At 39.5% G+C, this 72,089-nt stretch overlaps 3 protein-coding genes across 8 annotated transcripts; 2 read left to right on the forward strand and 1 right to left on the reverse strand.

Annotated features, from left to right (window-relative positions):
- The first annotated feature begins 21,484 nt into the window (after positions 1-21,484).
- On the forward strand, positions 21,485-47,828 carry LOC127624398 (C-1-tetrahydrofolate synthase, cytoplasmic-like). 4 transcript variants are annotated; one of them, XM_052099215.1, is made up of 27 exons: positions 21,485-22,330; positions 22,449-22,558; positions 22,644-22,728; positions 24,398-24,457; positions 24,536-24,589; positions 24,916-25,052; positions 26,372-26,472; positions 27,136-27,272; positions 28,056-28,167; positions 28,266-28,393; positions 30,099-30,196; positions 30,801-30,974; positions 31,177-31,313; positions 32,218-32,264; positions 32,360-32,467; positions 32,573-32,647; positions 32,727-32,819; positions 33,170-33,304; positions 33,429-33,497; positions 33,626-33,737; positions 37,482-37,621; positions 37,928-37,969; positions 41,528-41,628; positions 42,252-42,429; positions 43,926-44,033; positions 44,297-44,449; positions 45,674-47,828. In XM_052099215.1, the coding sequence occupies exons 2-27, from the start codon at positions 22,458-22,460 to the stop codon at positions 45,743-45,745; spliced, it is 2,757 nt and encodes a 918-aa protein (XP_051955175.1). In that variant the 5' UTR covers positions 21,485-22,330; positions 22,449-22,457; the 3' UTR covers positions 45,746-47,828. The 4 variants fall into 4 exon arrangements, with proteins under 4 accessions (XP_051955175.1, XP_051955176.1, XP_051955177.1 ...); XM_052099216.1 differs by having other exon boundaries at positions 22,452-22,558; XM_052099217.1 differs by lacking the exons at positions 21,485-22,330; positions 22,449-22,558; positions 22,644-22,728; ... (7 more) ...; positions 30,099-30,196; positions 30,801-30,974 and having other exon boundaries at positions 31,229-31,313; positions 32,602-32,647.
- A 4,987-nt stretch (positions 47,829-52,815) lies between these two features.
- LOC127623660 (zinc finger and BTB domain-containing protein 25-like) lies at positions 52,816-72,033 on the reverse strand. 3 transcript variants are annotated; one of them, XM_052098069.1, is made up of 4 exons: positions 61,450-61,579; positions 61,116-61,251; positions 59,274-59,452; positions 52,816-55,143 (listed from the first exon to the last, which is right to left on the reverse strand). In XM_052098069.1, exons 3-4 carry the CDS (start codon positions 59,444-59,446, stop codon positions 54,036-54,038), a joined length of 1,281 nt encoding a protein of 426 aa, XP_051954029.1. In that variant the 5' UTR covers positions 59,447-59,452; positions 61,116-61,251; positions 61,450-61,579; the 3' UTR covers positions 52,816-54,035. The 3 variants fall into 3 exon arrangements, with proteins under 3 accessions (XP_051954029.1, XP_051954032.1, XP_051954028.1); XM_052098072.1 differs by having other exon boundaries at positions 61,116-61,254; positions 61,450-61,463; XM_052098068.1 differs by lacking the exons at positions 61,116-61,251; positions 61,450-61,579 and adding an exon at positions 71,537-72,033.
- Positions 61,497-67,710, forward strand: LOC127623659 (zinc finger and BTB domain-containing protein 1-like). The gene is made up of 2 exons (XM_052098067.1): positions 61,497-61,857; positions 63,785-67,710. The coding sequence occupies exon 2, from the start codon at positions 63,789-63,791 to the stop codon at positions 65,832-65,834; it is 2,046 nt and encodes a 681-aa protein (XP_051954027.1). The 5' UTR covers positions 61,497-61,857; positions 63,785-63,788; the 3' UTR covers positions 65,835-67,710.
- Positions 72,034-72,089: the final 56 nt, after the last annotated feature.

Consider the following 72,089-nt stretch of genomic DNA (forward strand, 5'->3'; position numbering starts at 1 on the left):
TGCACTTGAAAACACAGAGGAACAGCCAATTTATGGCCTCTATTTAAGTTCTTAGGGATGTGAAAGGCTCTATCACCTGTTCCATAATTCGGTGGTATAGCTCTTTCCATTCTTTTAACCTCCAGGGACCTGCTATGTAATATTGACAAAATCCTTATGCCATTCTGCTCCCAAGCTCACCGATTTGACAAAATCCATATTAACAATTCATATCCAATTTAATGAAAGCAGACTTTTCAGTGCTTCAGGAAAGCTTACTCTGACATCAATATCTTCTTTTCAAACTCTGTTATACATTGTCTTTATTTTCGCTGTTCTCAGTTCCAGAATTTTGTAGTACATGTACTCAAGGGGAAATCCATTACTGAAGTCTGGAGCTCACAATGTATTTCTCTAGGTTATATCTAGAATTTTAAATGTGGGCCTATATCTTTGCACTTAATCCTGTCTCTGATACATGACACTTTTCAAAGCTATCTGTGAATTCCAAAAGGCAGATCACTGTATGAGATTTTCATAATTTTTAGAATGAATCATCTGCAAAGAACCTATTCTCAGAATAGAAAGCTGCTTTGGAATAAGCTCTTGTTTTATATAAATATATTCAAAGAATTCAGGGTGCCACAATGGCTGTATCATTGCCTGTTTATTCATGCATAATGTATGGAGACCTTGATGGCTGATTCATTTTGAAAATCATCGGGGGGGTTGGACAATCACCTTTGCAATCACATCTGCAGATGAGGACACTGGGCTAAACTAAAGTGCCTGTCCATTAACAAGTGAATCTTCAATAATTTCAATTGCTCAATTGTCAGTATCTCATGCATGTGTTAGATTAATACATTTTAGCAGCCCAGTGTACTGTGTGTGAGAAGGATATTGTGTTATATTACCTGTAATTTTGTTTCAGCAATTGGCAAATGTATCTGTTTATATAATAGCAAGATAAATTGGCACATTGCTCAGACTCTATGGTAACACCAGATTTCCTGGGTGTAGCTTTTCTCTGTATCTGTCTTTCATTATTCATCATTATTATAGCTTTTTTGATCTCCTCTGATGTAAGACATATAGTGTTATGTGTCTTAAATGTGACATTAGTGTAAATGTCATCAGCCTAAATTGTTTGTTTGTTTATTTGTCTTGTCTCATCAAAAGTTCATAATGGTTTATACTTGTCTCAAGTTTTTGTACCGTTTCTGTAATTCTGGACCCTTGCTAGCCCTGACTTTTATCTGACCTGCATATCAAATGCTCTTGTGAATGGCTACAACAATACGATCCCTCATATAGTGAGTCCTATGTCTCTAGGCAAAATAAAAGGCAGAACTGATTTAAATCAGACCTTATTGTACTTGTGTTACGAACGCCGGTGAAGGCGCCTCCTCAACCGGCCACCTGAGATCGGTTTCACCCGAGTACTGACCATTAGACTACAATTCCCATAAACCCACATACCTGGCGTGATTACGCTCCAGCTGACTGTCATTAACTCCACACTACTTAAACAGTGTTTGCATGTTCTTTCATTGCGAAGTCTTGTTTTGCTCCGGCTGCATTTCTGAGCATTTATCCTTGTTTATTCCTGATTCTCTGTGTTTTGACCCTTATCTGATTATACCGTCTAAGTCTGTCTGCCGCCTGCCTTTACTGAGTTTACGCCTGTCCCTCTACCATTGATAATTACTGCCTGCCCTGATTCCTTGCCTGTCTGACCACGATTCTGCCTACCTGTACATTCCTGTTTGCCTGCCAATTACCTTCGCCTGTACTGACATTGCTTACCTTAATAAATCGCTGATGGATCCCAACCAACCTGAGTCTGCATTACAGAAGACTTCGCCATTCACCGATCCAGCGATCTTCTCTCGAGTTTCGGAGGAACTCTCCGCTCAAGCAAACCAGCTGGCTTCGCATCAACACCAGCTCAGCCATCTCACCTCGCTTATGGAGGAGGCCATGAGGTCCCTACGAGGTTTGCACCAACCCGCACCTGAGTCCGTACCCGCGGCACCTCAACCCAGCCAAATGACCACTGCGCTGTCTCAATACGGTGCAGCCGCCAGCCCTCGTCTAGCCTTCCCCGAGAAATTCGACGGAACTCCCTCCAAATGCAAAGGCTTTGTGATGCAGTGTTCGATCTTCCTGAGCCAACAACCCGCTCACTACGCCTCAGACGAGAGTAAAATCCTCTTGGTGTGCTCGCTGCTCACGGGAAGAGCTCTGGAATGGGCCACCGCTGTTTGGACCAATCAGGGTTTGCACCGCGTTACTTTCGATGCCTTCATTCAACGCTTATCCGAGGTGTTTGACCATCCTGAATGCGGTAAGAGCGCCGGTGAATAATTGCTCTCACTCCGCCAAGGAAATCGGACAGCGGCAGTCATTCCGCACTCTCGCCACGCAAACCGTCTGGGTGGAAGATACACTTAAACTCCTCTTCCGCCAGGGTCTGAACATTGAGGTACAATCTGAGCTGGCTTGTCGCGACGAGGGCATTTCGCTGGATCAATTCATCATGTTGGCCATCCGCATTGATAATCTCATTCGTTCCAGACGCCCAGCTTCATGGTCTAAACCCACGTATTCGGTGCCTCAACACAGCGAGGAGCCAGAGGCCATGCAAATCGGCCGCACACACCTCTCTCAGGAGGAGCGGGATCGCCGCATTGCCAATCACCTCTGCCTATACTGCGGTCAAGCGGGACACCTGAGAGCCAACTGCCCCACACGACCTGCACAAGCACAGCGACATGGGGTGAGTCTGCTAATTTCCTCTACATTTTCCACTACCAGTTTCGAAGTGCCCATAAGGCTCATTCATCAAAAAAATGATTTTAATATCAATGCCATGATAGACTCAGGAGCAGCAGGCAATTTCATTGATGATGCCTTAGTGAAACAGTACAAAATTCCTCTCATTCCCTGTAATCCCCCTTTGGCAGTGGCGGCGTTAGATGGACATCCCTTGGGATCTGGACGAGTGCATTATACCACCAGCAACATTACCTTACAGGTTGGGGTGTTGCACTCAGACTACCCAATTTTTTGTCATTCACTCACCTCACAACCCGGTCATCCTCGGCCTTCCATGGCTACAGGAGCACAATCCATTAATTTCCTGGCAGAATAATCAGATCATGCGATGGGGCACCGATTGCTTGCACAAATGTCTGAAAACCATTATTCCTACCTCCGTAGGTGTCACCAAGATCCTGAAAGAGCCTGACGAAACCTCATTAATTCCCTCAGAATACGCCGACTTAAGTGAGGCTTTTAGTAAAACCAAGGCATCTCAGCTGCCGCCCCATCGCGACAGCGACTGTGCCATCGAGCTGTTAGCTGGCTCCTCGCCGCCCCGAGGCAGAGTCTTTCCACTGTCAGAACCTGAATCTCACGCCATGAACTCATATATCAAGGAGGAGCTAGCTAAGGGTTTCATCCGCCCGTCCACCTCACCTGCAGCTGTCGGATTCTTTTTCGTGGGCAAGAAAGATGGGACCCTCCATCCCTGTATTGATTATCGCGGCTTGAATGACGTCACAGTCAAGTTCCGATACCCACTACCCTTAGTTCCCGCAGCCCTTGACCAATTGAGAGCAGCTAAGATTTACACCAAACTTGACCTGCGCTGCGCATACAACTTAATCTGCATTCGGGAGGGGGACGAATGGAAGACGGCCTTCTCCACCACTAGTGGGCACTATGAGTACCTCGTGATGCCGTTCGGATTGTCCAATAGCCCTTCCGTGTTCCAGTCCTTTATTAATGACGTCTTTAGAGACGTGCTGAACCGGTGTTTGATAGTGTACATCGACGACATCTTAATCTACTCGAATTCTCTCAAAGAACACATCATACAGGTCAGAACAGTTCTGAAACGACTCACCAAACACCAATTGTATGCCAAGGCCGAGAAATGCGAGTTCCATCTGACGTCGGTTGCCCTCCTCGGGTACATCATCAGCCCAGAGGGGGTGGCTATGGACGACAGTAAGGTGCACGCTGTCCTAAAGTGGCCACAACCTACGACGGTGAAGGAATTACAACGCTTTCTTGGGTTCGCCAACTTCTATCGTAGGTTCATCAGAAACTTCAGCTCCGTCGCCGCACCACTCACTGCCATGGTTAAGGGGGGGCACACCAAACTCCAGTGGTCCATCGATACACTCCGAGCTTTCAGCCAGCTAAAGGAGCGTTTCACCTCAGCCCCCATTCTCCATCACCCAGACCCTGACATTCCCGTCGTGGTGGAAGTTGATGCATCCAATACCGGCATTGGCGCCATTCTCTCCCAACGTCAGGGTAGTCCTCCAAAGATGTTCCTGTGTGCTTTCTATTCACGTAAACTGTCTCCTGCCGAACAGAATTATGATGTGGGCAACCGTGAACTTCTGGCCATGAAAGCAGCTCTGGAGGAGTGGCGTCACTGGCTTGAGGGAGCTAGACATCCTTTCCTTGTTCTCACAGACCACCGCAACCTGGAATATCTACGCTCTGCCAAAAGGCTCAATCCCAGACAGGCTAGATGGGCCTTATTCTTCACTCGGTTCGATTTCTCCATTTCATATCTTCCCGGCTCAAAGAACGTCAAGGCCGACTCGCTCTCCCGCCAGCACGACCCCTCGCCTCAGCATCCAGTCTCCGAACCCATCATCCCATCCACCCTGATTGTAGCCCCGGTCCAGTGGGACATTATGTCAGAAATTTCTCAGGCCAATGCAACCAATCCACCCCCGCCAGGATGTCCACCCGACCAAGTGTATGTTCCGCTCAGCCTGAGGGAGAGGGTAATTCGTTGGGTACACGCCTCCACGAACTCCGGACACCCCGGTATCACTGCTACTATACGCTTGCTCAGGAATCGATTCTGGTGGGAAACTCTGCAGAACGACACATCCACGTTCGTGAACAATTGCCATACCTGCAATAGGGCAAAGACCCCTAAACAACCCCCAGCAGGCTTACTTCAACCTCTTCCCATACCTCAACGACCCTGGTCCCACATCGCCGTGGATTTCATGACTGACCTACCAGTTTCGCAAGGGCACACCACCATCCTAACCGTCATAGACCGGTTCTCCAAGGCGTTCCCCTAGCCAAACTCCCAACAGCTTTCGAGACAGCAGAACACCTCTTCCACTACGTCTTCCGCTATTATGGGCTCCCCGAAGATATCGTCTTGGACCGGGGCTCTCAGTTCACCTCCAAGGTGTGGACCGCTTTCTTCCGTCTACTTAATGTTAACATCAGCCTCACTTCTGGTTACCACCCGCAATCTAATGGTCAAACAGAGGGACTCAACCAAGAAATCACCAAGTTCCTTCGCATGTACTGCCAAAATAACCAAACTGACTGGGTTCGCTTCCTTCCTTGGGCCGAATATGCCCAGAACTCCATCCTCAAACCCTCCACCAAGTTAACCCCGTTTCAGTGTGTGTTAGGGTATCAACCCCCTTTGTTTCCCCGGTCCGGTGAACCTTCAGAGGTCCCCGCGGTGAACAGCTGGCTCCAACGCAGCGAAGCGGTTTGGGACCAGGCTCACGTCCACCTCCAACGAGCCTTAGACAGATCAAGGGGACAAGCCAACAGACATCGTCGTCCTTGCCCTGACTATGGTCCTGGACAGTGGGTCTGGCTCTCCACTCGAGACCTCTGCCTCCACTTACCCTGCAAGAAACTCAGCCCCAGGTATGTGGGTCCCTTCAAAATCATTAAAAAAATTAACCCTGTATCATTTCGTCTACAACTTCCGGCTAATTACCGTATTTCTCCTACTTTCCATGTCTCGTTGCTGAAACCGGCCGGTGGTCCGGGGTCTGAGGAGGAGGAGACGAACCCTGCCCCCCCACCCATAACTGTGGACGGTGAGGAGGCTTTCTTGGTACGAGGGTTGCTGGACTCCAGACGTCACCGAGGTCAAATCCAGTACCTGGTGGACTGGGAGGGGTACGGTCCGGAGGAGAGATCCTGGGTCTGAGCCAATGACATTGTCGATCCCAACCTCATCTCGGAATTCCACAGGATCAACCCGGCTAAACCGGCCCCTCGGCCTCGAGGTAGACCCCGACGTCGGTCGCATCCTCGCGTCAGGAGCCGCTCACATGGGGGGGGCTCTGTTACGAACGCTGGTGAAGGCGCCTCCTCAACCGGCCACCTGAGATCGGTTTCACCCGAGTACTGACCATTAGACTACAATTCCCATAAACCCACATACCTGGCGTGATTACGCTCCAGCTGACTGTCATTAACTCCACACTACTTAAACAGTGTTTGCATGTTCTTTCATTGCGAAGTCTTGTTTTGCTCCGGCTGCATTTCTGAGCGTTTATCCTTGTTTATTCCTGATTCTCTGTGTTTTGACCCTTATCTGATTATAAGTCTGTCTGCCGCCTGCCTTTACTGAGTTTACGCCTGTCCCTCTACCATTGATAATTACTGCCTGCCCTGATTCCTTGACTGTCTGACCACGATTCTGCCTACCTGTACATTCCTATTTGCCTGCCAATTACCTTCGCCTGTACTGACATTGCTTACCTTAATAAATCGCTGATGGATCCCAACCAACCTGAGTCTGCATTACAACTTGTCTCACTCAATCTGAACACTGAGCCATTTTTCCTCAGACTGTCAATGAATTAATTCTCTCTGCTAATGGTAAAGGACCACCCTCATAACCCTGTACTCTACTTGGTTTCAAAAGCTCCTCTGCGTCAAGGGATTATCAAGAAAAAAAATACATCATTAAAGAAGCAAGAAAAGAGCACCCACCCCCAAAAAAAAAAAGACAGAGAGGTGCATAATTGTGATAAATGTATTCAGGGATTTTTTTTCCCCTACTCCTCATGAACTGAAGCTCTCATTAAAAGCAGAAAGGAGACCTTTAAGGTTTTTAAGTGCAATGACTTCAAACAGGCCTTGGGCAATTCTTTTGGACTTTCAGTTGCTTTGTCCAAAAATTAACAAAGTTTTGCCAATTTCAGAAGAGGGTGATACCATAATATGATGTGTTCTTTGAGACTATTCTCCTCTCTGAAAATTGTGTATGCTGTGTCTGAATATCCATACTTCCATACTAAATAGAATGACAAAAACAGTATGTCAGTGGAATAGTGTGTCTGAATCTTTATTCATTAAGCAGTTGGTGAGAAATACCCAGAAGACCTACTGTTTCTAGTGAGATTTTGAAGTGCAGATCGACTGGATATTTTATGGTCCTATTTTGGGATCTGAGGAGAATTCAAGTTCAAAAAGCTGGGTTTATAAGACTGGCAGAGAGCCACAAGTCAAACGGCTCTTTTCAACTGTAAGTGATTATATAATGAACCAAGAAAGTTGCTCCTTGTGCAAAAAGGGTGTTTAACAAAACCAGAGTGGATTACTTACCTTATTTATTCGCAGTACGGGACATTTCCCATTTCCCCAGATGAAGTATTTCTGAAACCTATACACACTACTTGTATGCATAGGCCTGTTTTACCAGCCGATGGCCTCTTCTCGACTGGTAAAACAGTTTGTTCTTTTAAATAGGCCTATGCATACAAGTAGTATTGTAACGAACCCCGCTTCCTCGAGCTCACACGCTCGCTCCCAATCACCCCCCTCTGGCTCTCAAGCTCGCTCCCAATCACCAAAGTATTAGTTTCACCCGCACTCGTCCCAATCACTCGATTATTAGTTTCACCTGCACTGTTCGTTTTCCCCTATTTATACGCTGCCCTTTCGTCTCACTCGTGTTGGTTATTGTTTAGTTTACCCCTTCGCTTTGCCAGCTCTAGTGATCCCCTAGCTCCCCTGTCTATTCAACTCGATTGTCTTACTTGTTATACTGATTCTGATTTCCCCGGCTTCGACCTTACGCTTTCCTCGACCACTCTTTTGTAGATTTGCCCCGTTGCCATATCATGATTCCCCGGCTTCGACCTTACGCTCCCCTCGACCACTCTCTTCTGGATTTGCCCTATTTGTACTTTTGCTTTGCCTGCAATAAACGCAGTTTGACTATACATTGTGACTGTCTCTTCTTGTGCGGGTTACAAGTATGAATAGATTTCTGGCATATTTCATCCAGGGATGTGGGAATTGTCCCGTGCCACAAATATATGATGTAAGAGCAACAACCTGGGAAATAATCTGCTCTGGTTTGGTTAAAAAACATTTATGCATAAGGAATGGAAGTGCAGCGTAGTTCTAGCAGGAAGACTAGCAGCTGTACATCCTCACATCATTAGCTGGGTAATTCCTTGCCAATCGCATGTAAGCCATTGCTTTTTAATCTGCTCACAATCTATCACATTGCTTTAATTACATTAATTACATATATAGATGGTAAATTATATATTAAATGTAAGCAGAGTGATGTCACTCCCGAGTGTGAACAAATGCGTATCAACAGGTTAATATAGCTTTCACCAAAGCCTTGTGAAAGGGTCCTTTGTGAAATAAACAACTTATTTCGTTCGGCACAACATTTCGAGTGATGTTCACCGAGCGCCTCCAAGGGCGCATTAATGCCGATCCATAAATGCAATTTTCTTATTCTATACGTACTTCCGCGTTCTCATCGCAAGCACGACAACGCGCCTCTGACACCTAGCGGTAGGCTCCGCACCTCATCCCCTCATTCATCAGATTATTTAATTGCCAGCGTAAGGCATATCACATAATGATCAGGTCATACAGCAAGTAATTCCTATCTCATGGCATATTTACTTTTTTTATTTTATTTTTATTATCATTCAGGCATCATTAAAGTGCAGAAATTCGTAAGGCATTTCTTCATAAATCATTCACTCATCGTCGTTCAGAACACGTTTCAAGCTACGGGGATCTTCAAGCACTCGGGGCTTTATCCATGTTCCAAATTTCAAAGCCCAGAGTCTAACAGTCATGTCAGCCCAACTACATTACTTTTAAGTATCAAAGCATCTCGATATGAGCCGTTCCCTTTTAATGCGCATGGTCAGGGACGTTACATTTTAGTAGCAGGTAAGTAGGTCTGTCAATCACTGGATAAATCCTGTGCCGAGTCAAGCTCATTAATATAATCTGTTACCGTTAAAGGAGACCTAATAAGTCCCAGACGTCTCCAGAATGCGTCTGCAAAGTCTCAGCTCAAAATACCCCACGGATCATTTACTATACCATGTTATAAATGTATCTTTAGGGTGGAATCAAAACACGCTGATTTTGTGCATTTCTCTTTAAATGCAAATGAGCTGCCACTCCCCGCCCCCTTTCCGGAAGAGGGCCGTGCCTTTTCAGCCCCCGCTTAAGACACTACAGCATCAACAAATCAGAACCAATATGATTGACAGCGTAAATACCGGAGTTCAGCCATATATGTATGAATATATATGTATATCCGGTCTCCACGAATGCAGTCATAGACAATGGTAACCTTAGCGCATTAGCCGTGGAATCAGCTATCAAGCTAGCATTCACAAAATATAAAGCGTGATACTTGCATATTCAGGACATAAAGCTGGGACTCGAACAGTTGGTCCTGCAACTTCATTATCCCAGCCAGACACATCCCTGGGTTTTCAATTAAATCTCTGTCTCCCTCCCTCGTTTCGCAGGAGTTCCACAGACCAGCTCCTACTGGCACCCTTCGAGGTATACTGGAATCCACAATGAAGATGCTCGGCCGCCAATCTCCCCAATCGTACCCGAAATGGTCAACCTAACCCAAATCATCAAACAAGCTCAACTCTCCATCAGCCATAAGCTATCATGCATATCTGGTGGTGGTTGGTGGCTCTCTCCCAGCACATCCGATTCAACTCAAGCACGTCCACTGTTCGCAAGGATAGCGCATAACTATGTCTAACCCCCCTTGCCAGGGCTTCCATAATCTCAACATGGTTCCTTTGCATGGGTATTGCACAAGCCAGCCGCTGGAAAGCTGGCACCATAATGGGATATCCTTCAACAGGGTATTGCACGACAACATCGGCATTATGGCTTTACACACGTTGCCCACCTCTCAGCAAAGATGCCCAAACAACTCATCCCTCATCGGAGGGTTCTCATAATCAAATGGTGTATCTTTCAACGAAGGAACTACACGCAACTTCGCCATTATCGTATGGCTTTACACACGTTGCCCACCTTCGGCAAAGATACCTCAAACAACTCTTCCCTCATCGGAAGGTTTTCATATCAAATGTCATCTTTCAACATAGATACTGCACGGCAACGCCAGCTGCATATCACGCTGCTCGTCTTAGGCAGATTCTGCACAACCAGGGGCCACGACGGAGAGCCCAAAATCACACCCAAAAAAAAAAAAATAATAACTTTCCTATTGCAAAGGCTTCACACAACCATACCAGATATATCGCAAATTGCATGTCAATTCTGATGCTCACATCTCTTATTTTCTCCTTCTCCAGAATGAACGCCTAACACAAGACCTGGTTCGTACCAAACTGGATAATCTTTTTTGGGGTAGTATACTACTTTCTCTCTTTTTGGGGGTAGGCTCCTCGCCTCTGCCTCCTATCTCTGGCAGGACATGACGGTTCCGGGTACAACTCCCTCGGACCGCCGGATGGAGCCTATGCCAAAGAGAGAGACATTACTTTCTGTTTTACATTTATCAAATAAATGGCATCTTAAACTTCACTCAAGCCTGCTTGTCTTCCCGATAGAAATAACTTTCTTGCTAGAAACCAGCAACCTTAAACAACTTCTGACACATCCTACTGCTTCTGCAGAATACACATGGGTTAGTGCCACTTTATTTAACCTAAATGCTTTATCTTAACATTTACAGGTTTCTGAAAAATCAAACGTTATACTCAATTTTTTTTTCAATTACAAATGCATGGTGGTGGCAACTTCACATGTATGGCTGTGTTTCACAAAAGCATTGCAAGCCTAAGAAGATCGTAAATACCATTGGCGCCAGTGGTCTCTATGATAAATTACGCTTACAATGCTTTTGGGAAAAGCAGCCCAGCTGCCCAGATCGGTTTGATCATGTCCTGTATGCCGAGTTTACACTACATGATTTTAGACCCGATTTTCACTCGCCAACAGTTTTGTGGAGATTGCTGACAAAAACCCGAAGTCATAGGCAATTCAGAGCTCGTTCCCGTGAGCAACGAACGCAATGTATGAATTATGAAAGACATGATCTGAGAGAAGTGCCAATGCGTTGCTGATGTCAGTGAGATATCTAAATATCTGGACCAGTCTGAATGCAACTGCAGTGTTGACCTACAGCCAATGAGAGAGCAAGAAACGGGGCATGGGAAGTTTCAGTGGGAGGAGTCCTGATGTACCTGCAACAGATCATCAACTGGCATGGCTGCGGTATCAAGAAAGTTTCATTAGACCGAAGAAATGGAGGAAAATTGAGTGCATTTGATTCATACATTGATAATTTAATCAAATGTATTAATTTTATTATGCAGTGAGCAATGCTGCAGTTTATATAAAAACACCCTGCAGAATGAGCATTTTTAGGGACAAGAAAACGGATTCCTTGTAAAATTAGAATTAAATAGTTGTTTTACTGGTAAAATGCCTCGTCTGTTATCATATTTTCAAAAGACAAGGCTAGACGTGCAGTCCATCAATAAAGTTAGAGCGACAACAATAGGAACACTAACTAGCGACTTCACAGTACAGAGACTAGTGATATCAAGCAATAATTTCGATGCATGCGTGTACGGTGCTGAGTGCAATCAAACCGGGGTTTGTGTAATCTGCATCCGCAATGCTGTTTATCAGGAGAGAGACGCTGAAGCAGGTTGTAGTGTAGTATAGTATAGTATACTATATAATAGGGAAGTAAGGATATTCAGATGCACCATATAACTTTCAAAAATGAGAGTAGCTCAGCTGTCCAGTAATTTAGTGAACAAATCAATGATTTCACTTATACTGATATACTACTTTATAAATATAAAAGCTATAATATACTGTAATAATTAATAGGCAGTTTTTCAATGAAATTTCTAAAGTATCAAGGCAATTCCGCACATTTATTTCCAGGCTAAGGATTTTAGTTTGGGCGCTAAAGTGAAAATTTCTATGTTATTGCTGTGCTCTGTGGGTGATCATTCACACACTGTGTGAGTCAGGCCCCAATTTGTTCTGCCAATTTTCAGAATTTATTATTTACTGTCAATCAGTTGCCTGTTACACTGCAAAGAAATGTAAATCTGAGATTTTCAATGTATTTGGTGTGTCTGTTCTCTATTATGTAGGGTTAAATATATATATATATATGTATGTGTGTGTGTGTGTGTGTGTTTATATGTATGAGCAAGAGTGTGATATAGCCCTTCATCAGCACTGCCGTGATTCGGCCGCAGACCGAGTGTCATAGTAATCAACAGCTGACACAGATTCACTTCACATCACCTAACTGGCTCATATTACACACAAAAATGATCTTTTGCCACCTCCTACTGGCTAACAAAAAAAAACAGCTCTTAAAAGATCTGCACTGCTCTTACACTTTAGTTTAGAATGGCACAAGCACAAGTGGAGTGATATACACACAGTGAAGCATCAAAGTGCTGACCATGGTGTCAGACCATCAGTGCTGACTCGTCATCATCTCTCGTCCAATCAGATTCGAGGACTGGAACTAACTGTTGTATGTATTTATGTGTGTGTGTGTGTGTATATATATATATATATATATATATATATATATATATATATATATATATATATATATATATATACATACATATACACTGGTGGCCAAAAGTTCTGACTAATATACAGATTTTGCTGTTTCGGAAGGAAATTGGTACTTTAAAGGGTAACTAAACCCTAAACCAACTTTTTTTAGTTAATGATCTGTAAGCATGGGGCTTTATTAGTACTGGTCATTGATTCAAGTATTTTTTTTGACATTTGTGTATAAAGTGTTTTAATTCTACAATATATGGTGTAAAAACGTCTGAGTGCTGCCCTCTTCAGGTTGAACGGTGGCTACTGCAGTTGAATTTTCCTATTGGCTGTTGCGGTACCGTGGCGTAAGCGGTGACAGCTGGCGTAAGCAGGTTCCAGCTCACCACGCCAGATTCATGTACATGTCGTCTTGCGACCGTGTGAGGAATAATAATAACATAGAGTCTGACAGCAGCTGTCAATTAATCCGTCACTACGAGTCTCAGGTGCCCCCCCGCTCAGCCCCGCACTCGGTTCGTTCCCTCTATCCCCGCCGGGGTCTGCCCACTTTTCCTGCATTTTCAAAAGTAAACTTTCACCAAAGTGTCATTCAACTGATCACAAAGTATAGTCAGGACATTACTGATGTAAAAAAAACAACACCATCACTATTTGAAAAAGTAATTTTTTATCAAATCTAGACGGGCCCCATTTCTAGCAGCCATTACTACAACACCTTATCCTTGAGTAATCATGATTAATTGCTAATTTGGTACTAGAAAATCACTTGCCATTATATCAAACACAGTTGAAAGCTATTTGGTTCATTAAATGAAGCTTAACATTGTCTTTGTGTTTGTTTTTGAGTTGCCACAGTATACAAAAGACCGACATGTCTTAAAGTCAATATTAGGTCAAAAATGGCAAAAAAGAAACCGCTTTCTCTAGAAACTCGTCAGTCAGTCATTGTTGTGAGGAATGAAGGTGTCATACAAATTTGTACACTACAGTCTTCAAAGACAAAGAACAACTGGCTCTAACATGGTTAGAAAGAGATGTGGAAGGACCAGATGTACAACTAAATAAGAGGATAAGTATATCAGAGTCTTTAGTTTGAGAAACAGATGCCTCATATGTCCTCAGCTGACAGCTTCTACCCACTCAATGCCAGCTTCATGTACAACAGTAAAGAGAAGACTCAGGGGTGCAGGCCTTATGGGAAGAATTGTAAAGAAAAAGCCACTTTTGAAACTAAATGAAAAGGTTAGACTTGGCAAAGCAACATAGACATTGGACTACAGATAATTGGAAAAGAGTGTTATGGATTTTAAACCCATTGAGCTTTTCTGGGATCAGCTAGACTGTAAGGTGTTTGAGAAGTACCCAACAAGACAGCCACATCTATGGCAAGTGCTACAGGAAACATGGGGTGAAATGTCACCTGAGTATCTGGAAAAACTCAATTTTTCACATTATTAATTTCCTATATATTGTGATCAGATGAATGTCACTTTGGTGAATGAAAGTACTAAATTCTTTCCAATAAATCTGTATTATTCCAAATTTACAATACCCATACAGTGCTCAGACTGTCCACAATTGGCTGAGAGACTGGACTGAGGGCTTGTAGGCCTGTTGTAAGGCAGATCCTTACCAGCCATCACCTGCAACAATGTCGCCTATGGGCACAAACCACCTTCGCTGGACCAGACAGGACGGGCAAAAAGTGCTCTTGTCTGGTGATGGTCGGACTCCTGTTTATCATCAAATTATTGAACATTACATCAAGGCCTGTATTCTGGAGTGGGATCGCCCCCCACACACACACTTTGTTCAGGGACACATTATTTAATTTCTGTTAGTCACATGTCTGTGAACTTGTTCAGTTTATTTTTTAGTTGTTGAATCTTTTTATTTTAATACAAACATTTACACGTTAAGTTGCTGAAAATAAAAGCAGTGAGAGTGATTTATTTTTTCCCTGAATTTATATACATCTAGTGGCAGTTTCTATTCACATATACATTTGAGGCATCTATTTCTCAAACTAAAGATTCTGATGCACTTATCCTCTTGTTTAGTTGTACATCTGGCCTTCCACCTCTCTTTCTGTCCTTGTTAGAGCCAGTTGTCCTTTGTCTTTTAATACAGTAGTGTACACCTTTATATTAGATTTACCGTTTCAATTTCAAGCATTGTAAAGTCTTGACTGATGAGTTTCTAGAAAAAGATGTTTTTTTTTTTTTTTTTTTTTGTTTGCCATTTTTTACCTGATATTGACCTTAAGAAATACCAGTTAGTCTTATGTTAAGATTAATCAAGGATAAGGTGTTGTAGTAATGGCTGCTGGAAATGGGGCCTGTCTAGATTTGATCAAAAATGACTTTTTTCAAATAGTGATGGTGTTGTTTTTTACATCAGTAATGTCTTGACTATACTTTGTGATCAGTTGAATGACACTTTGGTGAATTAAAGTACCAATTTCTTTCCAAAACAGCAAAATCTGTACATTATTCCAAACTTTTGGCAGCCAATGTGTATATATATATATATATATATATATATATATATATATATATATATATATATATATACATTATTCCAAACTTTTGGCAGCCAATGTGTGTGTATATATATATATATATATATATATATATATATATATATATATATATATATATATATTACTCTAACATTAACATTTGCTTGACTGAAACATGTGGTGCTAAATGTTTGTCTTGAGCAACACAGACTAGTTCCAAACTAATTTAGAGTTAACTTTAGCGCCATCTGCTGGGTAGGCAGTTAATGCTCCACAATTCCAATGATGCCATTGTATTGACTATAAACCTGATGTTTTAGTCCACCTCTACAGGTATCTCTAGGTTAGTAGGGCACATGGGCAGTGTGATGATGAATGTTATTTATTTTTAAGCCAAGGCACAATGGGATCAGCAATAGCAGCGCAGTATTAATTTCAACCCAAAAGTACCAAATATTTGACACCCAAACCAACTACTCTGTGTGCATAAGGCTTATCTTCAATAAGTCATCCTGCAGTTTCATTCTCTTATGAATCTGCAAATAGGCAGATCTGAAATTAAGTATTCACCCTGCAAACATTCTACACTGTTGTCCCAGTTCGCTGGCACAACTCAGTGACCCATTTATGGATGTGTCATCCTACCTTTACATCTGTTTTGACACAACAGTTGCCAGGTTGGCATCCAGGGAGAAACAGCACAGCTATACCCCTAAATCACTATGTCTCATCTTTTCATTTTCACCAGTGATCACCACTACTGATATATTGCATTGTGTCTTGTTTTATGAAGACTATAACGCTGCTACATGACGTAAGTGGGACAGAGGGGCCGACTATTTTCACCACTCTAAAAATTCACAAAGTAAATTTGCTTTCACACCACTATGGTCAGAAATTAGGAAACTCAGTTGCAAAGTGCTCCATCCTTGGCGAATTAAAATGTATGAGCAGAGTTCAAACAGGGCACTCTGTGATTTCCAATCCATTATTTCAGAGGAAAGAAAACATTAGAAAATGAAAACATTAGAAAAGGCCATAAGAGCTTTGACAAGGAGAGATAATTGCATATCAGAATGTGTATGTGTGTGTGTAAGAGAGACAGAGTCTTAGAGAACATTATTTCAAAGCATTGGAATCACATTAGCTCTATTTGCTATATGTGTACCAGCTCTTTTAATTTCTCTATCTGTGTTTTGGCTAGGTCTGGTTTCTCCAGGTAAAACATTCCCCTTGATAAGGAAATCATTTTCTTACAGACCAATCTGCTCAACAAGCAAGCCACCTACAGTATACATTTACACCCAAGTAATTCTTAGTACTAATCCACATCTACAACCACACATTTCTTAGTAGTATTAGTGTCATGTCACATTAGTTTGAGCTTTCCTCCACAGGTGTGTGAGAGGACTGTAGCCTAAAGAAACAGTATCAGAAACAGTGACGATACCCATTATTACATTTGTGATGGAAGTAGGCTACCTCCAGAAAGATTTCATTTGATTGCATCATGAAGACAGGACTTTTCTCTGCAGGCCACTGAATAGATGTATAATTAGGATCTTAAGTATTGATGAAATTGCTATTTCAGCCATTATCTCAGTATTATCAGTACTTAATGAGAGATGTTGTGATATGATTTTAAAAGTGCCTTTATGTGTAAAAAGTGCAAAAAGATTGTTTCAAAAAGTAATTTTGAAACAATAAATAAAAAGCAGGGTTCCCAAATTCTGTTAACATTGAATTTTCATGATTTTTCTAGTTGTCTGAGATTACTAGTTTTTTAATTTGTATTATTATTATTCTTTTCTAGAGGCAATTTCTAACCAATTAAATATTTAGATCAATTAAACATTTAGCAGAGCATAAGTACAGTGTATAGTACTTCATACTAACACAGAAATTGTCATGATTTGGTAACAATACCAAGACATTGCATTGAGAAATTAAATGTCTTCAGAGACATGTGATTGTGTGTTTTAAGAAATCTTTATAATAGGGGTTGCTAGCATGAAGCTGCATGACATATTGTTGTGTTCTTTATATAATCTGAAAAAGTATGCACCAGATAATTTGTGTGGGGCCTTTAGGGATTTGAGCAGCCTGTTCAGCAGGCTTTGAAGGACAGGCTTTGACAAGGACTACAAAACCAACAGAAACCTTTTTAAAGTGAGTTTTAATAACAACAGGTGGCTAATTCAAGGGTATTACAACTGATACTCCAACTATGGTCTTGAATTTAACTCTAGAAAGCATCTGTGATCTTACCCCCATTACATTTTTTTTTTACTCTAATGATACTTTTATTAGTAATTTAATAATTTTTTATTTATCTTTTATTCAAATCTGAAGCGCTTCAGACACATTGAAAATGGAGTAGGAGTTTTGGGTTACAATGTTAAAATACCTGTAGGCTTAAAAATGGTAAACAGTAAATGGTCTGCACTTATATAGTGCCTTTTTATAACCTTAGAGGTTACCAAAGGGCTTTACACTTTGTCCCATTCACCCATTCACACACATATTCACACCAATGGAGGCAGAAATATTGACAATTTCCATGTTTGGTTGTAAAATATGAAATGTCTCAACAACTCTACCCACAAAAACACATAAAATTAAGTACAATAGACTAGGATAAAATAAAAAATAAAAATATATATATATATATATATATATATATATATATATATATATATATATATATATATATGGGTTAAATAGGACTCATATAAATGTATGTATTCTAATGCTAATGATGCAAATTATCTTATAATTTAACAAATATTCAACTAACATGATACAGCACACCTTAATTTAGGAATACCTGGAGTGGAAGATCAAAAGACCACTTCATGTAAAAATGATGTCCTAAAAACTAGACACGGTGTAATTTTTTACCCATAAATGCATTCTAGGGTTAAAGGGATAGCTTGCCCAAAAATGAAAATTCTGTACTCTTTCACTAACCATAACTAGTGGTTATGGTTAGCTTCATGCTAGCAACCCCTATTATAAAGTTAGACATAACGTTAGCCTCAGTCAGCATGCATTTTCTCTGTATGGAAAAAAAGATGCAATGAAAATGAATGGTGACTAAGGCTAACATTTTGTCTTACATTTCTCTTTAAGAAATTCACATGGGTTAAGAACAACATTAGGGTGAGTAAATTATGGCAGCGTTTTCATTGAACAGTTCAGTAAACTGTTCCTTTAACTGTGTATATGTAGGCCTACATATCAAATTATATTCATGTTCTAAGTATTAATTGGTTTGATCGCCTATAAGGTTCACTGGCAAGCCAGTCTCAATGACCCACATTATGTAATGAACCGAGTTCTTAAATCGCTCTTCAAATATTCTCTCCACAGCACCAGGAGGAAGTCAGGCTTACATCATTTGGCTAACAAGATCAGTCAAACCAGAGCAATTACACACTAATGTCCCTTTAGCAGGAAATAATTTTAATTATTTCAATGATTAAAGGACACTAATGGTGTTCTGGAGAGCATGGTGCACGATGGATCTGTATGTTGACACTGACTGTTAATTTGTGAAACTTTTCATAATGGGACACCAGTGATCAGACTGTGTAGGAGAGAGAGAGAGAGAGAGACGTTTTTTATGACAAAAGGATTAAGAAATATCTTATTTTCTTTTGTCATGTTTATGTTCTCTTAAAACTGTCAAAGTGTTACATTTTCATCCAGAAAACTTATATAATAAATAAAGTACACTTCATTGACACCTGACAATACTTCTTCAGAAGCGTTTCCTATCAATACATAGGACCTACTAGCTTAATTGATTAACTTTTACATGTATTAGAGACAAACAGGCCAAATGTTCAGAAAAAGTGTAACCCTTTAATGTCCTTGAGGGGAAACTGTACACAGTTGCCTTAGGAGTGAATACACCAGCTTACCTGATATTAAGGTGCTGTATTTATAAATGTGTTATTTGAAGTGTTGCTGGCAGGGTTTATATTTGATTAGTCAATATCTGTATCGTTGTTGACTCGTTGTTTGTGAGGTCACTTTCATCGAAACCTGATTCGTTATTGCCTCCTAGTGGCCACAGTCGTAATGTTCAAAAACACTGTCCTGAGGTAAATAGCTCAGAGTTGGCCACTTTTTAAATTAATGCATTGCTTTGCTTACTTTTGGCTTCATGCATTTTTAAACAAATGAAAACATTATCACTTTATTTATCACATAAATCAAATAAATACCTTGAGATTCAAGCAGAGAAATTCTAAAGATGTCCCCCCCCTCAGTTAAAAAGTTTCACTCCTAAAAAATTGTATTGTCATTTTGAAATATATTTAAATATAAATATAAAATCATGACCACTTACTTCCAGTCATATCCCTAACCTTATAAAAGCTGTTTTATTCTACATGGAGAGGGTCCCCACATGGGGGCAGCCATGTTGCTACTTGCTACTCACTTATTATTGTTATTGGACACTTTCACTCATGGATTAAATGCATTATGGCTGACTGTGAATAGTGAATTTCTACAAAGGTATCAGTAACTAAAAATTATTGCATTTGAATGATGCTGCATCCACGCCCCTATGTGTCGGTTAAAATCCAAGATGACTTAAAGAAAGAAACAAAATAAATAATAACATAAAATAAATCAAAATACTGAGTATACCTTTAAGAGCTTTACAAAGAATCCTACATGCCACATTAAAAGGGTTATTTTTTAAGATTCATGCATTTCAAACTCAATAATAAAGTTCCATCAAATTGAATTGCGTAATTTTTTTAACAAAATTACACACACACACACACACACACACACACACACACACACACACACACACACACACACACACACACACATGCACATGTTGGGTGACATAATGGTTTTTATACAGTACAAACTTTATTTTCTATCCCTTAACCCTACCCCTAAACCTAATTCTCACAGAAAACTTTCAGCATTTTTACACTTACATCATTTAGTATGATTTATAAGCTGTTTTCCTCATGGGGACCGAAAAATTGTCCCCACAACGCCACAAATTTTGGGTTTTACTATCCTTATGGGGACATTTGGCCACCACAAAGTGATAAATACAAGCTCACACACACACACACACACACACACACACTGGCAGCCAAAAGTTTGGAATAATGTACAGTTTGTTTCGGAAGGATATTGGTACTTTAATTCACCAAAGTGGCATTCAACTGATCACAAAGTATAGGCAGGACATTATTGATGTAAAAAGCAACACCATCACTATTTGAAAAAGTTATTTTTTATCAAGCCTAGACAGGCCCCATTTCCAGCAGCCATCACTCCAACACCTTATCCTTGAGTAATCATGCTTAATTGCTAATTTGGTACTAGAAAATCACTTGCCATTATATCAAACATCGTTGAAAGCTACTTGGTTCATTAAATGAAGCTTAACATTGTCTTTGTGTTCGTTTTTGAGTTGCCACAGTATGCAATAGACTGGCATGTCTTAATGTGAAAAGATTGTTATGGATCTTAACCCCAGCTTTTGTGGAATCAGCTAGACTGTAATGTGCATGAGAAATGCCCGACAAGACAGCCACATCTATGGTAAGTGCTACAAGAAGCGTGGAGTGAAATATCACCAGAGTATCTGGACAAACAGAAAGCTAGAATACCAAGGATCTGCAAAGCTGTCATTGCTGCACATGGAAGATTTTTTGATGAAAACTCTTTAAAGTAGTTCAAGAAGTTCTGAATATTTTTTCAAATTGTAATAGTAAGTTTTTACGTTATTAATGTCCTGACTATACATTCTGATCAGTTGAATGCCACTAAAAGTAGACTTACAAATTTCTTTCCATCAGAGCAAAATCTGTATTATTCCAAACTTTTGTCCGCCAGTGTGAATATATTCAAATATATTTAGGTTTTTTTTTTATTTTATTTTGTTAAATATTTCTCAATTCAGTTTGATGGCATTTTGATATGAAATTGAAATGCGTAAATCTTAAAATAAAATAATTATAATAATAAAAATGTGCACCATGTGTGCATGCCAAGAGATGAAATAGATATTGAATATAGTAAATGAAAACAAGTGCACATGACATGTAGTTTTGGAGAATACAGTTATCTGCAAAACATTTAGAGTAAATGTATTTCTTATACATAACCTTATTTATAGTGTTATAGTGTGTGCGGCTGACACTGATTGTAACGTCTCTTAAACGTTGTTGTTATACAAAGGTCAATCACTAGAGGGCGTAACACTATAGTAAATAAACCGTTTTAGTTTCGTTTTGTGAATGCTTGGGTCTTGATGTTGGCGTTTGCTGGACTATGTCTGTATTTTCTCCACTTTCTGATAATGTTCTGGTGATGTTTCGTATTTCCTCAACGACGACGTCAAGTTGTGAGACGTTATCAGTTTGAGTTTTATCACTGTTGTAATTTTAGTAATTTATTGTAACATTAAAAGCTTTTTAAAGAGTATAAATCCACAAAATATTATACTTACAAAGTAAATGTTTAGTATTTTATTGCCTATATCATATTCAGCTTCATGGTAGACATGCCAGAATAACAAAGAAGTAACTACGTTAGTTTTGTTTACAGGCAGCACATAAACACAGGCTTCTTTGCACGAGACTCCTCCCAGTGGTTGAATCATTGCCTGCTGTTTTCAGGAGGAGGGACAATTTTGGAGTTTGGAGCTCACAGACTGGAGTTCTTCACAGTAAAGGAAGAGAGTTAGAGGGAAAAGAGAGAGAGAGAGAGAGAGAGAGAGAGAGAGAGAGAGAGAGAGAGATAGAGGAGGAGAAAAAAGTCCCAAAGAATGTTTTTCTCCAACTGAAAAGATCCCTGATTGGCTGCCTGGCTCTTTTGCTTTGAGACTACCCACTTCCTCCACAGCTCAGCAGTTGTAGTTTAACCTCCTTGGCCCCATGCACGCTCTCTCAGCAAACCATGTGATTTTTTGAGCTTGTCTAAGCTTTGCAGCCTTAACAGGGCACCTTTATCTGCCTACTTTCTCAGTCAAACTGGAATAGTCACAGCAGAATCCAGTGAGACCAGTGACATCACTCTGGTCTTAGAGTTGCACAGTTTCCAGTGACAGCAGAGGAGTGAGGAGTGGCTGTGCAGATTTTCACAGACGTGAAAAAAAAGGTTTTGCTGTCTGCAGAATACTGAACATGTTTTTGAACATGCCCTCTATCTGTCATCTCACTGTTGTTTCACATCTCCATTTGGTAGATCACTAACTTTTTCATGGTGTTGTCCTCAGTAGCTGGACATGTTCTCCGCCACTGCCACAATGCTCCGACGAGGAGCTTGGAGAAACCGGGACAGTCATTGCACCGTGGCAACCATTGTCTCCGGCAAAAAGACCTCACAGTAAGTTGGAGTGTGTTTGAGAGCAAGGGCCCCTGAAGATGTAGAATTCAGGTAGATCAACTGTCATTCAACTTTTTATCTCCAGACATGTGAAGGAACGACTGAAGAAGGAGATTGCTGAGATGAAGAATCAGTTACCAGGCTTCAGGCCAGGCCTGGTTGTGTTGCAGGTCAGTCTACACCTCTTGCTCATATTTTGGCCCCATATAATTGGGGAAAATATATGTGGAAAAGTAAAGTTAGACCTGTTAGAGAAATGCAGCAAAAGGCATCTTTCTGTTTTTATTGTAATTATTTAAGTTAAAAAAATTAAATGATAATTGGTTAATTATTACATAGATAAAAGCATATTTCAAACATCATTATTATTCATCATAACCTTTAATTAAATGGAATAAAGGCATCCGAATTTAGAGTCGTTGTTGCAATTGTTATGTCCCTGTCTTGTTTTAAAATATTTGCATTATAGTTTATTTCAGTTAATTAATTTGATTGGATGCATCATTTTAAATAGAATATTTTATTTTACATTAGTTACAACTATTAATTTTGGTCATCTTCAATAAAAACTATTTTAGAAAATGTTCCATTTATTTCTAATATACTAATAATATATTATTGCCCCTATATTCTGAACTCAAATATAAGTAGGCTGATTTATCAGCAAATACACATTGTTTTTAATGGGGTCGTCTTAACCCATCTTCCCTCATACCTTGTGGCAATAGATGTATAATTTTATTTCTCCTGATAATCTGACTCATCGTTCTTTATTCGTTTCTCCACTCGCTCTGCTCCAGATGGTCATTTGGTAATGTGCCATTTTCTTCTCTCTCACGGTTGTGGGTGTTGTGTTAAAATAGATAATCTCCCTATGCTTTCACGGTCATGTGTTGATAAATGCAAAAGTGTGCAATGTGTTTGTGTAATAAAAGTGTGTTAGTTTAAGGTCATGGGCATACAATAACATTTAACATTGGTCTGTCTGTGACTCATGGCTTCATCCATAATAATCTCACTGCCTGAGATGTGTTGTTTTGTTGTTATTTGGAATATTTTAGATATTTTAATGTTTTAAAAAAATACTTTTTCATAGACGTTATGATAATGACAAGGTGCAGTCAGCAGGTTATTATCGAAAAATACAACCCGACAGGGTTATCAGTATAGTATTACCCTGAAGTGGATTATTTTGAGAGAACAACTGGCTGACTGTACATTATCCTGATTTTTACATAGCTACTAACCATATAAATAAACAAATTGTCCTAGAATATTGAAATTATGTAACTATGTGTGAAGAAATAAATCGCTGAAATCTTCCTCCGGTTTGGGTCAGAGATCTGATGGTGTTTATTTTGTAAAAAATACTGTCTTCCTCCTCATTATCCAGCCTATTACAAGACTCCTTGCCAAGTAAATAAATAAATACATGAGTTGAAATTATTTGATTAGCTTACTTGTAGAGAGGAAAGATGACATGCACTACCCGGATGAGTGGTCTGATACATCTTAATCCCCGGATGTTTGGTTGTTTCTCAGAGGTATCAGACCACTAGATGATGCCATTGACTAATCAGAATCGAGTATTCTAGACTAGAGCACCATGTTATAAATTCAAACAACACATTCTTTTTTTTTTTATAAATAACCAAATAAATAGCATCAATGCATCAGTATTAGACTAACAAACATTGCATTGCATTTGAATGATTGGTTTGCTGATTAAGTATTAGAGTAATAATGTATTATTTATGCTATGCTAGAGATCAGGTGAGATTTCTACCTTCCTCTGCACACTCTCATATGTCCTAGGGTGTGTTTTGTGGTTTGTTCTAGGTTGGGGACAGAGATGACTCAAACCTCTACATCAGTATGAAACTCAAGGCAGCAGCTGAGGTTGCATGAGCTGATTTAATAAATAGATTCATGTTTATCATAAAGCTCTCACTGACACTGTCTCTCTCCCTTGAGTAGATTGAAATCAATGCAAACCACATTAGGCTTCCGAAGACAGTCACAGAAGATGAAGTAAGTGCAACAGGCCCCAAGCAATAACCAAAGCTGTGATTCACCTCATCTTGTTTCTGTCCTTTCTCCCTTAATAGCTTTATTTATCTGAGTAGCATTGCTCGCAATTCAATATCATGGGAATCAGAGGTGTTGGAAGTCTTTTGTTCAACCTTTGGGACTTAATTGTATTGATCTAGTTTTGGTCCAGATCTTTTCAGAGGTTGGCCAAGTTCGGAATAGTAGATAACAAGTTTTCTGAAGTAAATGTGGCACATGACAAATAATACTTCATTTGCTGGAAAAATGTTCGAATTCCGAAGGCTAATCCCATTGATATTCTTCAGGTTCTACGCTGTATAGTTGCAGTCAATGAGAATCCTGAAGTCCATGGTCTCATTGTACAACTGCCCCTTGACTCCATCAATGCAATAGACACAGAAAAAGTGACTAATGCTGTGGCCCTAGAGAAAGATGTTGATGGGTAAGTGAAATTGTATATTTTTCAAGAATGATAGTGTGCAGCTACATGGGAAAGATGTTTCTAATGGTGGACAGGTACAGACCATAATTTGGTGATTCATATCTCAATTATAAATGTGTAACAACAAAAATAGAATTCTGCCATATTTTATTCTCATTACGTTACATTAAACTGTAACTGGAATAGACATTTAGTGCAAAATGCAGATTGTTACTTTACAAAGTCATGTTGTTGCATTCTACACACTTTCTCCCTTTCCCTTTGTTTGATTCATATGGCCACTTCTAGTTCTAGTTGCTAGGTCTAATCACTTTAGTGGGCTCCCTTATCTGTTTATTTTCACCCTAAGTCAGAGGGAAAAAGGCCTACTTTGTATATCTGTGTGAATGTTGCCCTTTTGACCATGTGATGTTGTGTTATCTCTGTAAAAGTAGCCTTGCGTTTACTCTAAATATGTACAAAATAGGCACTATTCAGTTGCAGGCTCTTTAGACATCCATATGATGGTTTCATCAGCATCATGACTAGATTAGATAGTGCACTAGGGAATACTGCCTGTACATCTGTTGTGTTACCATAAGCAAGTTGAAATTCTCATAATGTAGTTAGCACAGTATTTACTGCTGGCGTACTATATCTACGATTACTGCTGAAGACATGGGAGAACTTAGCTGAAATTACCTTTTCAATAGCTTAGGACTGGAGAAAACTCCTGGTTATCATTTTGAGTCTCGTATAATAACACCCATGTGGGGCAGGATAAAAGAGAGAGATAATTTTAAGTGTATATTTACAATACTCCACCTATTCACAAACAGTTATACAGATCCTGTTTGTAACTTAGGAGTTCCCAAACAATAGGATCAAATCTCAGTTTTTAACATTCTCTTGTTTGGTTATGATGAAAAATGATCCATCTATTAGCTCTGACAATATCTCAAATTTACTTCAAATCTCCCTTAATGCATGGTGCATTTAAAAGATATTTTTGGGTGAACTGAAAATGCATGTTACTCATCCTAAAAGACAGATAGACAGACAGACAGACAGACATAGCGATAGATAGATAGATAGATAGATAGATAGATAGATAGATAGATAGATAGATAGATAGATAGATAGATAGATAGATAGATAGATAGATAGATAGATAGATGGATGGATAGATGGATGGATGGATGGATGGATGGATGGATGGATGGATGGATGGATGGATGGATGGATGGATGGATAATATGCAGTGCGTAAGTAGAAGGATAAACTGATATTATGTTTCATAACCTTATTATGTTCAAATGTTTGAAATGTTTTCCTCCCAGCCTGACCAGTATCAATGCAGGGAAGCTGTCTCGTGGAGACCTGGGGAGCTGTTTCATCCCATGCACTCCTAATGGCTGTATGGAGCTCATCAGTCAGACCGGTGGGTGGAAATCTTGTGAACCCTATAAGCTCTACCTATCTTCATTCAATCACCTTATGAAAAGATTAGGAAGGATGATATTTTTTATTTTATTTTTTGGCAACCCTCCAAAGATGAAGAAAGAGATATGAATAAAAGTACATATGTTAAGAGTGAGATTTCATGCTCCACAAGCTAATATCGCATGATATTTCGCTTAATGGATATCAACTTAATGGACCGTCAAGTATAATCATGTAAAAGCAGCCAACAAGTGGCCGGCATACAAGAAAGCTTTTTAAAAAGCATCGAGATGGCACCTCATGAAGTTGGAGAGAATGCCCAGTGTGTGTAATGTAATCTAGGCAATAGGTGGCTACTTTTGAGATGCTAAAATAAACAATAGCTTTGATTTTTTTCTTTTTTTTTTTGTCCTTGCATCATGATTCCCATACCTCCACTTATGTTTTATTATAGATTCAATGACTTCACTCTTATTCTAAAATGTGTAAAATATTAATAATAAGGAATGAGACGGTGTGTCCAAACGGTGTTTTGAGTGATGTAATATAATAAATCTGACTTCGATTGTTCTCTTAAACAGGTATCACTCTTAAATTGTAATGAATTTATCAGAGAGTGTTGGTACAACACATCGTGCAGTATGATTCATATTGTGTGCAGGTGTGAGTGTGTCTGGGAAGAATGCTGTTGTGATTGGCCGCAGTAAGATAGTTGGAGCTCCAATGCACGATCTGCTTTTATGGAACCATGCCACAGTGACCACCTGTCACTCAAAGACTATTGACCTTGCTGAAAAGGTTGGTTCTGCTTTGGTTCTCTCATTTGTTTTTCTATCTTTTTATCCGTTTTCCCTCATCCCTTGTAGTTTTTTTTAAACTAAGTGAACCCCACAGTTAGATTTTACATAGAGGAACAAAGATCTCATAACTCAGATATTTAAGGTGGATACAGTAATATTTTTGTTAATGTTGCGCTAGACATATGGTAGGCATCTTGGACTTATACTAACACTTAGCTGCATGATGACATTATCACACATACACACACACACAAAACAACAGTGTTCAGCTTTATTCGCAGTCAGTTGATACATTTTTTCCATGAGCGAAAGTGTCTGATAATACTAAGGCTACTGAGATAAAATTAGTTGTATTTGGGTGATTGTATGAAAAAATTACTGAGTGTACCTCTAAAGACATACAATGTTTTTCTTGGGTGTAAGAAGATGTGCACATGTCCACTGAATTTAAAGGGTTAGTTTAAAAAGGAGATGAAAGGCAGAAGAATGCCAAGAAAGGCAGAATCTTAGCCTCAGTGACCATGAACCTTCATTGTGTTCAATAAAGACACAATGAAACTGAATAGTTACTGAAGCTAACATTCTGAATAGCCTCTCCTGTTGTATTCCATGGAAGAAAGTCATACAGGTTTAGAACAACATGAGGGTAAGTACATTTTGACAGAATTTTTGGCTGATGTTAAATACTGACCTTGACCTGACAAACTGTTTGGTGGAGTGAATGTACTAGTAGGTGAAACAAAACATAACAAAAAAAAACTCAGTTTCTTGTTTTCTTTAGGTGGGCAGAGCAGACATCTTGGTTGTGGGTGCTGGCAAAGCTGAGATGGTGAAAGGAGAGTGGGTGAAGGAGGGGGCGGTGGTCATAGACTGTGGCATCAATCACATACCAGGTCTCTCAGCTTGGCTGTATATACTTGTTTGGAAGCAGTTTCAAATACCAAACAGAAGCTGATTTTAGCTCACATTTTTATGTTTTACACACAAACAGATAGCAGTAAACCCAGTGGGATACGTGTAGTGGGAGATGTGCACTATTCCTCAGCTAAAGAGAGAGCTGGATTCATCACCCCAGTGCCTGGTGGTGTAGGACCCATGACTGTTGCCATGTTGATGAAGGTATCACATCAGGAAAATTAGGATGGCTTGATGACTGGAATAGGAGCAAATCACTTCATGTCTTTTATTTGAACAAAAGCCCTTAATAAGATCAATATATAGTACTTACTTTGGAATATATACAGTAGTTAATAATAGGACTTAAAACAATTTTGCCGACAGCATTACTAGAGACAAAATAATTTATATATACAGATGTACTATACATTTTTCCAAGCAAATGCAGTAAAGCATTTTATATATATATATACAGGTATATATATATATATATATATATATATATATATATATATATATATATATATATATATATATACATACACACACACAGATCAGCCACAATATTAAAACCACCTGCCTAATATTGTGTAGGTCCCCTTCGTGCTGCCAAAACGCGGCCAACCCCCATCACAGAAAAGCATTCTGAGATGATATTATTCTCAATACAATTGTACAGAGCGGTTATCTGAGTTACAATAGACTTTGTCAGTTCAAACCAGTCTGGCCATTCTCTGTTGACCTTTCTCATCAACAAGGCATTTCCGTCCACAGAACTGCAACTCACTGGATGTTTATTGTTTTTGGATCCATTCGGAGTAAACTCGAGAGACTGTTGTGTGTGAAAATTCCAGGAGATCAGCAGTTACAGAAATACTCAAACCAGCCCATCTGTCACCAACAATCATGCCACAGTCCAAATCACTGAGATCACATTTTTCCCTATTCCGATGGTTGATGTGAACATTAACTGAAGCTCCTGACCCATATATGCATTTATGCACTGCAATGCTAATGCTGCCACATGATTGGCTGATTAGATAATTGCATGAATGATTGTTGGTGCCAGACGGGCTGGTTTTAGTATTTCTGTAACTGCTGATCTCCTGGGATTTTCATGTACAAAAGTCTCTTGAATTTACTCTAAATGGTACCAAAAACAAAAAGCATCCAGTGAGCGGTAGTTCTGCGGACGGAAATGCCTTGTTGATGAGAGAGGTCAACAGAGAATTGCCAGACTGGTTTGAACTGACAAAGTCTACTGTAACTCAGATTACCGCTCTGAACAATTGTGGTGAGAAGAATAGCAGGTGATTTTAATGTTGTGGCTGATTGGTGTCTCTCTCTCTCTCTCTCTCTCTCTCTCTCTCTCTCTCTCTCTCTCTCTCTCTCTCTCTCTCTCTCTCTCTCTCTCTATCTCTATCTATCTATATATATATAGATAGAGAGTGTGGTGGTGGTGTAGTGGTCTAAGCACATAACTGGTAATCTGGTAATCAGAAGGACGCTGGTTCGAGCCCCACAGCCACCACCATTGTGTCCTTGAGCAAGGCACTTAACTCCAGGTTGCTCCAGGGGGATTGTCCCTGTAATAAGGGCTCTGTAATTCGCTTTGGATAAAAGCGTCTGCCAAATGCATAAATGTAAATGTAAAATATATATATATATATATATATATTATTTAAAAAAATATGTAGTATATATTGGACCAGGTATTTACTGCCATTTGCTTAATAATTTAATTTTACAGACAAGCTGTGTACATTTCATTCTTGAAAAATTCTCATTTGTTTTTTTTAAATATTATTCCTTACAAAAAATATTGACAACATAAATTAAAAGTTTTTATCTGTCATAAATAATACTGAACAAATACAAGGCATGTTCTTTCAAATGCTTACCTTATTTCCATTTGGACTTGGATCAGAATACAGTTGAAAGTGCAAAGCGGTTTCTGCAAAAATACAGACCAGGGAAGTGGAGTATAGACTACACAAAGAAGAAACCCCAAAGGCCTCAGCCAAGGTACTGACATGCCCCGTATGCGTGTATGATATACTGTATTGGAAAGACTCTGTAAATGTGCTTTTATTAGTCCAATATTAATCTCTGCAATGACAATACATTTAATATGGGTGGTTGATACAAACATGTACATGAGCATTTTTTTTAACATTAAGATTTAAGGTTAAAATGTTAATGAATGTATAAGGGGATATAGTATATTTTAGGTACTGTTACTGATCACCGCTTCTGTGTTTTAATCACCTTTGGTGTCCATTAGTTTATTTGAAATGGTCCTTTGTTGGGAAAAGTAAATGTATCAATGAATTAAAAGTGCAGCTATTCTATATAGTCTCTCATTTTATGTGAGATAAATAAATGCATGCATAATAATCTAATTCTAAAAAAACATGTATGAGTGTATATTAATAATCCTATATATTTCCATTACCTACATACTGTAGGTATGTAAAGGAGGATGGTTTTCAAATAAAGCGTATTCATAACAAATCTTATTGAGTTTGTTATACGATCATTGACATCCTTGACACTTTATCACACATCGGTTCACTTTTGTGCCTCTTGCTGATCCATGTGTTAAAAAATGCCTGTTGCATCTCCTCAGTGATTTTGCAATCTCCTGTTCATGCCCGAGCAAACCAGTCGGTCAGCTTGCAAGAGAGGTTGGCCTGTTTTCTGAGGAAGTGGTGCCATATGGCAGGAGCAGAGCTAAGATACGACTGGATGCCCTGAAACGTATGGAGAAACAGCCTAATGGGAAATATGTGGTTGTCACTGGGTAGGATGCATCTTATGAAATATAATTAATGACATTATCATAATCTTGTGGTTTAGTAACTTCCCCAAGTACCAAATGCAAGCTAACAGCACTTCAATAAGCCAGGCTCACAAACTCTGAACTATAAATATTAGGCTGATAAGAGCTACAAACGTAATGCATTACTTTTCAAGGTTGATCCAATCTGTGTTATTGTGGTCAGAATTACTTCTACTCCAGAGGGCGAGGGAAAACAAACAACTGCTCTTGGGTTGGTTCAGGCCTTAGGGGCCCACCTGGAAATAAACTCTTTTGCTTGTGTGCGAGAGCCTTCTCTAATATCCTGTTTTGGTGTCAAGGGTGAGTTTCCAAGACTGCTGATAACTTTTTGTTGTTGATTTTGTGTTTAGCAAAATTGCCCCTCAACCAAACCCAAACTCATGTGAAGGTTTGCTGTTTGTACAATATCGGTTGCTATGGTTATTTAGCTTCATTGTAAGTGGCCCAAATTATTTATAAAAAATATATATAGTTTTAAAGCCATTGTAAAAGCACTAGAACTGCACACCTGTGCCCGGACATTCTATATGTTACTACATTGCTTGGCTACTGCAAACAGCCTACAGTTAGACTTATGAACTATATTACTTGGCAAAATAATAGTTTTTTTGGTCATGGTAATTAGTGAGTGACTGATAGGGGATTTTGCCTAAAACTATGATGGTAGGAAAGGCTGATAATTGACTTGTCCCCATTACAATGCTCTATATTAAGTTTTATACAGATTAAACTTTTTATAGATAATATATTCACCAGATCAAGGTTTTTGTATATAAATATTTCACCAGATGAGATTTAATGAGGAATAAGGTTTATTATTATTCACAAGATATGCAGATGGAGATACAGTGTATGTGCTGACCATACAGTTTAGTCGCAATTCTCTTGACATGCCCTTACTTTAATTTATATTAATTTATTACCTAAAGTCAAAACAAAATAATAATAAAAAAATATTGGTATACATTTTAGCAGATAACTCATAGTTTAACTTTATAGAGTAATTTTTTCTGTATAAACCGATATATTGGTCTACCTCTAATATTAATAATACATGTAACTGTTTATTGAACAGTGTTGTCTTTAATCATATTGCTGTTGCTGCCAATTCACATCATGCCTAAAAGCACCAGGGGTAAATTACACAGTAACATGTGGTTTATTGCTTTATTTTATTAATTGAGGATTGGCTTTTTGTTTACAGGGGTTGCTGTTGGAGGTGGATACTCGCAGGTTATTCCTTTAGAGGAGGTACTGTATGTTTGAGTCCCTGTTGTAGCACAGATTTGAAAGCATGATTCGCAAAATGGAACAATGTTAATGTGTTCCAACTTATTTGAACGCAGGTCAGCCTTCAGCCTTCAGGCCACAGTGAGGTCATCTGTACTGCTAGTAGACTGGTTATGGACTCCATTAAAGCACATGCTCACTTTGAGACCAAGCTATCTGAGAAGGTCAGGTTTGTTTTTGTTTTATGTGTGTGTGGTTTGATGTGTTTGGGTACCTTTGTGTTTGTATTTTTTGCATTTGTTATGATCTCACATGCTTGTATCTTACAGGCTTTGTTTGATTTATTGGTTCCTCTTAGAGACGGTCAAAGATCTGTCTCCACAGCCCAGCTCAACCGACTAAAGGTAGATCATACAAAATAAAGCCTACAAAAACTGTATAGAAGGATGTGGGCATGATCAATGTGTCCTTTATGACCTATAGAAACTGGCCATTGAGAAATCTGACCCCTTGACCTTCACAAAGACTGAGATAAGAAGCTTTGTCCAACTGGACATTGACCCAGACACCACAACAGTATGTATCAAAATCTCATTGTCAGTTTTCCCCTATGCCCTACATTCAACATGTTCATAAGATTGTGTTTTATTATTATTATTTTCCAATAAATATGACTGTATCCCACAAATTGTGTATTACTTCTAAATTATTGCTGCACATTCTGAAATATCAGTTTAGAAATCTTTGAAATGGTGTTCATTACTTGCTTGTTTTCCTCTCTTAATATTACAATATTAACACATTCTTATTATACTAACCATTGTATTTGGAGTCACCAGGAGTTATTTTAAGGTTAGGACAGTAGGAAAAAGTGGAAACTTTTTTGTGATGATGTGTTCTGTTAAGTGGGTGTCTGTGCTTTTTAGGATTGTGTCTCCTTGGAAAATGAGATCATGGCTGTACTGTCACTAAGCAGCAGTGAGGAGGACATGCAGAAGAGGCTGACCAAGATAGTAGTGGCTACAAACAGATCTGGAGATCCTGTTACCACAGAGGATTTGGTGTGTGTGTGTGTGTGTGTGTGTGTGTGTGTGTGTGTGTGTGTGTGTGTGTGTGTGTGTGTGTGTGTGTGTGTGTGTGTGTGTGTGTGTGTGTGTTTGATCTAATAAAACTTTGTCATTGCAGGATGTCAGTGGCACATTGGCCATGCTATTGAAAGATGCACTACAACCCATCTTGATGCAGACTGTAGAGGTAAATGTCATAATGCAATGTGTCACATAACTATGTCTCAGAAAGAAAAAAAGATTTTTTTTGCCCTTGAACTGTTATTTCTTGCTCTGTCAAATTCTGTCTCACCACATTTCAGTCTTCCTCTCTAGGGTACACCAGTGTTTGTTCATACCAGCCCATTAGCAGACTTTGCCCATGGCAGTGCCTCCATCCTGGCAGACAAAATGGCTTTAAAAATGGTTGGACCTGATGGATTTGTAGGTGAAGTACACTTTCAATGAACTCTTGTTCCTTTTTTTTTTATTAAATGGATTCATGAACTTTCTTATAATTATTTGCATTGATGTTAGTTGGTCTAGACTTTTGCAGCATGTTGCAACAAACCCCTTAAGTTAAGAAAACACTAAGTGATAATACTCATTCAATTGTAATACAAGGGATAGTTCACCCAAATATAAAACATCCTGTCATCATTTATTCATCTTCATATAGTTCCAAACCCGTTTTACTTATTTTCTTCCATGGAACACAAAAGGAGATTTTATAAAGAATCGTAAACAAAATGTCAATCACCATATCTTTGTAAAATATTTATATACAGTATACTATATATTCAGTATATGCATTGAAAGTGAATAGTGACTGAGCCTAACATCTTCTCTTATTTTCTCCAGTTGTTTGGGGTATGCATGATGCAACATTGTCAAAATATGAAAGAGATGAAAAATCAGTATCGCCGCTCCCTATAAGCAGAATAGGCAGTCTGCATAGGGCACCAACTCCCTAGGGGGGCACCATCTTACCCTAGGAGGGCACCAGAAAGTCCACCGGCTGCCCTTACTCGCACGTTATAAGTTATTCAAGGACCCGAAAGCTGTTGCGGAACACAGATGATTGCTTCAGGCTCATATCATGCGAACCCCACTTATTAATTGTAATATCTATTTCGTATGTTGAAACTTGACACCGGGGGCATACACAGGAAAGTGCACCGTTATATCGGTGTCATGCTGAAGAAGTATGTTTTTTACATAATGATTTCTCCCATAAATTTAAACGATTGTTATGAAACATCATCATATATGTCGAAAGGACAGAAGCATGTCATGCAAAACATGAGCTCACTGATGTCATTAAATGAGTCTGCTTTTTTATTCCATACATTACTCCTGGTTGGAGGCTTCTGTAAATATTTAGTTTATTCGTAGCGTTACGTCCTACCTAAGTTGAATGGTGAAATGCTCAAATATTTAGTAGTGCGTAAATTGTAACTTAGTGCCCATTTTCACCACAACTAACTTTCACTCCACTAACTTGTAACGTATGGTTAGCTGGAGCAACCGGCCACTGGGGCTTAGCCCAGAGACATCCGTGTATGCATCATTATACACGTGACACACTTTAAAATGTTTAAACGTTACATCAGCAAAAGGTACATTTTCAAATGAAGTAAATCTTTTAATATTGTTTGTTAAAGAAAACAAAACATAAAATGTATGCCTGAGCATACAATTATTTGGATTAAAAACTTTTCAGATCCACCAACTACATTCCACCACTATAGAGAATCCACAGTCCTGCTTAATAATACTGCTCAATGCTATTAGAATTTGTAATCAAACGCATTAAACACATGGGCTATATATTTAAAACCTACAAATCACCAAGCAATATTTGACACCAAGCTGTTATTCCTTGTCTAATTAGGAACCTGCCTAAAGAACTTAAAATTGAAACTTAAAATTGAAATTATATTCATCAACAAAAATGCATGACCACAAAGATATTAGATTTGCAAATAAAAGTACAGCCCAGGTAAGGTTTACCATGTGCACTGCTGCAGCCATTGATGACTGGAATGTCTGTCCATTCCTCGTTCATATTAATGTATGTTGACAATGAATCCCAATTTTTTCCAACCACTAAATATTTATAAGCTATTTTTGTGAGAATAAATACATTTATAAATATGTAAAGATTATCTTTAATACAAAAAAATCCTTACCCATTCATCAAGCACATAATACATTTTATATCATCTATTCTTATTGTAGTCAAACACAAAAATACATAACACACACACACACACACTAGTTGAAGCCATTTATAATTAAACATTAAAGAGATAAATCTTCCACAAACAGCATTATGCATCCAGATCAGATCAAGTAAAAGCCTGTGTGTGTGTGTGTGTGTGTGTGTGTGTGTGTGTGTGTGTGTGTGTGTGTGTGTGTGTGTGGTGTGTGTGTGTGTGTGTGTGTGTTTGTGTGTGTTGGGAAGACGGGGCTTAAGCCCAGTAAACCCACCCCTTGTGCCAACACTTGTAGAGAGAGAGAGCAGGCGGGAAAGAGAGTAACACAAAGTACATGTACAACACAAACGCATATAGACCATTTCAAGGACTGTTTGGTGGTGACAACAATTGACATCATTGTGCCATGAACATTTCCTGCTTGTCAAAACAGATGCTGCCTCCAAAACAGTACATTCTTTAGGTATACATGCAAGTAGTATGAATAGATTTCAGACTTTTAATCCAGGGACATGAGCAATGACTCGTGACCCGCATACAGTATTATGTAAGAACAAAAAATTATCTGCTCTGATTTTATTAAACAAGCTCAATTTAAGCAAAAGGAACAATTATCTTTTTATATGTAGCACTTACAGTTGACAAGAGCCGTCTGATTCGCGGTTTACCACCCTTCTTTTAAATCCAGCGTTTTTAACATGACGTCGCCTCAGGTCCTGAGGGATTATGGGATTGTTAAGTGTCCTGTCGATCCGCCTTCAGAATCTCGCTGAAATAGTATGTCATCCGGGTATTTCTCGCTTACTGTTTCATGAGTACTGTGGATTTGGACATAGTAATCCATTGGCATACTGTTTTTGGCATACTATATATTAGAGAAGTATGGATATTCAGACGCAGCTCATGTCTATTTAGCAGAGACAGGCCACTTCTATTAAAATGAATAGGAGAAACTGAAACTCCCAATGGCAGCCAACGTTCAACGGATGTAGAAATGAAGTCCCGACTTACCGGTTGTGATGGAACGACAGGCCTCTCCCGTGGATCATCGTCACCCGCGGTGACTTTTCCACAATTTGGTGTTGCATGATGGGGCTCACCTGAACCCAATAAAGAGCCTCATCACCACTGCCTTTAAACACAGAGTGCACCACTCCTCGGGAGACCGGTCTCTACCTTCTGGCATCTTTGTAGGTCCAGGAGAGGGTCCGATGCGAGTTAGATGCGTTGCCGGACCTGGGATTGTAGCACGCATCTCGGCCAACAGCCAGGATGCCTGGCCGCTATTCCCCTGAAATGCCGAGGCCCAGTGAAGCCGCCGCCCCATGCGGACCAAGGAGGGGAGCATGTCGCGGTAGCCTGTCTTCACTACTCTTCCTTCACATAGCTCTTTTCACCGTGAAGGCCCCAGATTCCCCTTCGTTTTGGACATTTTAAAAAATGCCTCTCCCGAGTCCTGACACCACACCCACTGTGTCCATCACTTGCTCACCCCGCCATACAGTGTTGTCAGATGTTACTGCTAATTTGAAATATGTTCTTTTATCTTAATTTTGAGCAACCATTTTGGAGTTTTCTGTCTTTCCCCTTTCAAGTAGATTGGAGCTGCATTTTCATGATGCTTGTTTACATAAAAAAATAGTAAATAGCAAAAAATAGCCAGACTGCCCAAGAGCATTCCAAAGATGGCCGCTGAGTGGACTGACATACCTTGAAAAAGAGACTTTGTTGAAAAGAGACTAATTCCATTGTTTTTGTTTACATTCTAGAAATGGTCTATACAGGGACATATGTTCGATATTTAATGAATATTCATATTTGGGTGATCTGAAATTCCTTAGATTAAGGGGCTTGTTTTCACTGGGCCCTGGAATATAAATTACAACAACAAATAAAAATGCACATTCAAAAAATATCTCAACACTCAATTCAAACTCTATCTAAACAAAAGCTCCCCTCTCAAATTTTCTCAGTCACTGAGACTGGTCATGGTGCTGACATTGGCTTGGAGAAGTTCTTCAACATTAAATGCCGCTATTCAGACCTGCAGCCAGATGTTGTAGTGATGGTGACAACCATTCGTTCCTTGAAGATGCATGGTGGTGACCACACAGTGAGTCAGATCTACTTATCCATAGAGGGCTTTTCATTATTTGTTCACTTGAGTGAACAACACATCAACTGTGCTTGAATATAAATACAATTCTATATCTAGCTTTGTCTTTAATACATATGTACTGATAGTTTTTCCTCATAAAAGCTATAAAATGATATTGACCAAGTCTTCCCATGAGGTGCATACAATATTCTACAGTTTGAGTTCATGTGATTAATGTGCAAGTGCATCTCATCATCTTTGAGGAAGTCTCCTGGATATGAAGGAGAGCATTATCCACTTTATTTACTTTCTTGTTTATAGGTCCAAACAGGCTTGCCCCTTCGAAAAGAGTATTTACAGGAGGTAAGAATACGGTTTGTACTGATAATAAACTATGATTTACTTAGAAGCTGTTTATGTTCATTTCTGAAAGTTGATGTTTGTCAGGTGAAAGCAATATTGCTGCAAGAAAATGAGGGTTCCCTATCGAGAGGTCTCTCCTATTGCGTAAGTAGCTTACGCTATGGGAAAACTCCGTTTCTCGAGAAATATTGAAGTCTTTATGTAAAACGCATTGCAGCTGCACAGCAGACAGCGATGAGCGAGGCAGCTCGGTCATTGGCTGTGCCGCGGCAACTGCTCGAACCAATGACGGGCGACTCTGAACGCTGCGACCAATGGTAGCGCTGCCATGCTCAGCGCTCGAGCCTGCCGAAATTAGCATAGGCAGGCTATATTATGGGCACCCCGTCATGCGAGTTCCTTTAGATTTAATCTCCTTCAGCGAAGACCTTCTCTTCGCTGGATCCACCGGATTGTTGGAGTCTGTCGCCGCCGTTGACAAGCTTACAGCGGGACTGCTAAGAGGACGCCGGCGCCTTCAGCCGCCTTCGAAGCCTTCTGCTACGCCATCCGGCGCGCATCGCATATCCTTTACTGCAAGCGCTCGCCCCCGCGACGCTTTTAAAAGTAAAAGAGTGATTTTACAAAGCGTTGTTTCAAATGCCTTCAGCCTGCGCCTCGTGCAGAGGCCCTCTTCACGACGGAGATCGGCACATCATCTGCACTCGCTGCCTGGGTCTGGACCACGCAGAAGCTGCACTCATTCAGGGCGGATGCCCCGAATGCGACTCCTTGGGCCTCACCAAGCTGCGCGCTCGCTTTGCCGTTTTCACCGCAAACGAGCCGGCTTCCACCGTGCTGCCACCTCCGTTCGAGCCGTTCACTTTTTGATCAGAGCGAATCACGGCTGTATAAAAGCCCTGACGCCCTGGAAAGCCATCAACTGGTATCAAACCGGCGTGAGTCTGGGCGTGAGTACACGGAGAAAAATGATCATGACAGATGCCTCCAAAATAGGATGGGGGCCCTTTACGAGGGCAGGCCTGTCTCCGGGTTTTGGTCAAACCCGGAAAAGCGCCTACACATAAACTGTCTGGAAATGAAAGCGGTCGCCTTGGCTCTCAGAGCCCTGCTTCCATACCTAAAAAACGAACACGTCCTGGTCCGAACGGACAACATGACGGTTGTTTCGTATATAAATCGCCAAGGTGGACTCAGGTCAAGCTCCCTGCACTCTATGGCCAGGGAGCTCATTCTATGGTCACAACACCACCTGCGCTCGCTAAGGGCAGCGCACGTGCCAGGTGTCCTGAACCAAGGAGCGGACATGCTATCCAGAGACAAGGTTCTCCCAGGAGAATGGTCTCTCCACCCTCTGACGGTTCAGTGGTTATGGCAAACCTTTGGCGAGGCAGAGGTCGACCTCTTCGCCTCCAAGGAAAACGCAGCACTGCCCTCTCTTCTTCTCAAAAAGCGGACGCTGCGCCCAAGTTTGGCCGAGCAGCCCCTTGTATGCTTTTCCCCGATCGCGATGCTACCTCAGGTCATCAGTCGGATCAGGGAGGTGAAATGTGCAGTGCTCCTGGTAGCCCCACTCTGGAAAAACCAGACGTGCTTTCCAGAACTGATACAGATGATGCAATCTGCCCCATGGCCGATTCCGCTGAGGCAAGACCTCCTCGGACAGGCCAGCGGGATGATTCTTCATCCCGCCCGATCTGTGGGCCCTCCATGCATGGCCCCTCAGCGGGTTCCGAGAACCTCCCCAGTGGAGTTTTGAGAACCATTACTGAGTGCGCGAGCCCTCTACGAGCGCTTGTATGCCCGAAAGTGGAAAGTGTTCAGTGACTGGTGTGATACCAAGAGTTTGAACCCCAAAGCGTCGCGATACCAAGTGTACTCGCCTTTTGCAGGAGCTGCTGGAGGCGGGCCGCACACCCTCCACGCTCAAAGTCTATGTGGCTGCCATAGCGGCGTCACACAATCCTGATAAAGGACATTCATTGGGGAAAAGCGATCTGATCGTTCGTTTCCTAAGAGGCTAGGAGGATGAACCCTCCTCGCCCACCTTCGGTGCCGATCTGGGACCTGGCCCGCGGTCCTGGGCGCACTCAAGGGTGCCCGTTCGAACCTCTCCGAACCGTGCACCTTAAGCAGCTCTCGCTCAAAACCGGCTCTTGCTGGCGCCGCTTCAGTTAAAAGAGTGGGCGACCTGCACGCGCTGTCATCAAGCGCTGCTTGCCTGGAATTTGGACCTAACGACTGCAGAGTTGTCCTTAGGCCAAAGCACGGGTATATTCCTAAAGTGCTCTCAACACCCTTCAGAGCACAGGTGATATCTCTGGCAGCGCTATCGTCCCCAGCAGACGAAAGTGACGCAAATTTACTCTGCCCGGTCAGGGCGCTCAGAGTATATTTGGAACGTTCTGTCCTGTTCAGACAGACGGAACAATTATTCGTATGCTTTGGTGGCCGAACTAAGGGTCTCGCTGTCTCAAAGCAAAGAATATCGCGCTGGATAGTGGCTGCTATAGCGCTGGCTTATGAAGCCAAGGGCCTTCAATGCCCCTTAGGCATCAGAGCTCACTCTACGAGGAGCATGGCCTCCTCGTGGGCGTGGTCGAGTGGGATACCCATTGAAGATATTTGTGCGGCGGCAGGCTGGGCCTCGCCTTCGACATTTATCAGGTTTTATAACCTACAGGTCCCCTCATTGCATTCTAACATTCTATCAGCCTGACTATAGAATGGAATAGAGTGTGTGTATGCTGGATATCACCTCCTCCCTTATGAGGTCCGTCTCTGACCGACTTAGAGGATTTATTATGCGTACCAGTACATAAAAAGCTCAGTACATAAGATGTGTGCTTGTGTTTGTACAAAGAGCGCCCCGCCTTGGCAAGGACGCTCTGTAATATCCCTGTATATAGCTCGCCGTTGGCCGGCTTGGGGAATAATCACTTTGCTTTAAAGCTCAGGCACCTGCCTCTGGTTTTATAGAGCGAAGTCAGCACGCAGGGCGTTTTACATGGTGTTCCCATAGCGTAAGCTACTTACGCAATAGGAGAGACCATTCGATAGGGAACGACTCGGTTACTAACGTTACCTCGGTTCCCTGAGAGGAGGGAACGAGTATTGCGTCAGCTGCCGTGCTTGTGCTTGGTCAGTTCGCTTCAGTCGATTGAACTTAAAGGAACTCGCACGACGGGGTGCCCATTATATAGCCTGCCTATGCTAATTTCGGCAGGCTTTGAGCGCGCGAACGCGAGGCGCAGTCGCCCCGTCATTGGTTCGGGCAGTTGCCGCGGCACAGCCAATGACCGAGCTGCCTCGCTCATCGCTGTCTGCTGTGCAGCTGCAATGTGTTTTACATAAAGACTTCAATATTTCTCGAGAAACGGAGTTTTCCCACAGCGTAAGCTACTTACGCAATACTCGTTCCCTCCTCTCAGGGAACCGAGGTTACGTTAGTAACCGAGTCGTTTACAGTAGTAAGAAGAATGATATTCTGTACTTATGAAAGTGAGTGGATGAGTTAGGAAGATGCTGCTTGAAGTGATTTATCTGTTTCCAATGCAGAACCTCAAGCATCTAGAGACAGGCTGTTGTCACTTGAGGAAACAGGTGGAAAATGCACAAGCATTTGGCTTGCCAGTTATAGTCGCTGTCAACAAATTCAGGTACAACATCAAATAATCTAAACAGTGCTTGTTGTACGTGTAACTGTACGTCAGTTATTTAAAAGTAGCAATTCATTCTGTGTTCTTTCAAATCATATTTCTTACTGCACTGCAAAAAACATATTCTTATTCGGTCATTTCTTTTTATCTAATATAAAAACATCCTTAAAACAAGATCAATATACTTGAGAAGTAAAATTGTATAAGATATTAGGAATTATTTTCAGAGAATATATGTAGAATTAAGTATATTTTTCTTACTCTATTTGCAAATAGTTTTTTTGTTTGTTTGTTTGTTTGTTTGTTTGCTTCAAGCCTTAGTTTAACCAAAATGTTCTGAGATTTGATTACTGCGATTTTCAAATGGTTTAAAAATAAATCTTAATTGAAGATAAATTCTAAGAAGTCTTATTATCTCTCGCAACTTGCTTCTCAAGTAAATGTATCTTGTTTTAAGGATGTATATTACTCATTAAGAATCATTTTTTATTGTTACAAAATGAGTGCTGGATTAAGAGTAAGATCCTTGTGTACACTTATTTTATGCTCCAAATGAAGCACAAATAGCACTCCCACTCTGACTGAATATGTGTGAATGTGGGCTCTGATTTTATTTGGCATAGTTCTGATACCGACGCTGAACTGCAGCTGGTGTGTAGCCAGGCGAGGCAGGCTGGTGCCTTTGAAGCAGTGCAGTGCACTAATTGGTCTGAGGGGGGCGCTGGAGCGCTGAATCTGGCCGGTGCTGTTCAGAGAGCTGCTCAACAACCCAACCTGTTCAAGTTCCTTTATGACCCACAGGTAGGTTGTGGCGTAGAAGGGGGATAGTTCACCCAAAATGAAAATAATATGTGTTACTCACCCCTATGCAGTTTTATACCTGTATTACTTGTTGTAATAAGTAATACAATACAATAGGTTGGAACAACATGAGGGTGAGTGAATAATGAGAGAACTCATACTAGGGTGAACTCTATCCCCTAAGTCTGTTAAGATCTGAGATGATAACCCAAAGTAAGGTTTGATCCCCACAAGCATTTCAGTCCCTTAAAAGGATAGTTCACCCAAGAATTCTCTCTTCATTTACTCACCATCATGCCAATACCAGATGCGTATGACTTTCTTTATTTAGCTGAACACAAACAAAGATTTGTTGAAGAATATTTCAGCTCTGTAGGTTCTCACAATGCAAGTAAATGGGAACTCAACTCACACAGAGGCAACATAAAAGTAATCTATACTCCTGTGGTTAAAATCCATATCTTCAGAAGGGATATGATAAGTGTGGGTTAGAAACCAAATAATATTTAAATCCTTTTTTACTATCAATGTTAATTTCATTTTCACATTCTTTGTTTTACATTCTTTTGTTTTTGACGATTCACATTCTTGGTGCATATCGCAACCTACTGGGCATGGAGGAGAAACTATAGTAAAAAAGGACTTAAATATTTATCTTTTTTTCACCCACACCTATCATATAACTTCTGAAGACATGGATTAAACCACTGGAATTTTATGGATTACTTTTATGCTGCCTTTATGTGCTTTTGGGGCTTCAAAAGTCTTGCATTGAATGGACCTACAGAGCTGAAATATTCTTCTAAAAATCTTTGTTTGTGTTCAGCAGAAGAAATAAAGTTATACACATCTGGCATGGCATGAGGATGAGTAAATGATGAGAGCATTTTCATTTTTGGGTGAACTATAACCTCTGAGCAATCTTGCTTTAGGGCGACTGTCCTTGTAATAAAAGTATTGTACATCACTTTTAATAAAAGCAACAGCTTGAATGACTAATTAACAGGAATGTGGAGAGATTATTTACAGATTTGAAAAAAAATCTTTGAGGGAGACAAAAGAATCTGATTACAAGGAACATTTAATAAGCGCTCTTGTCTTGGCTCCAAATGCCTAATATTGTTTACTTTAGTTTGACATTCCACCCAATAAAGCGATTTTATTTTTACTCTGGTTTGGGAGTGTTCTTTATTTTTGTTATTATCAAGCATGCTTGTGCTCTGCTTTTTCACCAATTTTTATTTTTTTTAAAGATCAATTAACACTTTATATTTAGAGCTGTTTCATTACCAGCCAATGACTTTATCATGCATGAAATATTTTTTAACTGACAAGGCCTAAATATAACCAGCATGAAAATTGTTCATCACACATATGCAATTAATCTGCAGGTGGCTTTTATGTATCAAGTACAGAATAGTCCCATTATTGAAATAAGCCAAAATCCACTACTGAAACCAATGCATTATTTTATTCAGATAAATGTGATCTTTCAGATTCCAGCTGTCGATAAATTAAGGATCGTGGCAAAGAGGATGTACAGTGCGAAGGATATAGAGCTCTCTCCAAAAGCTGTAGAGAAACTTGCGCTTTACACAAAACAGGTGAATTTCCTTTCCTTTCAAAATGGCAATTGCATTTAACATACAGGCAATATGGTGACGTAATGCTTAATTGCGCAAACTGCTATCTAATGCACACAGGGTCTGTATTTATCTGACTGAGAAAGATTTGTCTATTATAGCTGGCAACTAGCATTGATCCAGATGGCACAAAATTAAAGTGTTGAGGATTTCTGTTTTCAAAACATTCACTCTGTCTTATTCTCCTTCCTTCTTTCATTAATTTTCTTTCTCTTCTTCATAAGGGCTTTGGGAATTTGCCGGTTTGCGTAGCTAAGACACACCTGTCTTTGAGTAATGACCCCATGCTAAAGGGGGTACCCACCGACTTCATCCTTCCCATTACAGATATCAATGTCAATGCTGGAGCTGGATTCCTCTGCTCTCTGACTGGCTCGGTGAGTTTATTCTCCTTTATCTGTATCTGTAAATAATATTAGAGCAAATAAAAGTATTTATGCAGAGTTATTCATTAATTAATATGGGCTTGTTCTAAATGGACCTTTATTGTTTTACTTTCTGGCAACAGTAGAGGATATTTAAATGATGCCTGCATAATATCTACACATTATGTTCATTACGTTCATACAATTTGCAAGCAAAGTTTAACGTCTTCAAATTGCATATTTATATAGACCTATGTTGACCCTATATACTGTATGTATGTACTGTATTAGACAATTTGTTTTATTGTGACTCATTAAGCATTGTAATTTATTATATCCTTTAACATGCACTAACATTTACAGGTTTGGACGCACCTACTCATTCTTTATTATTACTATTTTTCACATTTTAGAATAATAAATTCATCAAAACTATAAAATGATGCAAATGGTATGGGAAATATGCGACCATAAATCAAAACTGCTCACTCATCTCTCAACCAAATTCATCCACTCCAACTCATTCATTAAAAACATTTTAATAAAAATTATCTTCTGTAAAGAAATTCTCAATTTATATTTGTCTGCAAAAATGAATTTCTAACACTAAGCCCTGTTGCACAATAAACCAGTTAAATAAGTAAAATCATGTTCAATTGAAAACATTAAAGTGATTGTTTTTGGCCATGTCCTCGGTGCTCATGGTCACTGGCTGAATTTACACACCGATGGAAAGTAAAATAAGACTACACTTGATATAGACGCTTCAGTGGTATCAACTCTACTTAGATGTAACTTCATTGGATCAGTTCTATCCCATCTCCCTCAGACACTTAGACCGGGTGAGTCTACAGCGTAGAATAGAAAGAGGGAATATTTGGTCACGCATGTTGTGGATATTTTTATCCAGACACGTTGCTATGCTACATGTCTGTGCTGAACATGAGCTGTTTCAACAAAAGCCACTGGTGGTCCAAGTGACCTTCCCCAACATGTTTATTACAGATTACGTTTGCAAGTCAATTTGTATAACTGCTCTCCAAGGTAGCAACCATTTCCATACACGATATTGGTTAACCTGGCTCATCTTGTAGCCACAGTGTTTTGTTTAGCTTGTCTGACTATTTTTATTTATTGATTTTTGTCTTAGCAAAGTTACAGTATTACTGTATTAAGCTAAATCTGCATCCTTTATGATAATATCACACTCACTTATTTTTTCAAACTCTCCAACAGACTAATACAGAAGTGGATGATCCCATGTGGCCCTGTTTCCATGGCAACAACCTTTACAGTGACCGAAAGTAGCTGGATGGTTACTTGCAAAGTGGTCAAACTGAACTCGGTTGAATTAATGATCAGTCATACGTATTAATTTTGAAGAAAACTTTTATTTTAATATGGCTAAATTACTATGTACAAGTTCATGAAGACCCTTAAGTTTAATCATGGCATAAGTTTTTGGCTCTATGGTCACCTGGAGTCCAGGTGTGTTCACTCCTCAAGCAAACAGTTCGATGCTCTCTCACAACTACACCCACTGTCCTGTTGTGACAGGAATAGTTCACCCAAAAAATGTAATTCTCTTATTTTTTACTCACCGGCATACCATCCCAGATGTGTATGAATTTCTTTCTTCAGCAGAACATCTCACAAAGTAAGTGAATGGTGATCAGACCTTTGTAGCTCCAAAAATCACACAAATGAAACAAAGTAATCCATATGAATATAGTGTTTAAATCCATGTCTTTAGAAGCAATATAATAGGTGTGGGTGAGAAATAATATTAAATCTGTTTTTTTACTCTAAATCTCCACTATAACTTTAACTTTCAGATGCAAAAGTGAAACTAAACAGGCACCACATGTGACTTTCAGATGTAAAAGTGAAAGTGGAGATTTAGAGTAAAAAAGGACTTACATTTTGATCTGTTTCTCACCCACACCTATTTTATCACTTCTGAAGATATTAATTTAACTACTGTTTTATGGATTACTTCTATGTTTCCTTAATGTGATTTTTGGAGCTTTTAAGGTCTTATCACCATTCCCTTGCATTGTGAGGATATACTGAGCTGAGATATTTTCTAAAAATCGTTGTTTGTGTTCTGCTGAAGAAAGAAAGTCATACACATCTGGCATGGCATGAGGGTGAGTAAATGATGGGAGAATAATTTATCATACCACCACACAAAGTTCATTCATCAACCTTTCAAAATTAGTACAATGCAACTTTAAAAGTTTTTATCTTATGTGAAAACAGTTACTTTAATTATTATTCAACTGTTTTAGTATATTTCCAAACTATCAATTGTTTTGCTGCGTGCAGCCTCAATATTGAATGATAAGAGAATGGTTTATTTGAGGAATTCTTCACTCCATATATTGTTTTTACACTGTGTCTTGAATGATACGATATTTTAGGCATTGAGCCATGACCAAGCCTTAGCATCACAGATGTTGTGACAAGACCTAATTGTCTGTATGATTCTTATCAGTCTGTTTAATTTTTAAGAAATTGCTGTCATGATCTGATTGTGTCAGCTTTCTGTCATTACCCATAGCATGTTTGCCAGTATTATTTAAAGAGACATTAGAATGTATAATGTGACACATTGATTCTTTTTAGATAGTTTGGTCTCTATACATTTATTCTACATGTTTATCTGTGCTATCCTCTCAAACAAACAAAATATCTTGTTGTCTATTCATTAAGTTCCCAGTAACTATAGATACTTAGCTGACAGCCTCATTTGTGGCTATAATAAGATAATTGTACATTTGTCCAGCTTGTTAGTCCAATTTATATTTAGCCTCTTGTCTTCAAGACATGTATTACCCAGAAGCCATTGCTGCCATCCACTAATCAATGTTCACTCTCAGTAATCTATAAGTGTCCTTCCCAGACACCTGGGCTGTGATTAAATCATGTGTGACTAAGGAGATAAGCTGTAATACAAATATGTTAGGGAAACAGAAAACTCTCATCTTTCACTTTTATATCCATTTAAACCACACTTAAATTCCTCTTTGATTTTTGTGTGTATCTACTACAAGGCCAAAAATGTTATGCAGTGTTGAATTGTATAATGATTGCTGTTAAATAAACTTGATCATTTAAAGTTGTTGGAGTATTTCAGGCTCAGGAGTTTTTGTTTTAAATGATTGACACTTGCTGTCTTGATATTTGTTTGCAAGTTGTTGTTACCATTATGATTTGTGCAAAACCAGTTGCAAAATACAGTATAGTATGGCATACAGTGTTTTTGCATTAAATTATGGCATCTCGAACATGTGTGAAACCAGTGGTGTAGTAGTGTCTGAAGAGATGGGCATACTGTGAAATAAATAAATAAAAATAAAACGTGCAAAATATTCATATATTTATATTTATATGCAGTATATATGTCAAATGAGTAAGAAATATATATTTTTTCCATAATAAATAAATAAAAATAAAATAAAAATCGGCTGTTGTAATTGTATTCCCACATGAACTTACAAAATGTATATCAGGGCAAGTTTCTTGCTGTCATGGTGTAGAGTACAAAATGAAGATATATATATATGGTAACTTGATATTAAATATGTATTTAAATGAATACATGTAATTAATGTTCCTTTCATTAAGCTAATATGAAAATTGTTAATACTTTATAAGTACTCTTATTAATAAACCTATACATACATAATACCCAATAAACTGTTAACCATTGTATAGCTAATATAATGTAATATTTTATTACCATACAGTAGCCTATATAGACTACATAAAATCGAATATACGGTTTATTTGTGTATTATAATCAGCTTTTCTACTGACACACAAATCATGGCGAGTCTTAATAGTGACTGTATCGGCACACAATTCACTTCTACTGGTCAATTTTGATAAAATAATTTATTGAAATCAAATTAATCAAATAAATAAAAGAAATGGTCAAACAAAAAATCATACAGTATATCAAATCCAGCAACACAAATCTCATAATTGTTTGTTTCATAACAAGGCTACAAATGTGATTGTCAGTTACATAATTTGTTCCACTATATTTTCAGAGTTTGGACATTACCACCTGCTGATGGAATCTCTGAACTGCAAATGCAGGAATTGAGTTTTGACTATGTGCTTTTAAAACATATCAGCACAATTAACATTTTCTCAGGAAAATAGCTCATTTCACATTGCGCCACTTCATTAAAATACAATATAACCACATTTTGAGTGCATACACCCACAGGTAGCGCAAATACTACCATTCGCGCGGCAAGAAAATTGCACTTAAAATTAGAATGCTGAAAGCTGAATGCTTGTGCAGAACCCACAAATTCTAAAAGCTAAAAAGGTGGCACAACTAAAAGATCCATAAGGAAATGTATGCAGCTGCCATGGCTAGAAAAGACACCCTGACATAAAATAAGTTTTGCAAACATCAAAGATGCTTACAGATGAGAAATGAGTCCTACCATCTGCTTATCATTGTAAACATCTCATTTAACTGTGAGGCCAGAGTGTTGTAATAACTCAAGTGTCAGTGGTCATCAAATTATGTGTACAATGAATACTGTACAGCCCACAAATGAACTAAACTTATTTTGCCTGATAAATCTTTGGATGCTTCTAACCCTGTTCTATTATTAGGCTATTATTAAACAATTTACATACCTACATGATGAAGCAGTATTATTAAGAGAACAAATTAATCTAACCCATAGTATTGTCCTTTTGATTTTTATATGTGGACAAATATAGCAAAAAATTAAAACAAAATGTGATTCTGTCTGCCAACATAAAATGTGCAGTTGTCGCAATGATGGATATCAACAATATCTTTGTATTGGCAGAGCCTATGCTCCATGATAGGTGGTTGGATGACCAGGATGCTCGCATAAAGTGTCAATCAGCTGGTCGTCTTGGAAACAGATAGGCGCGTAACCAGCTGAGTGACGGCAGCAAGTTGGAGCTTGCAGTCAGCGCGCGGTGCATCTGCGAGCGGATTTATACACGCTCGTTGAATCTCATCCTCCAGCGCGTGACAGTTTGCATGTGCGTTCTTCATTGAGAGGTATGCGTTTTTACTTTAAACTTCCACTGTAATTTACTATTCTTTACAGTGATGATTATATATAAAAATTAAGGTGTAATTGAAATGAGCATTAATATTACTCGCAAACTTGATTTAAAGATGAGCAGACGGGTTTTAAGTTTTACTTCCAAATGAGAGTTGTGCGTTCAACAATATTATTTATTTGTGTAGCCTAACCTATTAATCTATGAGTTTGGCAGCTCAGGAAAGAATGCTACTTTAGACTGTTACAGCAACAATATGAGCATTATTTGTAGCACACTTGTGTTTACCTGCTAGTTTGAATTATTTAGATATAACGGATTTTGTTTTAAAGAGACTCTAAATTGGTATGTGTCGCGCCCATCGTGAGTCAGTTTGTTCGTATGCACAAGCTCTGTTTTTTCATAAGTAAGATCAATAAAAGGTAGCGATATTTTAAAAGCATAACAAACAAAAAAAAACAACATAAAAAAAATTACGAAAAAGACAGCAATTCATTATTAAATAAAATAATTTTATAAAAATATTTTAAACAGAGAAATAAGTTAAATATATGGAAACCCTTTTAGTTTACCAAAACAATGTTTTGTTTTTGTTGTTGTTTTGCAGAACCTCCACATCTCTGATTTGACAATATGTAAGTGGAGAAAAAACCCACTTACATATGTGAGGACTCCTATTGACTTTGGTACTGTTTGATCAACCATGTCAACTCAAGAATCAGAATTTCTAGACTGTCAGGAGAAGGTGGGTTTGAAGAGAAAACTGACGGGTCCACCAAGACTTCTGCTGGGAAAGTCCAAAGCGAGGGAAAAATCAGATGGGAAATCTCAGAGAAGGCAAAGACGACATACATGTTTTGATGACACACCAGAGAATCATGATCAACAGCAACAAGACAGTAATGCCAAAGACAATGAATCCTCACATATAACCTACCACATTCCTCAAGAATCCTCAGAGCCAAAGGAAAAGGAAACGCAACAAAACGCTCAAGAAGCATTAGGAATTGTTATAGCATTGGAGGAGAATGAAGGCAAAGAAGAAAATGTACAAAATAAAACAACCAGAAGCTCTTCGAAAGCAACCATTAAAAGGACATTTTCCTCACTATTCAGGTGTGGTGTCAGAAAGAGGAAGAAATCACACATTAGTCATAGTGAGGACAGAGTAGAGAACAAGACTGTGAGTCTAAAAGAAACAAAAAAATACAGCCATGCCAGAAAGAAAGCTCAAAACAACATGTGTAACTCCATGTATGAGAATAAACTGTGTGGTGCAAACATTAAGGAAGCTAATGGAAAAGGTAAAAGGAATTTTTTCTTCAAAGTGTGGCCCATTTCTAAAAGATCTTCTGTCACTTCCAATGTCAATATGGAAAGGAGGTGTAAAGAGCAAGGTGATAACATGTTTTTCCATGAGATAACGGCACCAAAAGGTTTGCCATTTAAAAAGATCTTCCGCATATTTCCAAGAAAGAAGAAAACACAGCCTCCTGGTAATCAGTTTGAGTGTTGTGCTTCTAAGACATCACAAAATGAAGAAGTAAATGAGCAATTGAATCAGTTAAGTATGAACGTTATGGACATTCCCATTACTCACAATGAAGTGTACCAAAAAGAAGAACAAGAAATCAAGGAATGTGGTGCAGAGACATTTACATTCAGTGCAGATGTGAGCAATAACACACATATTGAGTCAGCCAACATTGATGACAAGCAGGAAATCCGTCCTGACCAAGATGAGAGCATGATTGCCCTCTCAACAATGATTGAAGAACAACACCAGCTGTTAGTGTCAACAACTGAGGTTTTACGATCAAGTGGCCTCTTGGATTGGAGTGCCAGTGAATTTGACTCTGAATTGCCTGGCACATCATCAGGTATTTCTGTTGGTGATATGCTTACCTCAAATAATACAGACCAGGAAAAGCCTATTGAAAATTCGATGAAATGCAGACCAGTAATTACTATAGAGCGGGCATACTCATCAGAGGAAGAGAACCTGGAAGCCAGTGCGAATGAGGCACTGCAGTTTGATGTTCTTCCACAAGGTCCTACAGTAAATGGAGCCTGGCAACATCTTCAATTAAACAGCATAACACACAACACATTACATCTTTCTGACCTTATTGTATCCTCTGAACTAGACCATAGCCAATGTAATGAGACCTTGCTGATTCAGACAGCATTTTCAATGGTTCAAGCAGCCATCCGTGGCGCTGTGGAACAGCTCGCAATCGAACAGCAGCATAATCAGATAAGTTTGGACCATGCATAATCACACATCCGCACAAATACACACATTGACATCCTTAATTTAGCAAAGGGTTCTTTATTTCTCTTAGATGTTATACTATGAAAGCTGGATATAACAGATGAATGTACAGAAACAAATGAAGACAGGAATTCTTATTTAATGTAATGTAACCTTTGAAAAGATTACATTATTAATGTCAGATAATGCAATTATGCTGTAAATGTAATGTTTTTGTAAATGTATAATGCTTTCATGCATGCCTATATCCTGTTTGTTATATGAGGCACATTAGGTAATCAGTAATCTCAAATCCTCAAAAAGTCCATTGTAATTTGACACATTTAACAATTGTTCAAAAGTTAATTTACTGTTTGTAAACATTTTCTTTAATGCTACGTACTGTTCATATTTTCTCTTATGTCACTGAATTGCAAGTCTAGTTTCTATAGCAATGAATATCCCACACATGACTCCAAGACGGCGTAGAGCCACATGCTTGTGATAATATTTTAGCCTCTGAAAAACAAAAAGAAATCTGTTATATATTGTGTAAAATGTTCCAAATGAATGGTTACTTTTCTAGGTGAAAAGGTGAGTAAATAATCACAGCATTTACATTTTTGGGTGAACTACTGTATAACCCTTTAAGGCAACGTTTTATGGAAATAAGTGGTATGAGAGCCCAGGTGTGTGCATCGTTTTTTCAATTCATATTTTAAAAGAGTCCCCAACTGAAGCGACAATGCAATTGTTATACACAATACTAAGTCACTATCTACTGTAAGAGCTTGGCAGCTTCTCTCGAAGATACTAATTTCCAAGTGCGTAGATTTGGCTTGAACATTGGAGGGGGTTGCAGCGTGAAGCATTTACATGTTTTCATTGATTATGGTATAAATGGGGGGAGGGGGGAATCTATGCCCTTGCTGATTTCACAGAATTGGTGGAAGGAAATTCTTTCAAGACGTTTGCTTTTGTGACTACATGCTACTCTCTTGTGGTACTAAGTTGTTACTACAATACACTGGTTAAGTCAGGTAAAGTCAGTGCCACTAGAACCAGCGACAAAGTACACATAAATGCATTATAATTCAGTTTATTCAATGCATCATTTTTTTTTAAATAAATAGAACACAGTATCACACAATGGCATTGAGTGCTGCTGTTGATGAAAATAGACCGTTTGAATGCACTAAACAAGTCACACAAATAACACAAATGCAAGTTTTGCTGATTTTAAGATACTCATCACAGTACACCAACCTCAGTTTGAGTATCCAACAAATATAACTGGTGTATAAACAGTTCAAATACAGCACAAAGGAAACCATGTCTACCATCAGTGATATCTTGAAGTTGATAAATAATTCCAAATAAAAAAAAAATTCTGAGTAATGGGATTTCTTAATTTGTCTCGGATCAGATGCATTAGCCTTTGAAAATAATCTGTATGTCTAGAGGTGTTGTGTTTGACATTTACAGTCTAGTATAGCATTGTACCATCTTTATAATTATGCACTGTCCCAGTTTCTGTAGAAAGATGTATTGCAAAGTTGGTTTGGTTTTATACTTTGCATTTCATACACAGTATAATCTTGAAAGGATTTAAACATATCAAATGCTTTTAGGAAAGCACCATTTGGACATATTCTTTAGACAGATTAATCTGATTGTGTAGACGTGTTGAATAACTTTGCAAAAATAGGCACTGTTCAAATGAATGTTAACTTGAAAAATGAAATACAACCTCTGGATTTGGTTCAACTGCCTGAGCCATAGTTTAAGTGCTTTTATACATAGATGTTTGGCAAAAAAATTCTAAGGCACTGAACCAGGTTTGAAGAAAATTGATCTTGAATTAGGGAAGGAATCATTTAGAATCTCTGCTCAGTCAATTAGGCCACAACTGGAAATAAATACAGAAATACTTACATTATTAGTTTGAGTAAACAAATTTTATGATTGATCATTCGTTGATGGCAATTCATTTTCGGTGCTGTTTGGGTTTTATGTGCACATGCTTTTCAATGTAATACTTCCTACATTTGGATTTAATACCTGTTAAAGAAATCCAACAGAGTTCAGTCATCCAAGAGTCAGCAACATCATTATACATCAACACTACAATCATCAACACTAAGTTTAAACAAAATTCTTGCACATGACTTTTGAGACAGGACAGAAGTGTATTGATGCTCAGGCAGTAAATACAATTCCTTAAGAGAGACTGTGCATTTGTATTGATGTATGTCAAAGCTACATGACTAGACATCATTCCACAGTGACTGCGTCAACACTCTCCTGAGAGACCTCAGAGTCCAGTGAGTAGCAGGAACTGCCATTATCCTGAGTGTCTTTGCCTACTTCATCTCCTGTGGCTGCAGTAATATCTGGCTGGGTCTCACAACCATGGAGTAGCTGCCCACAGAAGCGACTGTAGCGGTGGTATCGTAACGGCTTGCCCACATGTGCGAACATGTGCTCCTGCAGCTGGCTCTTCTGTGAAAAGCGAAGGTTGCAGACGGCACAGGCCATCTTTCTCTTTCGTGTGAAGGCTGCCAACGGACTGACGCTACTTCCTGTCCCGCCACCTCGCCTTAGTTCTACAGCCAGCTCGTCTGCCAGGGCCTGGCTCTGCTGAAGGGCCTCCTCCAGACTACCAGCGTCCACACGCTCCTTATGCTCACCAGTTTTTTCCTCTGAAGGGCCCTCCATCAGACAGCTAGGCTCGAGGGCACAGGCTGCATGGCTAAAAAGGTGCGCTTGTAGGCCTTCGGGTGACAGACACCGTTCACCACACCGGGGACATAAAAGTGCTAAAGGGCCGTCTTTGAATAGGCCAGCTTGGCAGGGGCTCACCAGGGTTGGGGAGAGAGAGCAAGACTCCTTCTCACATTCCTGTTGTTGTTGTTCTTCCTCCTCTATTCTCTCCTGCTTGATCCGTGTGGAGATGTCAGAGTCATCCCCTGAGGCCACTGAGGATGCTGCATGGAAGCTTTGAGGCTGCCGCTCAGATGTGATGCCCTCCAACCCTACAGCGAGTGTCAATCGCCCATGTGTGCGATCAGCCCTTGTACTGGAGCGGCCATCCTCAGGGTCCCTTGAACCACCAGCCTTCAAGCCTGAGTTCTCTTTATTGGCTAGCTGTGAAGAGATCTGAATACCATAGAGGTTGGACGTACGGATGGGGTCAGAGGATGGGTCAGGGCCACCCTCACCTGTTTTACGGCAGAGCTGATATGCATGGAGGAATTTGATGCCCTCCTGAAGTCTGGCCTGGTCTACAGGTTGTTTGGGACCCATGCCAGTATACATTATGTGTAAAAGGTAGCTGAAGACATCTGGCTGAATATCAGTGGGCTGGATCTTGATACACTCACTGAAAAAAGAAAACCAGAAAGGTCATTTAAATTTACAGTTAGCAATTTATAATTTCCATCTATGCATGAATAAGTTTATTAATTGCCCTGGAGACTATATCTGGTTCTGTTATTAAAATGCCACAACCATGTGTCAAACTTGCACTTTAACACATTTATTCCCACCGGTTACATTTTTGACCGAAATTTTGTTTGAAATTTGAATGATCTACAAATAGTTGTTGATGTGTTTAACACAGAGTTGTCCACTATAAATGAAAGTGCAGACTGTCTTGATTTAATATGAAACATTTTACATGGGAGATAATCACATGACCAGAGACATTTAATTACACTTTGACCCTCTGAAAGAAGTCTGTATCAAAACTCCATAAAAGGAAACGTCTCGGGTTACTTGTTACCCTTGTACCCTGATAAAAGTGGAACGAGATGCTGCGCTGAATTAACGCTTTGGGAACAACTTTAGGTGTGACCAGCTGTGAATATGTGTGCAGGGCTATAAATAGATGCGTCACAGGTGCATCATCAGGTATTTTGTCTGAAGAGCAGTCCTGGGGCATCCCAGTGTGGCAATGAAGCGCAGCATCTCGTTCCGCTTTTATCAGGGAACAAGGGTTACAGTCAAGTAACCCGAGACGTTCCCTTTCAAAAAGCTACACTTATGATGCTGCGCTGAGTTAGCGCTTTGGGAACGAGAATACCCACGCCGTTGTGGATGTCCGGACCCCCTTACGATTGTGTAGTGTGCTCACAAGAGTGCGAGAGGTCTCAGACATGAGCTTGTGATGTCGATTCAAGGATATAAGTGCCCGGAGTGGCATAAACATCCAAACTATCGAATGATATACTAAATCGAATGAATGTGTGTGGAGAGGACCAGCCTGCCGCATCACAAACATGCTGCAGAGGGACACCTCTAGCCAAGGCTTTAGAGGAGGCGACACCTCTGGTAGAGTGAGCCCTGATACCTACTGGCGAAGCTTGACCATGTGTCTCGTAGGCCAGGGCAATAGTGTCCCTCATCCAATGCGACAGTCTGCTTGGTGACGCCCCCCCCGTTGCGGCCCCCATGGCAAACGAATAGTCGCCCTGACTTATGCCACTGGCTAGTGCGGTGGACATAATCTGAGGGGCACAGACTGGACAAAATCTGTTAAGTCTTTCCTGCTCCAGTGAAGGGGTTCTCAACCAGACCCTCAAGAACTATTGCTAAGTCCCATGAAGGGGTCCTGGTCCTAGCTGGAGGCATCAGTTGCATAGCTCCACAAATTAAGCGAGCAAGTAGAGGATGTCTCCCCAAAGGCACCCGTCCATCAAGGCGTGGCAAGCCGAAATGGCAGCCACATAGACCCTGAGAGTGTCGGGGCATATGCCTGCTGACAAATTTTCCCTGCAGAAAGTCCAGAACTGAAGCAATCTGGCAGTTAACTGGATCTGCATTATGTGCACTGCACCATCTTTCAAAGACTCGTAGGTTCTTCTGGTAGAGGGAGCCTTAGCACTTAAAATGGTCTCGATAACCTCAGGTGAAAACCCAGTGTCCCTCAGTGGGTACCCTTAAGGGGCCAAACATGAAGGTTCCACAGCTCGGGCCGGGGATGAAATATTGCCCCCTGAGCCTGAGACAGAAGGTCTCTCATGTCCGGAATCGCCCAAGGCGAGCCGTCGAGGAGAGACTTTATCTCCGAGAACCATACCCTGTTCGGTCAGCACAGCGCTATCAGTAAGAGGCAGGATCCTTGCTGGCGAACACTGGCCAAGACTCCCGGGAGCAGAGAAACTGGGGGAAACGCATACAGACGCATTCTGGCCCATGTATGCGCCATCGCGTCCAGACCCGGGGGGCTGGGTGACTCAGAGAGAAGTAGAGGGGACATTGCGCTGTCTGTTGACAGGCGAAGAGGTCCACTTCTGCCCTGTAAAATCTCACCCAGATTTGTTCCACTACCTTGGGGTGGAGTTTCCACTCCCCCGTCTGTATTTTCTGTCTGGACAGTAAATCTGCTCCCATTCAGGCATCCAGGGATACAAGCTGCTCTGATTAACAGGAGCTTGCCCTGGGCCCAAAGGAGAATCTGCCATGCCAGTCTGTTCAGCTGGCGTGAACGTAGACCTCCTTGATGGTTTATGTAAGAGACTACCGCTGTGTTGTCCACCCGCACCAAAACATGGCAGCCTCTGGAGGAAGTATTTCAGGGCCAAAAATACAGCCATCAATTTGAGACCTGCTGAATGATAAGCCTTCCCCACAAGCGTGGAGGTGGTCCTGCACAGCTTTGTGGTAAGAGTGGGTCTCTTTAGCAATGATGCCGAGCCAGGCGAGAGATAACCCGCAAGTGTCTCCTCTACTGGCGGCATCACAGAATACTTCAACAGATTAGCCTAGTATGCCTGTAACACTGCCAAAATGTGCAGGACAGCACCAGCCTGACCTGCTGCCTGATAAGCCTTCCCCATAAGCGTGGAGGTGGTTCTGCACAGCTTTGTGGGGAGAGTGGGTCTCTTTAGCGATGATGCCAAGCCAGGTGACAGATAACCCACAAGTGTCTCTTCTACCAGCGGCATCACTGAATACCCCCGAGCCGCTTTATTATTGTGCGTGGAATGTTCAGAGGTTCGGCGTCCCCCTCGTGAACCGAAGTGGCGCTGAAGCGCGCTTCAGGTTCACGAGAAGGATCAGCTGGATCTGGGGAGAGAGCGAGCGATAGGGACGGACCCGTCTCTCGCTCCTCAGCCAGATCTATGCGAGAGCTCCACGATGTAAGTGTGCGCGGTTGCTCTTGGAAGTATGCGGGACGAGTGTTAAGCATTTTGACTGTAAACAAATCGCAATGTCTGCACCGCCCTTCCGCAACGCAAGAGCAGCTTGCTCTTCCCCCAAACACACAAAGCAAAACTTGCTTTGTTTATCAGTCATTCTTTTTCTTCTTCTTTTTTTTTAAAGAAAAGAGAAAGAGAAAGGTTTCTGCGTACTGCCTAACAATTCTAACTCCTAACAGAGGAAAGTAGAAAGTTTCTGACAGGCTCATGAAGCACACACACACACACACACACACACACACACACACACACACACACACACACACACACACACAGAGTGATCTGAAGACAAAAGATCTGACGATGCACCTGTGATACATCTATTTATAGCCCTGCTACAGGTGCATCCAATTATGTCACCGGCAGAGGCTATAAATTCCGGTAAATTTTCATTGACGTGTTGCACACATATTCACAGCTGGTCACACCTAAAGTTGTTCCCAAAAGCGCAGTATCATAAGTGTAACTTTTTGAAAGGGAACAAGTAAAACCTGCATAACACAGTTTAAACTACCATATTTGGTACATATATTGTTTAAACTGTCTAGTATTGATTTCTCTGGCTCATATCGCTCCAAAAAATATTTTAAGGTTTATGCATATAAATTGCAAAAAAAAATAAAAAATTCAGCGAACTGAATTGAGAAATCTTTAAGTAAGTTTTGTTTATTTAATTTAGTTTCAAATACAAAATGTTATTTGAAGGAATTTTGTTATGCAACTGAAATGCGTAAATCTTTAAAATAAGCTTTTATATATATATATATATATATATATATATACTGAGTGTATAAATCATGCTGTCAAGACAAGTTTTCACAATTGTGACCAATGGAAACAATCAAATTTTTCAATAGGTAACTGGTTGAGTGCCAATATAAAATTGCAGATTTCAAAGTGTTGTTACAATAAATGAAACAGAAAATTATTTAATAAGCATTTATTCTTGGTTTATCATTTTCTTTACCTCCACAATTACCTGTTAGCAAAAACGTTTACTTTATTAGATTACTTTATTGTTTGCAATTTTCTCTGAAGTTTCCCATCTTTGTTATTATTAGGAAAGGTATGCAGTTTGTTTCATTCAGTTATCCAATCAGTAAAATACATGTGCCCACTAAGATGAGGAAAATGTTTGATAAACGGGTTAACGTTTATAAATCAAGCTTTCATGATTTCCTCCACATGCTTACTTGATTACATATACACATACTGTATATGTATGATGAGTGACCAATCCTTTCAGTAACCAATATATAGGTATTAAAGGTACATTATACAGGACATTTCAAGGGGAATTTTAGCTAACCTGGACTGATGGATAAAGATCATTTTGAAGTAGTTTGAGAATGCAGCGAGGACTGAACGATGAGCCTTGAAGTATACGTTGCCAATGGCAACAGTGCAGTCACAGAGAAAGCCAAACTCCCTTTGGACATTCAGCTGTTGCAGGAGGAACAGACTATGGCCAGACACATCCATCTCAACCTGTTACACCCACATGCACAGAATACAAAATAATGTCAACAAATGAATGCTTGAGTAGCCTACTCTCTCCAGGATCTTATGATTGTATTATTTAGGTCATTTCCACATATATTAAAGGGAAATTTAACACAAAAATAATGTTCTACCAAGCCCTCATGTTGCTCTATACCTATATGACTGTTTTTTGTTCCATTCAACACAAAAGAAAATGCTATAGCTTTAGTCCCCATTCACTTTCATTGTATGTGAAAAGTAATAAAATTGAATGGTGACTGAGGCAAGCATTCTGTCTAACATCTCTTTTTGTGTTCCATGGAAGAAAGGAATTCAGGTTTGGAACAACATAAGGGTGAGTAAATGATGAGAGAATATTTGGTTGAACTATCACTTTAATCAGTGCATCTTAATAGTTCCCCCAATGAAAATAATTTCTTCACCCACATGCTATCCAAGATATCTATTACATTTTGCTCAATGGAAAAAGAATATCTCAACTCTGTAGGTCCATATTATGCAAGTGAATGTGACCAAAACTTTGAATCTCCAAAAAACACATAAAGGCAGCAAAATGTTAATCCATACGACATCAGTGACTTCTGAAGCTATCCTGACAGTACCTGACAATGATTTCTTCTCAAGCTATTGGTCTGTTATCACCCAAAATCGGTCAGAAAATTTCAGAAGACTAAACCACTGGAGTCATATTGATTACTTCTATGCTGTCATTATAGTGTGGTTTTAGGAGCTTCAAAGTTTTGGTCACCATTCACTTACATTGTGAAGACCTTCAGAGCTGAGATGTACTTCTTAAAATCGTTGTCTGTGTTCCACAGAAGAAAGTCATACATATCTGGTATGGCATGAAGGAGAGTAAATGATGAGAGAATTTTTTTTTTTTGGTGACCTAGTCCTTTAAAGACCATCCAGTGCCAGGACAAACCAATGAAGAGTCTGTAAAGCCAGGGTTGACACAGGGTGACCTCTATTGGTTAAAAATGGTAATAATATATAAAAAAATAATTTGAGACATAAACCAGATGTTCACATCTCATATGATTGTCATTTTTACAGTGACGTGTGACAATGGGTAATTTTTACATTGCTTATAAAAATATATTATTCAGAGATTTCATTATATCTTATATTAAGTGGTACACTTCATAATTTGTAACTTAAATCTACAGAAGAGTGTCGTGTTTATTTTTTTTTATTAATTATAGTTTTCTTAAACTGTATAGAAAGGGCAACAACTTACTTGTATTTACTGTTTACAGAGCATTACATTTTATGTCTTTGCATCCAGACCTAACCAGACAATACCTGACAGTACCTGACAATGATTCCTAAAATCATTACACAAAAGGACATTTAGAAACACCAATTGTTCATCTGATGGAAAAAGGTCATGCTTGAATGAATGGACAGTACAAAAAATATCGTGGAGAAGAAATTCAGTACATGCTGTTGTCATCTGTTTGGTCTGGCTTTCACCACATTTGTACGCTACAGAATCCAAATAATTTTCAAACGTCTGGTCAACACCGATCTAGTGTGGTCGAAGAAACGGTGTACGCTTGCATGCACCTTGGCAAACAAAACATGCATGTACCAAAGAAAGCATAGATATAATGCATTCATACGGTTCCCAAAAAGGCATTCTTACCAACTATATGAGAGAAACGGATAATAATGCAGCAGGAAAATTCTCTTATGGTCTCGCGGTTCTTCCTATGCGATTGACGGCTTAGCTTGTTATCCGTCACGTGACCATACTGTATACAGCCGATCCAGGCGCACACCTACTGAAAAACATAAAAAGCAGAAGATTTGGTTTTATGCTTGCTCGGTATGTTGTTATTATCTTATAACGACGCAACCGAGGTATTAATGAGATGACTGGTGTATTGATAAACTTCCTAACTAAAATGGGTCAAACCAATGATAACTTGCATGCACGAGACAAGCCAGTTTGAAAAAACAAAAAACATCAGACAGACCTTCACTTAGGATCTCAATTGCTCCTAAGATATTTTTTTGTTCACACAAATATTTCCCCATCCTTTCCTTTCGTAATTATTTTCCTCTTAAACGCCAATGTATCCATAGGACTCGTCCCGAAGAGCACATTTTAATACATGGTTTGGTTGCATTTTCAATGTGCTGTGCGTGCTGGGGCGGGCTGGATTTGCGTGAGCGGGGCCGGATCTCAGTGCGGTGATAGAGCTCGCGCAGAGCGGCTGTGCGGAAGTTCTTTCATCCGCGCTGCAGAAGGGGCTTCGCCCTCGAGATTAGCTTTTCTCGTACCAAGTTTCGCTTGGACGAACGCAAACGAAGTGGAACTTCTTCATTCTGTGTTTTAGCTTGCATTTTTGTCGTTCGCTACGAGCTAGCGCCCATTACCGTCGGTGAGTATTTTCAGTGTATATTGCGTGTAAACATGAACTGCAGTAATGTGGCGTATGTGCGGGAAGCTGCGCGGGGGTGGCACTGCATGCTTGCGTGAGTGTTCTCCAGACGACTATGGTCAGATACACTATGTTCTGTCGTTTCTCGATGAAAGAAGATCCTGTTACAACTTTCTGATGTCAATATCGTTAATCGTTTAACCAGATATTTAGTTCGTTGTTCATATAGTTTGATTTTACTTTTAAGTGCGGTGTGATTGACAGCCACAACGCCCGCAAGATTCTGTCGCCGAAATAGGCCAATGAGAATGCGCGGGCGGGATGTAAACCTCTCTGTTTGACTTTTTATGATGGAGCTGAACAATGGACTCAAGAATTATGTGAACCAACTCTTCGAAGCCAATTAATCACTTATAATGAAACACAATGTCTTTCTTATTACTGTGCTTGCGTTTTCATGATATTATTCTGGATTGCAAAATTGTAACCTAAAATTTTGCAAAGAAACTGTGATCATCCCTCAGTATGATTAAAGCTAGATAAAAATGTGACTTTATTTATTAAGTAATTTTTCGCTTATGTGGAATGTTGCATTGTTAGTTGCTGTACAGTGCATAAAAAAATCACACTTTGAAATCTTGACAATCTCAAAATATTGAAATGTAGTAGTCACATGATAGATCATTAAATTGTGTTGTGAAAGAATGTCTGTTTTATGTATTGCTATGTTGTTTTATAGAGCCATATTCAGCATATGTGGCATAATGCTGAAATTATCACAATTACTAATTTCGACGTGTCCCTCCTTTTGTTAAAAAAAAGCAAAAGTGAGGCACTTACAGTGGAAGTGATTGGGGCCAATCTGTACATTTTAAAATACTCACAGTTTCAAAAGTATAGCCACAAGGATACAGTATGCATATCAACATGATTTTAGTGTGATTAATGCTTACTAACCTTTTCTAAGTAAAGTTACGCAAAGTTATATTTTTCTATGTAAAGCAATTTTACAAATGAATTGCCATGATGACATAACGAGGTGACAAATAACTGGAAGTTCATCTGCCTTGAACAGTAGTCCTCTGCAAAAATTATAATTTAAACTTTACAACTGAAATAATACACATGGTTTAACAGAAGAATTCATGTAAGTGCTTTTATGAAATTATAATCTTAAATTTTTTGCATACTATACTCAGTAAATTTTTTCCTATTAAAAAAGTTTTACTCCTAAAGAAATTAATAGTCATTTTGAAACATATGTATAAATTCATGACCGCTCATTTGAGGTGAGGACTAGTCATTTTAGTAACCTTACAAAAGCTGTTTTATCCTACATGGGGCAGGGGTGCCCTCATGGGGACTGCAGTTTTAGAATCACATGACCAGCTGAATACAACTTGCTTAATTTCAGTAACCATCTTGTTATTGGACACTTAACTCTTGGTTTAAATTTATCATGGTTGACTGTATATCGTATTTCTACAATGGCATCTGTAACTGAAAACTATTGATTTTGAATGATTCTGCATGCACACCACTAGGTGTCAATGTAAGCCCAAAATGACACAAACAAAAAGTTACTGGGAGCACCTTAAACCCTCAAAGAATTGTGCCCAATTACTTCCATGGTAAATGCCTCACTGTAACCTTGATTTTTTTTTTTCTGAATATAAGGGATGAGTAGAAATTCATTTTTGAGGTAATCACCAATATCCCACAAATGCTGTCGATTGAGCTTTACTTGTAATAAACATTGCTAATGTTCATTTGTGTGAATATTTATTTTATGTTAGATCAGCCCTTTATTTTGTAATATCAATAAATGATCATGACAGCGGTCAGTGATCACCTGTGATTGTGAAAATGTCTCCCCTAACTTGAGTTTTGCTTATGGGCTTTTTTGTCTTTTTACGATTCTGCACAGGGTAATGGCACGGCCAAGCCACAGTGAGCATGTCCTGCAGCAACTCAACAACCAAAGGGAGTGGGGTTTCCTCTGTGACTGCTGTATTGCCATAGGGGACATTTATTTCAGGGCCCATAAGGCTGTGCTGGCAGCCTGCAGCTCTTACTTTAGAATGATGTTCATCAGGGACCAGCAGGGAACTGCACGATTTGATCTCAGCAACATGCAAATCAGCGCAGAGTGCTTTGATCTCATACTGCAACTCATGTACCTTGGCCGCATCGCTGTGGATCACTATGAGTTTGAGGAGCTGAAATCCTCCATGGCCTACCTACAAATGTACTACATCCCTGACTCCCTTGAGGACCTCAGAGACATTCGGACATCCAATCTGACACCTTCATCCTCAGCATCATCCTCTTCATCATCTAGCTCTCTATCCTCATCCAGCGTAGTGGGAGGTAAGATGATGTTTGGTGTTCGAATGTTTGAGCAGCAGAGGCCAAGCCCTGCTGAGACTGAGCATGCTCCAACGGCTTCAACCACAACTACTCATCAGAACATTAACATCTCAACTGTCAGGCCTGCTGATGATGTGGTCATACCACATGCTCCACCACATTCAGAAACCATTGTAGACCAGCCGTGTGACTTAAGGAAGAGGACTTCGGGCCGAAGCTCTGCCATGAAAGAACGTCCTCGGTTTGGTCGCACTTACACATGTGATGATTGTGGCTTTGTCTTCAGCTGTGAAAAGCTGCTCATAGAACACATCCTTACATGCACTAATCGCAAAGCTTTCCAGTCACCCAAAGTCAGCAAAGAGGTTTATAGTGACACAGGCAAAGCAGAGAGTTCAGCCTCAGAGGGGACAGATGAGCATAGAGCAATTTGCAAGGGGGAAGACGACTGGCCAGACCACAAGCCAGACACAGATACCGTGATCAGGTCTGTCTCCACTGGTGTGGACAATGAAGCTGCATACTCCAGGAATATAACCATTAAAGTCGAACGAGATGATGATTCTGAGACAGACTTAGAAACTATAAAAGTAGTAAAGGTAGGAAACCATAATGTAGGGAGTTGCAAAGTTCATAGCAGGGCATACAGAGATAGTGTTGCAGACCAAATTAAAATTGATAATACGGAAGAGGCTGGAGGATCTGCCATTGATGGTACCACCAATGCTTTGGAAGGTCAAGGTAAGGAGTTAGGCATAGACGCAAAGGTGCAAAGGATCAAAGAAGAAAAGCAAGATGAATCATGCATTCCGTGTGAATTGTGTGGAGCCCTGCTGACAGACGAGGATCAGTCTGCTCATTACATCTCCAGCCACATGGGACATATATGTGCCTGTGGAAGGTGTGGCCAAGTGCTCATTAAAGGCAGGCAGCTGCAGGAGCATGCCGAGCGCTGTGGTGAGCCCCAGGGAATTGAGACTGACTCCCCAGGTGAGGATTCACCTATCCTTGAAGATGGCGAGGCTATGGAAGAGGGTTTGCTGGAAGGAGCAGACCTGGGCTTTCGATGTCCTCTCTGTGGTTTGATATTTCAAAATGAAAGTCTTGCTGTGGAGCACACATTGGCTTGTCCTGAACAGGAACCTTTCCGCCCTGTCCTGTTGGACGACGGTGGCGAGCCTGACCATCGGCGCAAGCATTTCTGTGCCATTTGCGGAAAAGGCTTTTACCAGAGGTGTCACCTACGGGAGCACTACACTGTGCACACCAAGGAGAAGCAGTTTACCTGTCAAACCTGCGGAAAACAGTTTCTGCGCGAGCGACAGCTTCGGCTGCATACTGACATGCACAAAGGAATGGCACGATATGTCTGCCCTGTGTGTGACCAGGGTACTTTCCTCAAACATGATCATGTGCGACACATGATCTCTCACCTGTCAGCCGGAGAGACTATCTGCCAGGTGTGTTTCCAGATTTTCCCCAGTAGTGAGCTCCTGGAGAAGCATATGGATGTACATCTGTACATCTGTGGTGTGTGTGGAGAGAAATTCCGCCTCCGCAAAGACATGCGGAGCCACTACAACTCCAAGCACACCAAGAGACAATGAGAGGCAGATTTGACAGCATACACTCTGCAAATTAATCTTTGAAATAAGCCATACTGTAAATGTGAGGTCCAATCTATGCACTTCAGACACCAACTGTAACCTTTAAACTGCACTTTCTATCTGTATGCGATTCTGAATTCTGTTGCTCAATGTTTTTGGTGTGATTATAATGCCTCAAGCTTTTGTCCTCAGTTTCATATGAGATCTTGCATGTAGAGATGGATATCCATATAAAGCCTAGACATCAACTAAATGACACTATTACTGGTGTTGCAGTTGAAAATGCTTATTTAATGCTTATTAAATGCCTATTAGTTAATGCTTGATCTGTACTTATGAATCTGCCTTGTGGCTGATAGATTTACAGCTCTCATTTGCAGCAGAAAGTATAAGTCTATGTCCATCCAGTATGCTATATAAATAATTTTTAAATAATTTCTGTTCATGAAGCTTTAATGATGGTGCACATTGGCTTAAGTTTATTTTAAAACATTTTATCTTAGTATTTAAGAGAACGTTTCTCAAAGGGGTCATTTTTTGTTTTGTTTTTTGGTGGTGCTCTTATATTCCTAGTGAACACAGCAAGCACAAATGTCTTCATCCATTCTGCTTTCATTTTGTCATTATTTCAAGTAGCTCTGGTATCATTACTTAAATGGTTCTAATTTTCCATGCTCATTTGCCCTTAAGGCAAAGAGATAATAATGGAGAATATATTATGCAACCTACACTGATCCTTTTCCCCCTTGTTACCAGAACACTAAAAATACTGCATTTGATAAAAAGGAGAGAAAAACACTCCTGTTGATGCTTTCAGCTAGTTGTACCTGCTTAACAATCACACATAAAAAACCCAGTAATCTATGCAAACTTTTGTAAATGTAACCCCAGTTAAGTGCACACAGAGATGATGATAAACCAAGTGTCACAATTGTTGTTTATAGTTATATCATTATCCCAAAGATTTCCATGTGCTATTCATCTAAACAAAAATTTGTTGTTCTCCTTAGCTAGCTATTTCTAATGAGGATTACATGTTATACAATACTTATTATTAGCCTACACTGTTTTTATTCAGAGCTATTAAACTGTATCAAAATGCTTTTGATTGAGGGCCAGTCTAAAGCTTAATGGGCTTTAAAGAGGTCTTAACGTTCACATTAATATATCAAACCTTACGTAGAATTATTGTGGCAAAGTCTTGATGTGTATTTGAGAATAAGGAAATACCATATAATGCTTGCACATGGGTGTAGGGTAAATTATTACATTTTTACATAAAAGCTTTTCAGCAATCGTTAACGTGTCTAAAATGTCCAGTGAAATAGCTTGGTTGGTTTTGCGTTTTGTTTGCTTTAAAGTGTAGCTTTTCATGTGATCATACAGATTAATCTAGACACAATGAATGGTTCGATTATTAACACGTGCCCTGCCTAAATTTGGGACAATGCTCCACACTTTAGTTTGAAACAAGTAGGCCCATCCAAGTAAACTAACCATTTTAAGGTTGCGTGTAAATGTTAACGTAATGTTTGAATTGTGTGAAAGTACTGTATATCAAGACTATGTGAGAGTGGAGTTTATGCAGTTTACATGTTGTCTTTATTGTTATTAAACTAAAAGTTGAGTTGAAATTAAGGTCCAAAGCATCCACAAGTAATGATCATTTACAGACAGCTCAGGCATTTGCACTGGGCATCCAGCAGTGTAATTGGTTCATCTTATGATCTGATTCTGGTGAAAATATATTTGAGATTGGAACATCACTATTGCAAGGAATAACTCAACTGCATATCATTTTTTAGCTTTTTAAAATGTCCTTAAGTGTTTCGTATGCTCTTGGATTTAGAAACGTTAAATAAAAAAGTTTAAATATTGGGAATTTGTGTGACACTTGATATTTTGATCTGTTTTCTTTTCAATCATGAGTGCCAATGCAACTCTTATAGAGTGTTTTTACAGTTTTATCATACTTTTCTGTAGTCAGACTACAGGATGACTGCTGCATTATTACAGCCTTCCCACTGTCAGATAAAGGCAGCATAATATTTGCCATGCAAATGTTCACTCAAAACCCATCTGAGATATTTTTTCCCTTTATTTAACCGACCATAGCAAACACAATAGCTTGCATATATGTGTCCCCTTTCACTAGTTGTGAAAGGTTACCTTTATTTTAATAAAAAGGCCATTATATCAATTGTAAAGATTTATAAAACCAATGCTTTCAAGCTTCCTTAAAAAGGTTTCAAATTATAATTTTGTAAGTGGATTGCTCTACCTGATCCTGTATTGAAAGTTTTTAACTGGCATTTACTTACATGCAAAGAAATAAAATCAAGTGAAACAATGGCTTGTCAAAATTCAGATAGCAAGCGTGATACAGGATATTTTTTCTGATGTAATGAGCTATATGGCTCAGAACATTTATTGTATTAATATTTCACTCATTTATTAATATGTAATTTTATCATTTCAAATATGATTTTTGTATGCTTTTTCGTAATCATAATTATTATTGCTTTCAGATACCAACAATACTACCTGTTCACTCAAACTCTTTTCAATTTATAACAGTAGAACTTTTATTTTGAAATGGAGCTGCAAAGTTGGAGCAAAAAAATGATCTGAGGGTCTGAGGTCTGACTTTGGAATGACATACTACTCTTTACTATTTTGCAGAGGTTTATAGTAACGAAGTACAAATACTTTGTAACTGTATTTAAGTACAGTTTTCCAATTTCTGTATTTTACTTGAAGATAAATATTCTTTAACTTTACTACATTTTGTAGAGAAAATTGATACTTTTACTCTTATAAGTTTCTCCAGACCCTTGCGTTACTTTTGTGAGTGAACACCGCAAAAAAATAAGCTGTATGTGTAAAAATTCATGCAGATCAGCGATAGTGGTGGCTGATTTGTGAAAGGTCATTTGAGTCGAATCTTTTACATTTGATTCCTTTGAACAGATAAAAAATATTTAAAAAAGCATCCTTAATGATTGTTTTGCGATTCACGAATCTGAATCAAAATCACAAGCGAAGTGTGCACAGATAACATGTGTCACGTCATCTGTCTCCACTTGGGAAGACAAGAAACTGCTCATGTAAGTTTAAATCTGATTTTTAACAAATTAATTTGATAATTTTAGGCTTAAACATTATGAAAGCTGTGAAATATTGAAGTTATGTTTTATCAGCCTCCTGCATTTCCAGGAGAAATGAGTATGAATAATTTCCAGCGCTTATGAAAATCTAACTATATTAATTTTATAAACCATGTTGGTTGCTAAAGAATTTTCTTTGCTTTTTGGAACATTGATGCTACAGTATGCGTTTACTAGGGCGTTGGATGGTTGCTGGGGCATGATATCCAGTTGCCAATTTGATCTGCTGTGTTTTAGCACATTGCTACAGTATGTGGTTGCCAGGATGTTACTATGCTGTTGCCAAGATGTTTTCTGTTATTGTAGCACATTGCTATGCAGTTGCAAGGGTGTTCTGGCTGGTTGCTTATTGGCCCAAATAAAAAGAGCCCAGTCTCTATTCTGGTCACTAAATTTGACTCAGCTCCCTCCTCCGATGTTACAATTTGTTATGTACACCAATTTCATAAATATGATCATTCTAACTTGAACATTTCATTAAAGAGCTAGTTCACTCAAAAATGAAAATACCCTTATCATTTTCTCACCCTCATACCATCCCAGGTTTCTACGCATCAAGAAATGATTTCCAAAACCACAAGCTCACTGCAAAGGCAGTAGAGAGGAAGGGGAACATGGGGGCATAAACAAGCTTTAACAGACACATGAGAACAACCCCATTGAGGGTATGAGATAGAACTATGGTATGTTAGGTCATTTTTCTATTTTTACACTGGGAATTATACCAAAATACAGGGCACATATATTGGGACTTTAAACTTGGTCTGAATATTATCAGAATATTACAGAAATGTCACCATCTAGTGGCTAGAGATGGCACTAACCTGCAAACAAACATATTACAAACTGTAATAACTGTAATAAACTTATTAAACCATCAATGGCTTGAAAAAGTCTAATAAACATGACTTAAGTCTTATGCTACTACACACAATATGAAAAATAAGATTTTATACATAGTGCATTAACTAATGTTAACTAATACAACTTTTGATTTTAAAGATGTATTAGTATATGTTGTAACTAACATTAAGTTTATTAATTCATGTTAACTATAGTAATGTTGTTAAATAATGTTAACAAATGGAACCTTTTTGTAAAAACATACAACTGCCCAATATAACTTGCAAAAGTGTGGCAAAGGGCACTTTTTTTTTTATTGTTATCGGTCGATCTTAGTGTTAATAAATCATAAATCGTAAATCGGTATCAACCTCAAATCTCCTGATCAGTGCACCACTAGTTATCTTTACTTAGGCCTAATTATGACGAATGGATACTGTATATAACAGTGCTATTTTGGAAGACAAAATATGTAATAACTGGCAGAGGGAATGAAATATTACTTTTCATTTTGTATGTAGTAGTAGCATAAGACTTAAATCATGCCATTGATGGTTTAATAACTATTACAGTTTGTAATATGTTTGTTTGCAGGTTCGTGCCATCTCTAGCCACTAGATGGTGACATTTCTGTCTTAATTTTCAGCTAAAGTTTGAAGTATGTGCCCTGTGTTTTGGGGTAATTCCCTGCGTAAAAATAAAAAAATGACCTAACAGACCATAGTTTTATCTCATAATCTCAAATGGGGTTGTTCTCATGTCTCATTAAAAGCGTTTTAATGCATTCATGTTCCCCTAACCGCTCTACTGCCTTTGGAGCCAATGAGCTTGTGGCTTTGGAAACCATTTCTGGGTGCCCAGAAACCTCTTGTGGCGATCACTATGACGCATGTAAACACTGTATTTATCCAACCAAATGAGTTTTGCATGGAGAACTTTACTTTCTCAGTGGGTAAATACTTGACTAAGGGGCTGTTCACACTGAACTTGTTAGGACGCTACGACATGAAAAGAACAGAATGCACATGTCTCGAGACGCGTTTTTAACAGCTGAAGTTCTTGACAGAAGATTTGACAGCTTCTGAAAATCGCAGCGGTGTTTTCATGTTTGCTGCCAATGTGTTATTCTTTGTCTACCCACTCGGTTGCACTGTTTCACCAATGTCTTTGCTCGAATAACTTCTATTACCATATTTTACATTAATGCATTTGGCAGAAGCTTTTATCTAAAGAGACTTCAAGGAAGCCTATACATTTTTTTATTAGTATGTGTGTTCCCTGGGAATCGAACCCATAATCTTGGCGTTGCTAGTGTAACAGGAGCCAGCAGTGTGTAAAACCTCACTCCCCTGGCCTTAAGAGGCGCACTAGCGACTGATGCTAGTGGTTGTAGCCTTTAGCCTCTTTAGGGCTTTTCCCAAAAACGTACTCAGCTCGCTTTTTTGAGGTTGTGGATAGTACCTGGTGTCTGGTACTTTTTTTTAGTACCACCTTGGTGGAGGTTCCAAAAGAGCCGAGAAAACCCTGCAGATCAATGATTGGTCAGAGAGAATCGTCACCTGCGTCACTTTGCGTCTTTGAACAACTTACAGCACACTTTGATATTAAATTACTATTTTGGTGATCCAAAAAACATTTATTCTTAAAGAGATAGTTTGCCCAAAAATTTAAATTATCTCATCATTTACTCACCCTCATGCACTACTAATAGAATATTTCAGCTCTGTTGGTCCTCTTATGTGAATGGTGACCAGAACTTTGAAGGTCTTTGAAGGATTTTCAACACGGGACATAGTGTTGCCACCTGTCCCGGTTTTACCGGGATTGTCCTTCTTTTTAATAACCTGTCCCGGGAAATTTATCCACTCTCCCGGGACACTAAATGTCCCGGTTTTCGAAAGGCTACGTGAATATGTATATTCAACTATCTATTTTCTCTCCACTTGAAATAGCCTATGCGTTGTGCACAGAGTGGTCCGTGTCTCTTGTGTGTAGAATCCGCTATCATTGGCTCTGGGACGTGTGACGTGACGTAGGCTACGTCATCTAGCGCGTCTGTCTTCTTGGCAGCTAGCCAGTTACTACAGGCGGCAATTTGAGAAGCAGTGTGAAGAAGATTGTACGTCAACGTCGTTCGTTAGCGTTAACATGGGTGGCGAGACGGAAGACGAAGATGACAGTGTGTTCACAAAGACGGACAGGCCAGTAAAAAGAAAATGAAACATTCGACATACTTTAATAATGA

The sequence above is a fragment of the Xyrauchen texanus genome, chromosome 30 (assembly GCF_025860055.1).
Source record: "Xyrauchen texanus isolate HMW12.3.18 chromosome 30, RBS_HiC_50CHRs, whole genome shotgun sequence".
Lineage (NCBI taxonomy): Eukaryota > Metazoa > Chordata > Actinopteri > Cypriniformes > Catostomidae > Xyrauchen > Xyrauchen texanus.

What these genes read in the sequence shown, in the direction of transcription:
- LOC127624398 (XM_052099215.1), top strand. Translation starts at nt 22,458, where the DNA reads ATGTTCTCCGCCACTGCCACAATGCTCCGACGAGGAGCTTGGAGAAAC. An exon ending in CTAGAGAAAGATGTTGATGG is followed by an intron (nt 25,053 to 26,371) that starts GTAAGTGAAATT and finishes TTTTCCTCCCAG; the next exon opens with CCTGACCAGTATCAATGCAG. An exon ending in TCTGCTCTCTGACTGGCTCG is followed by an intron (nt 44,450 to 45,673) that starts GTGAGTTTATTC and finishes ACTCTCCAACAG; the next exon opens with ACTAATACAGAAGTGGATGA.
- LOC127623659 (XM_052098067.1), top strand. Translation starts at nt 63,789, where the DNA reads ATGGCACGGCCAAGCCACAGTGAGCATGTCCTGCAGCAACTCAACAAC.
- LOC127623660 (XM_052098068.1), bottom strand. An exon ending in ATCTTTATCCATCAGTCCAG is followed by an intron (nt 55,144 to 59,273) that starts GTTAGCTAAAAT and finishes TTCTTTTTTCAG; the next exon opens with TGAGTGTATCAAGATCCAGC.